The 60,948-nt window shown below is 45.8% G+C and overlaps 1 long non-coding RNA gene across 1 annotated transcript; it reads right to left on the bottom strand.

The window, feature by feature from the left end:
• Positions 1-268: 268 nt before the first annotated feature.
• Positions 269-16,306, bottom strand: LOC128340097 (uncharacterized). The gene is made up of 3 exons (XR_008313458.1): positions 16,220-16,306; positions 3,045-3,222; positions 269-360 (listed from the first exon to the last, which is right to left on the bottom strand). It is a non-coding gene; the product is annotated as an uncharacterized LOC128340097 (long non-coding RNA).
• Positions 16,307-60,948: the final 44,642 nt, after the last annotated feature.

Genomic DNA, 60,948 nt, shown 5'->3' with positions numbered 1-60,948 from the left:
GTCTAGAAATCTGGGAAGAAGGCCAGCTGGAACAAGATGACAGGCAGGCTGAGGCCAGGAGACGGATCTGGAACTTCCGAAAACAGAGGAAGCATGTATGTTCCAGACGCAATTCTGAAGAATTGCGTATGTTTTCCTTTGAGGGCCAATTCAGCTGTGACAATGGTGTGAACTTAAAAAAGATGCAAACCACAAATGGCAAATTCAGGGCCTGCCCCAGATTTGAAGGGGCCTTTGACAGAATGCCCCTTGTGGGCCTCCTCCTACCTGGGTGCAGGGCTGTAGCAAGGCTGGCGTGGGTCCTGGGACATTTTGGGCCCTCCTCTCCGCCCCCACCTGCATGTCTTCACTGCAGAAGTACTGTAAACACATGGTAAAAAACAAAACAATCTTGACATGTCTTTTCTCTTGCTTCAGTGGAAATCATATTATTTTACATTTATATCCCGCTCTTCCTCCAAGGAGCCCAGAGCGGTGTACGACATACTTAAGTTTCTCTTCACAACAACCCTGTGAAGTCAGTTAGGCTGAGAGAGAAGTGACTGGCCCAGAGTTACCCAGCTAGTATCATGGCTGAATGGGGACTTGAACTCGGGTCTCCCCAGTCCTAGTCCAGCACTCTAACCACTACACCACACTGGCTCACACACTCCCCACGCACACAGACACCTACACACACACACACACACACACACACACACACACACACACACACCTCTGCACATGCAACCCCCTTACTCAGGAACATTCTACACACACACACACACACCCCTACTACAGTCACTTCATATATTCATTCAACATCAACAGTGAAGAGCAAGCTGTCACTCTGCCAGAGGGCCCCCCAACCTCGGGGCCCAGGGCCCTGCCTCCATTCAATTACAGCTCTATCTCTGGGTCCACCCCGAGGACACAACTAACAGGATCTACTCTGGTTTTCTCTGTTTATTCTTTGTTTTTTCCTTCTCCCCCCTATACATTTTATATCCAGGGATAACCACACCACATTGATTATTTCTGTTCCACCAAGTGTCTAATAAGCCTATTCATTTTTATTGCCAGGCATTTGGATTCACTCCTCTTGGTGCTCAACCCAGTGACTTTTATATGCTCATCGCCTTCCTTATTTCTTCACACACATTTTTGTTAAGTTTCTATGGCTGGCATGGATCATCTTGTTGATTTTATGCTATGTTATACTTTTCACTTTGTTTTTAAGGCAGCTATGTTCCCATTGATGGCATTCCTTAAGTTCTTTTAGTTGGAGAAAATGTTGAAGAAAGGTAGCTTCGGCTGATACGCCAGCTGCGACTGTACCTAGATACAGAAAGCTTGGCCACAGTTGCACATACTCTGGTAACCTCTCGCTTCGATTACTGCAATGCATTGTACGTGGGGCTGCCTTTGAAAACAGTCCAGAAATTGCAGCTAGTACAAAAGAGGGCTGCAAGATTATTAACTGGGACTGGACGTTTTGATCATATCACGCCAATGCTTTGTCAGCTGCACCGGCTCCCAGTCCATTTCCGGGCCCAATTCAAAGTGCTGATTTTAACCTTTAAAGCCCTAAATGGCTTGGGATTGGGTTATCTGAGAGAGCGCCTTGCCGAAATGTCCCTACTTGAACCTTAAGATCTTCTTCAGAGGCCATCCTTTGGGTGCCCCTGAAAAACGAGGTGGAGAGAGGGCCTTTTTGGTGGTTGCACCTCATTTATGGAATAGCCTCCCCAGTGAGGTTTGCCTGGCTTCGTCACTTTGTTCTTTTAAATGCCAGGTAAAGACCTTTTTGTTCACCCAGGCCTTTTAAATTTTGGTTTCCAGATCTGATCTTTAACTAATTTTAAAATGAGTTTTAAAGCTGTTTTGTATTGTATTTTGTTTTTTGTATTGTATTTTGTTTTTTGTATTGTATTTTTGTTTTTTCTCTTTTGTCTGTTATGATTTAATGTGTTATGTGTTTTAATTGTGTGTTTTAATCCTCTGTTGTGAGCCACCCAGAGAACAATTTGTTATGGGGCAGCTAACAAATAAAGTTGTTTATTATTATTTTCCATCCTCCTCCTCCTCCATCCTCCTCCTCTAAACCTTTAAAAATGTTTAAGAAGTAACCACAGATACTCACTGTGAATCAGGAAAAAAAGTAACTTATCACCAGAAGGGAAGTGATGTAACATCAGAGAATCTAAAGGGAAGTGATATAACATCAGAGAATCACAGATGAAACCTGGAAATCACTCAAATCACCCATTTGTGAGTTAAAAAAGGGGGGGGGGCTAAAAACATTTTTCTAAAATGGAGATATGCACAGGCAGGTGGGCAGATGCCCCCCCCAGCTGTGATTGCTGTGGGGGCAGGGGGAGGAAAGAAAAAGAGCAGACTCTCACAGCCATTTGGAGCTCTGGAAAGCTCTGATTTTTTCCAAATGTGGTTGGAAAAGTCCAATCTGAACTTGGCTGTACAATTTTGAGTTTGGACTTTCTCTGAATCTCTCCAATTTGTGTAAAATCAGACCCTGCTCACATGTAATCTCCCATCCAAAAGCAAACCAAAGTGGACCCTGCTCAGAAAAGGGGACAATCCATGCTTGCTACCACGGGTCTGGATCACCATCCTTCTTTATGTCATTGTTATGGCCCATGTTTATGTTTTCTTACTGGTACAGTTCAGGTCTGGTGTGTCACTATCACTGTAGGTAGCTATGTGATGTGTCCTAATCACATGGGAGGACCTGGGTATGGGGGTGGCGAGGGAGTAATCATGGGATGGAGAGGTCCATCTTTAGCAGAATATTGAGAAGTGTGAACCTGGTGAACTGGAGAACATGCTTTATATCTACAACATAGCTGAACTTCAAAAGAGTACGACATTTCACGCATTGATTCTCTGGTGTGATATCACCCCAAAGGAAAGAAAGTATGTTGACAAAAATTAGCACACAAAATCTGAGGAATTCTTAATTGTGGTACCCAATATTCAACTATCCAAAAGGCGTGTTTAGAAAGTGATAGATATAAACAACTCAAAATAACTAATTAAGAGCAAACCTTGTTGCTTCGTACATCCACAATGCACTTGGAGAAAGCTGTTTCCTATTTAGCCACTCTAGTCAGCTGCAGATGGTTACCTAGGGTGGCGGTGGGAGTTCTTGCTGGTGGTGATCTGGGGAATGTGAATCAGGCTGCTGGCAGATGGCTGACAGATATCATTCTGAAATATCTTATCCTGACAAATAACAACAGTATGTAAAATTAGCACTATGCAGATGGCGTGCTGAATGATTCCCTTCCGTTTTAGCACAATTCTTGTTTATATGGTAAAAGGGGCTATTTTTAAGAGACGTGTTTTAAAATGCAACCAATGATTCCAGTAGAGAAGACTCTACTTCGCTGTTCTTCATTGCAAGGCCCGAGAGCCATTGATGGCTCCCATCAGCTCTAAGTGAAGATCCCTGACCATTTCTTTATTAGGCCAGTGCAAAACCTCAGCTGAAGTTGCATATTCCTCCCAGCCTCCCTGTCACCACCCAGAGGCAGCCAGTGCAGTGCTGTGTTTTGCCCAGTGCTGGTGGGGCTACTTTAAGAGAAATGTATGGGGAAGGTTGATCTATGGGGGGAGTGTTGGGAAGAGCTGCAGTTCCCAGCATCCCATGTGCACCTTCCAAGAAAGTGTTGGGGCTCCAGAGGGCTCTTGTTCCCTCAAAAGAGCCCCACTGGCACTGGACAAAGCACAGCACTGGATGAAAGTATGTCATAATTGTCAACTACATCGCATCATAATTGTCAATTATATGCTGAAGGTCAGCATGCTGGGATATGACTGTTTTTGCACTGAAAGGTTGTTGGGGGTTTTTTGGCCAAAGTTTTTCACTTGCAAAACAGTGAAGATCATCACTCTGCTTTGTAACTGTCTGTGACCATAATGCAGAGGAGAACCCCCATGGTGGTGGTTGTTGTTGTTGTTGTTGTTGTTATTATTATTATTATTTTATTTTATTACATTTATAGACCACCCCATCCAAAGGCTCTGGGTGGTGCACAAGTTTAAAAAGACATAAAAACAAATACCATTTAAAACACACTGTTTTAAACAATATAAAAGCAATTTTAAAACAATTCAAAATCATTTAAAAGCAATTAAAATACTAAAAATAATTTAGTGTCTGATCCCCAGATCTGGGACCCCTGCCCTCAACTGGGGGATAGTTCAGGGGGTGGGAAGACCATAAGACCCTAGGCAACCCTCTGCTCCCAGGCCTACCTACACCAGGAAAACCAGGGGGACCACAGCAAGCACCCCACCTCCCCATGACCTGAGGACATGGCCTTGCCTTCTTCCTCTGACTTGGAGGAGTCACTCAAGTACCTGCCAGCTCCAGTAGATGTCCTTTTCTGCTGCCAGAGCTAATGCTCTGACTGTCTATTGCGTAAGGCCCTTTTGAACAAGAACCCTCCCCAGGAAAGGGGTGAGGCTAATCCACTCTATCTGGGCATAAAATGCAGCAGTCTGCATAGAGTAGCTTCGGGAGCACCATCAGTATTATGGGGCTTGTGCTGGATCAACATCCCTCTTATGTTTCCTATACCCCCAGCTCTTCTGTGTGCCTGTTTGGAGCTATCCAAGGTCCTGACTACTTTCTCCTGGGAGCCATCCAGCGTCTGTGTCCCTCCTGGATTCCTGCATTGGAAGAAACTCTAGCTTGGCCTAGAAGAGGATATATAGTGAGTTTGAGGCTACCTCGATGAGCAAATAGAAATGTCAAAAAGGGAGGGAGGGAGAAAAAGAAAAGATAGGAGAGAGTTAACATAGAATGTCCCAGAGTTCAGAGCATATAGTTTAGATGCAGAAGGTCCCAGATTCAAGCCTTGGCATCTCTGGTTAAGAGGTTCAGGTCACAAGTGATGGGAAATACCTCTGCCTGACATGGTGGCATTAATACTACTGCCAGTTAGAGTAGACAGTACTTGGTTAGAAGGACCAATGGTCTGACTCAGCAGAAGGTAGCTTCATATACTGGTTGTGTGGATCCATGCAAAGTTCAGTCCATATTTAATGATGTGATTGCTTCCTTGTGTGTACAGCTGATAATATGGCCACATGTACTATGCTACCAATTTGCCCACTTATCAGCTTTTGAATAACATAATAAATGTGAACCAAGGTGTGTTCAAAGATGCATCACATTCAGCTAGAACTTGCCCTCCCTAAACATTAGAATCAAGGATGAAAGGAAGGTGTATGACAGTTGCTCGTATAATGCCTCCCAAATGGCCACTTCCCAAAAGGGATGGGCTAATACTGCCCATATCCATCTGCCCTCCTGCCATCTGTATATTGAAAGGCCAAGGTAAGTCTTTAAGCCACACGCACAAATGTGTGCATCAGCCTTTTGACTTTGCTGAATGCATTAGTATTTTCTATTCAGAAAAGAAGTATAATCAATAAACACCAGATGGTAGTAGATTGCACAATTAAATTTGAGCTACATATTCAAATTGCAGTTATGGTAGATTTAGGTGTAAAATTGTGGATGTGCAAATCAACAGATTTAGACATAGAGTTCTAGTTGTGCAAATTAAAAGAAAAGCACAACAAATGATACTCATGTAAGTGATGTAATAATTACTCAATGATCACAAATATTTTGTTTCCCATTTCACTGGCTCATAGAACGTGGTGTGTGTGCTTAGGAAGAAAGCAAGATAGGAAGCTGCCATATACTGAGTTAGACCATTGGTCTATCTAACTCAGTATTGTCTTCACAGACTGGCAGTGGCTTCTCCAAGGTTGCAGGCAGGAGTCTCTCTCAGCTCTATCTTGGAGAAGCCAAGGAAGGAACTTGGAACCTTCTGCTCTTCCCAGAGCGGCTCCATCATACCCTAAGGGGAATATCTTCCAGTGCTCACACTTCTAGTCTCCCATTCATATGCAACCAGGGCAGACCCTGCTTAGCTAAGGGGCCAAGTCATGCTTGCTACCACAAGACCAGCTCTCTTCCCCTGAGCTTCTAACAACAGTGTGCATGCAGTGCTAACCCCTGCACTAGTACCCACACTTCCAAAACATGCACGCTCAGAGTGTAATTACAATATTGTAAACCACCCAGAGACATGAGTTTACGGTGGCACAGAAACATAATTACACAGTGTCTACGCTAAATCTGCTCCTTGTCCTATTTGTTTCAGTTGGAGAGAGTGAAACACTTGCTTAACTCTCCCCTTACAACTCGTGGGATTGCCAGTGATAATATACAAACATAATACACACCAGCCATCAACACCGCATTTTGAGAATATAAATACAGTATTATTGTTGTTGTTTTTATTTTATTTTACTTTATTATTTATGTATTCATAATTTACTGCCCTTCCTGAAGTCACTCAGGGCGGTTTACATTAAAATAAAATTTAAAAAACCACCACAGAATAAAATAATTAAAATCAAGATACATTTAGACCTCATTAAAATTAAATTTTAAACTAGATATCTTTATAACCTAGGGTGAAGAGATGGGTCTTGAAGGCCTCCAAGGAAGATAGTTGTTTTATATCTATGGGGAGCATGTTCCACAACTTAGTGGCAGCAACTGAGAAGGCCCGTTCCCAGGTTGCCACCAGATGGACCCGTGGCACCTGAAGACGGGCCCCTCCTGATGATCTTAATGAGCCGTGGGGATCTTGTAGAGAAAGGTAAGCTCTCTGAAATCTCTCTCAGATAACCCAGTCTTAAGCCATTTAGAGCTTTAAAGGTAATAACCAGCATGTTGTACTTTGCCCAGAAAGATATTGGCAGCCAGTGCAACTGTTTAAGGACAGGCATAATGTGGCCTCTCCAGGACAGCCCAGAAACCAATCTGGCTGCCACATTCTCAACTAATGGAAGTTTCCAAACTACACACAAAAGCAGCCAAACTGGAAGTTAGTAGACGGTGCACCACAGTTTTGAAGTCATTCTCCTCAAGGAATGGGCGGAGTTGTTGAATCAATCAGAGCTGGTAAAAAGTGCTCCTGGACACAGCCTCAAATACCACCCTGAGGCACCAGAGTGAGACCCAGGTCCAAGAACACTCCCAAGCTATGCCCCTGGTCTTTGGGGGGGAATGTAACCCCATCCAGAACAGGAAATTCTAACCCATCTTGCAGATTTTAACCCCCAACAATGAGCACCTCTGCCTTGCTTGGATTCAGCTTCAGTTTATTATCCCTCATCCAGACCATTACTGCCTGTACGCAAGCATTTAAGGGGCCAATGCCATTACCTGATATTGATAACAAGGAGAAATAGATTTGGGTGTCATTGGCATATTGATAACAAACAGCACCGAATCCCCTGATTACCTCACCCAGCAGTTTCATATAGGTGTTGAAAAGCACTGGTGACAGAATGGAGCCCTGAGGGACTCTATATAGCAGCTCCTGTTTTGAAGAGCAACTGTCAACAAGCGCCACCATCTGAAATCCACCTGACTCATAGGAATGAGACCTCTGTAAAACAGTGCCTCCTATCCCCAAATCCCTCAGGCCCACGCAGTGATAGGCTTTCCTTCACTGGCGATTTTCAATGCAGAGGTTAGACAGCCATCTGTCACAGATGCTATTGGAGATCCGTGCACGGAGCACTGGATCCATTTTCTAAAAAGTGGTGATTCTCTTTATTTAGCAGGGGGAAAGCAACTGGACCTATCCATCCCCAGCACAGCATTCCTCCAACGGCTGTTGCTGGCGCCTATCTTATGTTTCTTTTTTAGGTTGTGAGCCCTTTGGGGACAGGGAGCCATTTTATTTATTCATTTTTATCTATGTAAACCACTTTGGGAACTTTGATTGGAAAGCGGTGTGCAAATTTTAGTCATTTTAGTAGTGGTAGTAATAGAAAGGTAATCTGATTGTGAGAGATAATTGTCCAGCTTTGTCACTGGTACATTTAACAGCCTCTGAGTTAACCACTCTTGTAGGCTCCTGTTGAACCCAAAGTTACCTCAAAGGGCTTTTTACTACTGACCACGTTGTATAACAACTCATAGAATGAGCAAGCCACACTGACTGTCTGTCTTTTGTTTGCTGGAGCTTCTGCTTCAAGGCAGGAATTAACACAGCCTGAAGCAACCAAATGAAGTCATCGGCCGTGGTTTAACAGCATCTCAGTGCCGCCTCAGAACAAGTTAGAGAAAATTCTGGAAAGCACCACAGGCATTCAACGGAGCCAGATACTCTCTGTCAGTGAAGTAATAGTCTACAGGTACCTTTGTGAGATGAAAGAGCATCTCAGGAGACAAGGAAAGAGAAAACAAAAATAGTTGCATTGTATAAAATATAGATATAGATTTGCACACATTCCTATGGATGGACTAGAGCATAACTGGAACCCAGCAGAGGAGCTCATTACATTTTATGGAGACTCACTCTGAAGACTTTAAATTTAACAATTAAAATGACACCAGGGAAGAAGGTAATGTTCCATTTTGGTACATTAAACCTGTTGTTTATGTTGTACTTACTGGCTTCTCTAGGCTTTTAGCAGTTACAGCTCGGAAAGGGAAGGTTTCCTTTTCTGCTGGGCAAGCAAAAAGTGTTTTCTGATGGAAACACTCCACCAAAGAGACAGTGAATTCCTAAAACCATTTGAAACACATTCAAGAGCAATTGCTCTCTAGTCTGTTGGAACCGGAATGGAGGAAAACCCAACTTCTGCTTTGTGATTGGCTGGCTACAAAAATAATGCTTTGCTTTCCCCCAAATTATACCCTCACCACATTTTCACTAGCATGGCTGCCGTTGCCTCCATGAATGCTGCCAGGCCAATTAAAGGACATGTAAAAGTTTCAACCCTTGTGGCTTGTCTTCCTCATATGCTGCTCTAGCCTACACACCGTGCATCTCCCAGCATGCCAATCCTTTTCTCTTTGTAATGCGACAGGGCTTTCTAAACATGACAATAGCTTAGGGCAGTGACATTCACTATTTTTCGAGTGGGGGCTACTCTGGCAAAAAGCCTTCAACGTGAGAGCCATTTCCCACTGTGCTGACCTCTGCAGACGGCTGCGCTTTTCGCAGAGCTGGGAGGATCCTTTAAGAAAGGCGGAGCCCTCTCGGCTCTATGGGGAAGCGCTGCACTTCTCAGCCCTCTGTGCACACCTTCCAAGATGGTGCAGGGGCTCAAATAGGGTGGTGCAGGGACTCAATTTCCCTTAAAGCAGCTCTCCCATGGTGTTCAAAGCACAGCACTACGTGGTGCGAATGGCTTTCTCTGCATGGTGCCAGGAGAACTGTGCAGAGTATTCAGCTTTGTCCGAAGCTTCACACTGGCCCAATAAACAGTTACGAAGCCACACTTAGGGTTGATGGCACCTGGGCCGTACAATAAAGATCAGTGCCAAAACTGGAAGTGAAATCAAGTGTACCTTTGGATCCAGTGTGATAGACTACTGGTTCATACATGATCAGAATGTCAAGTTTCTTCCTGACATGAAGGAGGGGATGTTTGCCCTCCCCCTCTCCACAGACAATACAAATATGGCAATTCATCCAAAGCCCTCAAACAGTGTTCCCTCTAAGAGAGATTCCCGGATGTTGACTACAACTCCCATAATCCCCAAGTAAAAGCTAGTGCAGCTGGGGATGCTGGAAGTTGTAGTCAACGACATCTGGGAATCCCTCTCAGAGGGAACACTGCCCTCAAATAAGACTTTGTGGGAGGTGTGGAGTCAAGGAGTAAGGATGTACCTGTGAATCAGAGGTTCGGTAATGTATGAACCAGACTACAGAGATATCCAGACCAATGCTGCAGTTGTGCAATAAAGAGGTGCACCCAGAAGATCATGTAGCTGTGCAAAATCCCAAAGCTGTGCTGTTGCACTCTTTGTGCAAATGTTCCCCGAGGTGTACATGGACCGAGGAAGGGTTTCCCAGAAGGAAGTGCATCAGAGTTCATGTGCAAGGATGTTGGCAGTAGTGCAAAAGTAATCCTCAATGCAAGCTAGAGATGTAGCAGTGCCAGCAAGCACAGGGGGAGAGTAACTGAATTATTAATCCCAGCAAGCATAGCTCTTGCTGGTGTCTCCCTTGTGTTTCTTTTATATGGGAGGACCTCGTTATCCGTGGATTTGTTATCTGTGGATTTGTGTATCCATGGTTGGGTATAAGACACCTGACCTCAGCATATGCGGTGGGAAAACATGCCAACCTCATGTATCTGTGGGTGGCTGGTCATTTCCGGTTGCCATTTTGTGCTTCGGAGCCTCAAAATGGCTCAGTTAAAAAACACACTGCGGTTTTCAGCCAATTTGGAGGTGATTTTCAGCAATTTGGGGGGCACACGGCAACTAAGGGGACAAGGAAAGCATGGTTGGGAGCTCCCCCCACCCCACCCCCAAGTGTGGCCAATTTTCTATCATTTTTTAAATTATTTTCATGACAACTGGGAACCTAACCTCCCATGATCACATATCCCCAATGACTCAATACTTGCTGTTTCCGTATGGGCAGTTGTAGCCGGGAACGGAACCCTTGCAAATTTTGAGGCCCTCCTGTATTGTGAGGAACCATCTACTCATCCCATTTGCTAAGTAAACTAGTGAACTTTTTTTTTAATTGAAAAGCAGTGCATAAATATTCTAAATACTACTAATTATTACCATCCCTGACTGAATTCCAACATTCTACTCAGTGCCTGCAGCACAGTGGCTCTTACAATCGATGTTTCTCTTGAAACTCACAGAGGTGTCCCTGACTCCATGTTTAACCCTTTTGATGGGAGATGACTGCTTCTATTCTTTGTGTGCCTGCATCGCCCTGAGAGATTCCTCTGGCTGCCTGTAGTGTTGCTGAGTGGAGCCCTTTTGGTGGCTCTGTCATTGTTTTCCCATTAGTGGATCAAATTTCTGTTCTAAGGAGAGTTTTGGATGAGCAGACACTGAAACATTTTGGAGTACTTCAGACAAGAGTTTGCTTTTTTGCTCCTGTGTGTATTTATGTATTCAGTGCCTCCCGAGCACCTTTGTTTTGGTGAGAGGGGCAATTTGCCCCGTCCGCCCCTCCTAGCTGCTCCTTGTTGACTTCAGGTGATATTTTCACAAAGGCCCTCAAAAACGTGAAATGCTGTACTATAAGGAATGGGGAGGCTGGTTATATTGTTCTATGCCTCCTCTCCCTGGTGTGGTGGAATGTTCATGATGAGAAGTTCAGAGCAGAGAACCATGTTTCTTTACAAGAGAGAGCAATAGAGATTATGGCATATTTGTAGTAATGTTTTTACATACAAACATATTTACAAAGATGCTCATGAAGCAGCAGAACACATCCCGTACTCCCATGGAGATGCAGAAACAGGTCTGCAGGCAGTACTAGATTCACAAGACTTTCAGTCAAGTCATAAGAAGATCCGTGCTGGATCAAGCCCAAGGCCTATGTAGTCCTGCATCCTGTTTCCCACAGTGGCCCACCAGATGCCTTTTGAGAAGCCCACAGGCAGGATGTGAGGTTGTGCCCTCTCTCTTACTGCTACTCCCCTGCAACTGGTATTTAGAGGCATCTTGCCCCTAAGGCTGGTGGTGGCCTATAGTCGTCAGACTAGTAGCGCTGTACACCATGAATTTGCCTAAGCTCCTTAAAAAGCCATCCAAGCTAGTGCCCATCACCACATATCCTGTGGCAGAGAATTCCATAGATTAATTATGTGTGGTGTGAAAAAATACTTCATTTTGTTGATCCTTCAAATCTAGCATGCAAACTACTGGCAGGTGAGTCAGTGCCGGATTCCAGGGGGTCCTGGGGGAAGACCATGGGCCTCCCAATAGTGTGCTGGGCCACATCCTGCCATGGCATGGCCATGCATGTGCATGTTCACAACGCCCTCCCATGGTGCCAGCCACCTGGGAAAGGTAAAATGGGGGCAAATGGATGTCCTTCCTTTAGTTTCAGCAGCAGCATTGAAAGAGGAATGCCTGACCTGCTCCCCTTTTACTTTTCCTAACTAGCTGGGCTCCATGAAGGGGGAGCAGGGGGCATCAGGCATGGGGGCAAGACACGGAACATGTAAATGGTGCCTGCTCCTGGTAGGAGTGCCCACTGCTCTCCACTACCACCTGGTATGTCAGGGCCCAATGGGGAAACTTGCTGGGCAGATGCTTCAGGAATCGGCCAAGTGAACACTTTGATGGGCCTGGGTCCTGACCTGGCTGACACCTGATACCACCCCTGGCTGGATATGATGTATTCCAGGTTTTTATTTATTTCATAGCATTGTTAGATGCCTTTCAACCAAAGTTAATGTACATATGAACTTTGGAAGCTGCCATAAACTGAGTCAGACCATTGGTCCATCTAGCTCAATATTGTCTACACGGATTGGTAGCGGCTCCTCTGAGGTTTCAGGCATGAGTCTCTCTCAGTCCTATCTTGGAGATGCCAGGGAGGGAATTTGGAACTTTGTGCATGCAAACATGCCCGTGCTCTTCTCAGAGTGGCCCCAGCCCTTAAGGGGAATATCTAACAGTGTTAACATGTACACCTCTGGGCGGTGTACAAAATTTAAAACAATATAAAATGTCACAGATTAAAACCCACAAAACACAATAAAAAGACTCACATAAAACAATTATTATAACAAATTATTAAAATTCTAAATAAAAGCCTGTGAGAACAGCTGGGTCTTGAGGGTCTTCCTGAAAACAAACAGAGAAGGAGATGCTCTTATTTCAGTGAGGAGCATATTCTAAAGCCCCAGTGCAGCCACAGAGGAAGCCCAGTACCAGGTCACCACCAGATGAGCTGGTGGCAACCATAACCAGGTGACAGGGTTCATGATAAAGAATAGATAGATAGATAGATAGATGATAGATAGATAGATAGTGTGGGGTCGGAACTCAGGAGATGGGTTTGATTTGCCACTTCTGGATGGGGTCACATTTCCCCAGAAGGAACAGGTAAGCAGTCTGGGGGGTGGTACTGGATCCAAACCAATTCCTGGTGTCTCAGGTTGAGGTGGTGCTCAGAGATGCTTTCTATCAGCTTCGGCTGATACACCAGCTGCGTCTGTTTCTTGAGATGAACGACCTGAGAAGAGTGGTACATATGCTGGTAACCTCCAGACTTGACTACTCCAATGCACTCTATGTGGGGCTGCCTTTGTATGTAGTCCAGAAACTGCAGTTGGTCCAGAATGTGGCAGCCAGCTTGGTCTCTGGGTCATCTCGAAGAGACCATATTACTCCTATTCTAAAAGAGCTACACTGGCTACCAATAGGTTTCCAGGCAAAATACAAGGTGCTGGTTATAGCCTATAAATCACTAAACTGCTTAGCCCTGGGTATTTAATGATCTCAATAGGCAGTCAAGTTCATGGCGAAGAAGACGTCTTCTTCGCCATGAACTTGACTGCCTATTGAGATCATTAGAAGAAGTTTGTCTGCAGCTGAGACCAGCTTGTCTGGTTGCTACTCAGGGATGGGCCTTCTCCATTGCTGCCCTAAGGCTTTGGAATGAGCTCCTTGTTGAAATAAGAGCCTCCCCATCTCTTTCAACTTTTAAAAGGGCGGTTAAGACATATCTATTAACCCAGGCTTTTAATTAAGGTAAAGGTAAAGTGTGCCATTGAGTCGATTTCGACTCTTGGCACCCACAGAGCCCTGTGGTTTTCTTTGGCAGAATACTGGAGGGGTTTACCATTGCCTCCTCTCGCACAATATGAGATGATGCCTTTCAGCATCTTCCTATATTGCTGCTGCCTGATATAGTACCAGTGGGGATTCGAACTGGCAACCTTCTGCTTGTTAGTCAAGCATTTACCCACTGCACCACTTAAGGTGGGCTTTTAATTAGATACTGTTTTCATAGTTTTTAACATTGTTTTAAATTTTAAATTATTGTAATTTTAACCTTTTTAATTTTATTTTAGTTGTATTGTTTTGTAATGTGTTTGTGTTTTTTGTAATCTTTTTAACCTTTTACTTTTTGTTTTGTTTGTATCGTTTTATTGTAAACTGTCCAGAGACATAAGTTTTGGGCAGTATACAAATATGTCAAATATAAACAAACAAACAAACAAACAAACAAACAAACAAACAAACAAACAAACAAACAAACGTGTACATAACTATTGGGCCATACAAAAACCTGAGGCGAGATATTTCTCTACTTAACCGAATATATATACATGGCTCACAACAATATATGGCACCAGCACCCGAATATTAGAGTGGGCTGTGCCAGCTATCACCTAGTACCACACAAGCTACTAGGGATATGCACGAAGCTCAGTTTGTGCAGCAGTTCAAATCTGAACTGGTTCATAGTCCTGTGAACCGGTTTGTTCCAGTTTTGCCCAACCACTTCATTATTCATTCCTCTATCCTTTAAAAATAAATAAATCATGGCATTCTTCCTAAAAAAGGAAAAACATTTTGAATGTCAAACTGTAGAAGACAAATCTTATTTTTAAATAATGTCTGTTTTATATAACGTCAGAAATATCACCTGATGTTTCAGAAGGCTTTTACGACAGGCAGTATTCCCAGCTTTTAATGCAAGCCTCCATGAATGAATCATGCTGTGATTCATTTTGTGAATAACTTGCTTATAATAACAAACTTGCCTTGCAGTGGGTTACATTGCACATTCCCACCATTAAAGCTCTTAGGGAAGGCCTGCCCAAGCAGAGCACTGTGTGTTCAACACTCAACAGAGTCTCATAAGAGTTTTGGGTTGGGGTCCAAGAAGGTGTTTATTTTGTTACTTTTATGTTTTGCCTTTCTTCTATTATGCAACTCAGGGCTGTGTACATTAGGTTCTCAGCTGGTCTCCCATCCAGAGACTGATCAGATGGAGACCAAATTTGCTTCAGCAAGAATGCTATATCATGTGCCTTCAGACCATAGCTAGTGTTCGGTGTAATTTCTTTCATATGGGTGCAGAATGAGTTTTGTTCTGGGAGGCAGAATCAAGGCAGTGCGTGTGTACACATGCATTCAGAGTGGGGCCTTCCTGAGTCAACTTGAGCGGGATGTAAAATTAACAGAGCGGACATCAACAAACTTGTTTGTACTGTACATGCACATGTCTTAGAGGGAACACTGACTATAGCCTTAGGGCCATTGTTTTAAGTCCAGATCCACAAATGGTATACTTTGCCCTAGGGAAGAGAGGGTGGCAACCCCAAGGCCTAATGTGGAAGTCTAATTTGTAACCTACTTTGGAAGTTGGGTGGTGAATGTCAGATGGAAGGGCAGCTTGGGAACCAGAGATTGGTGGGTTTGGATGACATGAAATGAGTGATTTTGACTTGTGCTGGACGTGTGCGCTCACAAGAATCAGAGTCTTGTGGTAGCAAGCATGAATTGTCCCCTTTGCTAAGCAGGGTCTGCCCTGGTTGCATTTGAATGGGAAACCACATGTGAGCACTGTAAGAAATTCCCCTTAGGGGATGGGGCTGCTCTGGGAAGAGCATGTCCCAGGTTCCCTCCCTGGCTTCTCCAAGATAGGGCTGAGAGAGATTCCTGCCTGCAACATTGGAGAAGCTGCTGCCAGTCTGGGTAGATAATACTGAGCTAGATGGACCAATGGTCTGACTCAGTATGATGCAGCTTCCTATGTTCCCACCAGTCAGATTTGCCACAGGTCAACCCACTCAATGCTAGCAGTCTGAAGTAGAGCACCAAATGGTGTCTTCTCCCTTTGTTTTTTTTAAGGTAATGTTATACTCTCAGATCTTCCCCCCCCCTCTCATTTATATACTGCCTCATATAAAATATCTGGAAGTTAGCAGAGCTGTTTTTGTGGTAGCAAACGTGAGTTGCTCCCTTTGCTAAGCAGGGTGCACTCTGATTTGCATCTGAATGGGAGACTACATGTGAGCGCGGCAAGATATTCCCCTTAGGGGATGGGGCCGCTCTGGGAAGAGAATCTGCCTGCTTGCATGCACAAAGTTCCAAGTTCCTTCCCGGGCATCTCCAAGATAGGGTTGAGAGACACACTGGCCTGCAGCCTTGGAGAAGGCACTGCCAGTCTGTGTAGACAATACTGAGCTAGACGGACTAATGGTCTGACTCAGTATAAGGCAGCTTCCTATGTTCCTATCTCTTTTCTTTCCTTCATTTTCTTGGAAAGAGTAGAAAAACACGAGGCTGCCAAAATGCCTCCCTCCCTCTGCAGGCTATCTTTGAGGGGATTCTGGGTGGGTTGCTGCCCCCCCACCAGAAGCCGGCCCACAGTCTGCTGCCTGAACTAACCTGCTTCTCCCTGCTTCAAGATTGGGCTGGCACTGTAGCTGCACCAGAGCCTGGAGTTGCGTCTCTCTTCACTTGGCATCACATAATGGCATTCCCACTACATCATGTAGCTTCCTTTAGAAATAATGTCTGTTCTTATTTTAAAAGTATTGTTATATATCTCAAAACATTCAAATGCAGTGGGATTAAACTGTAAACAAATACAAAAAGATTCTGTAAAAGGGCAATTAAAGATGGCTAGTGAATATAGCTTGCTAGTGTTGCCCTGTCTAGTAAATCACAGGTTTGAAACATTAATCTTTTTTTACATGCTGGCTAAACCAGCATGTACTGTAGACTGTGACTAAAGCTAAGATACTTAAAAGCCATTTCCTTCTGCTCTTGGCAAGATAAATTAAACAAATATAATAAATCTTGTATTTGACTTTCATGAGATGATGCCCGAATAGGAGATGGGAATTTGCAGTTGTTCTTTGAGCTTATAACTAAATAACAGTCTGAAGTGTACCATGGAGTCCCATCTCTGGAGCTATGCCAGAACGGGCCACCTCAACAGCTGGATGGGAGACTGTTTGGGCACCCCGTCTTGAATTCCATGGGGGGGGGATTTAAATGGAACACACAAGCAAGCCAAAAATCATTTCTGACTTAATGACCTATGCTGGTCAAAGAACAAAATAAAGACTATGCCCTATGACCTCCGTGCCAGATGGCAAAGGTCCACTAAGTGCAGTGTACATTTTCTAGTGGTGGACAGATGTTTCTGGGCATCAAAATGCCTGCCATGAAGATCACAGCCCTCCTTTGTCATTTCCCAGCAGCTGGTACACAGAGGCATTCCGCCTCTTGACAAGATAGCTGATTCTCCATGTAATTAGGAACAGTGGGGGCACCAGCACTTATAATCATGAGGATCTCTCTCCCAGTATAGTGTTCGTCTGTAAAGTCAAACATTGAGCCAGTTTGGAGGATACCGTCCCTGCTCATGTGATTAGGGAGGGGACATGCTGAGAGCACACCTGTCCTGATGACCTTCCAGTATGTGCCTTTATTGCATGCAGGGGGCGGCTGTTCATCCAAATGGCCCGTATACACGTGCTCCAAATACTTGTTTGAACTAGTATTTGAAGCACAAGTAGAAGGGGACTTGGATGAACAGCCCCTCCGAGCAATAAAGGGTCATCCCAGGAGGGAAGCCAGGATGTCCACGGAGGTCGTCCTGATGGCTGTGTTCTTGGTGTGGCTCCAGCTTAATCATGCGGGCAAGAATGGTATTGCTCATACCAGCCCACTGTAACATGGTGAGCAGGGTCTGTGTGTGTACTTGTGTGTGTGTGTGTTCAGAGCACATCAGCCTGGGGACAGGACTTACAAGCATGTTTCTGTGGATGTTCTACCTGGGACAGAGGCACAGAAGGCTGGGCAGTGGTCCGGGGACAGACCACTGCTCGCCCATACTAGCCATGTCCCCTGCACCAGTGTCAAATGCACACCACTGGAGGGACCATGGCCAGCATCAGGAAGGGGGGGGGGAGATGCACGGCTCCTCGTCCATTCCCATCTGGTGCAATGTTGGCCAACAGGGTGCTTTCTTTCAGAGTGAGGGAGAGAAAGAAAGAACCCACCTGGTGAACCAAGTGCTGGCTGGTAGCGGGTGAGAGGCCGTGTCTTATGCTCCCAGCTGGCGACTGCTTCGTTCTCCAGCTGGGCACATGAGATGGGCAAGGAGGTGCTGTGGCCTCAAAAACCCAGTAGCCCAGGGATATTTCCCCCCCTTTGTCCAATGGTGGCCCTGCCACTGACCATAAGTGCACTGCCATAGGTGAAGCATAGGTGACCACCACAGATGCAGCATCTATGGATAATACACAACACTTGGACATGGCTCAGTTTATCAACTGAAGATTGCAGCCCTATTGTAGGGGATGGAGACCAGAAACTCACCATTGCTTCATTATGCAACCGACATTTTAAAAATAGAACGAGGGTTAACAAAAATCAACAGCTCTGGTGGCTGTGGGATTAGTCCTCATGCTTGCTCTTAAGCCTGCTGGTTTTTTGAAATGGCAAAGCTGTATGTCCTGTCTGAATTGAAAACCCTTGGCCACTTTCTTCCACTGCAGTGACCTTTCTAGTCATTATCCTTTGGGCAAACTGATAATGAAAAAGAGGGTGGGGAAAGGAGTGCAAAGCTCAGGCTGGGTTGGTTTTTTTAAAATGTGTTTTTTGTGTTGTTGTTGTGTAGCCATTTATGTTCTTGCTGTGTGTACTCCAAGTTTTGGTTCATTGATCATTCTTTCCCCCTTTGAATGCCTGTCTCCTGTTTGGAAAGTTGCAGACTATTTTGAATCTAATTCAAAGAGGAAACACACCAAACTAACAATTTTCGTACCAAGCAAAAATAGAAAAGAAAGTTAAGGCTTATCTATTAAGGCTGCATACAGGCTGGATTACTGGCCCGATCCTGGCTATTTTTGCATTTGTTAATAATGCATGGGATAAATCAATCAATCAATCAATCAATAATGCATGGGATGGCCAGGATCGCATTGAGCCAATAATCAGCATCAGGAAGGTGGGGTGGGGGCTTACCTTTTAATGATGAGCCAGCTTCTACTAAGAAAGTGTCTGCTTTCTGGACAGTCAAAATGGCGCCGTTTGAATTCCTGCCTTACTCTTCCTGTTATCACCTTAGAATGCTCCAGGAAATGAACTATGTCATGGAACTGGCTGAGCTTTGGAACACACTCCCTGTTGAAAAAGAGCCTCCTCATCTCTAGCAACTCTTAAAAAGCCACTGAAGACATATTTGTTCACCCAGGCTTTTAACTAGATATATAGTTTTTAATACTTTTAATGTTAGGTTTTTAAATAATTTTAATGTTAATGATTTTAATGTTTAAATTATTTTAATTGTAAACCACCCAGAGATGCAAGTTTGGGGTGGTATAGAAATATGCTAAATAAATAATAATAATAATATAGCAGAACTGTACATCAGCCTAGTAATGTTGCATGTATGCAAGTAGCACAAATTATGTGACTGCTGTTATATGAAAGGAAATCCATTTAAAAAAGGCATACTCTCATGTAACACCAGTTGCACAAATTTTGCATTTGTGCAACGTGTAATTTGAGCAACTTGTGTGCATGCAACAGTACTAGGCATGTGCACAGTTGTGCAGTATAATGTGTCAAAAAAGAATCCAGATATATACATATATTTTAATATAATTATGTTAAAACTATACCCTTAGGGAACACTGCCCAGTTATATAAAGGTGAAGTATGCCATCAAGTCGGGGCTGACTCCTGGTGCCCACAGAGCCCTGTAGTTGTCTTTGGTAGAATACAGGAGAGGTTTATCATTGCCATCTCTCACGCAGTAGGAGATGATGCCTTTCAGCATCTTCCTATATTGCTGCTATCCAATATAGGTACAGGTGAGAATTAAAACCGGCAACCTCATGCTTGCTGGGCAAGTCATTTTCTCGCTGCGCCATTAGGTGGCTCAGTTATGGAGGGAGTTATAAAACTCAATCAATAGAACTATATCTATACACACACAGCATAGCCATTAAGATGGTCTCTATATCAAATTAAGAAGTCCTATAGTCCAAAAGCTCATCAATAAGATGGGAGAAGCCCAAGTCAATCTTCCCAATGTCTATTGCTGAATTCATATAGGGTTTTGTTTTTGCGCAGCTGTGCGGTATGTCAGCTGCGGAGTCCTTTTCCTGGTGCATTACTAGGGGGAAAAACCCATCTGGGCCCTCTAGTTACCAGCACACTTCTTGTTGGGATTTGCAACAGCTGCAGCCTAACTTGCTGTGTAGTTTATATGTAATCTACTGTGAAGCCAGAGGAGGCACTATGGTTTCCTCTGTATGGGTTGAGCTAGCTGGGAGTTTCTGTTCTCCTTCCTGTTCCTGTGTGCATGAGTCAGCATGTCCTGTACTGACCTCTAAGTCTTTGTCTCACAAGTAAAGTTGTCTTAAACCTTGCACTGGCGTTTGTTCTGAAAGCCACAAAGACAGCTCACATTCAGTAACACACACACACACACACACCCCACCCAGGAACATAACATACCCAAAGGGCACAATGTGATGACCAGTGTTTCCTGTAATGGGGATTCCCAGATGTTGTTGACTACAACTCCCATCATCCCCAGTCAAAGACTGTTGCAGCTGGGGATGATGGGAGTTGCAGTCAACAACATCTGGGAATCCCCATTACAGGAAACACTGGTGCTGACATTTCTTCCTTTCCTGGTGCATTGCAGGGAAAGGTGAGAGGAGATCTGGTCTTGTGGTTGCAAGCATGAATTATTCCCTTTGCTAAGCAGGGTCTGCCCTGGTTTGCATTTGAATGGTAGGCTACATGTGAGCACTGTAAGATATTCCCCTTAGGGGATGGGATTGCTCCGGGAAGAGCACCTGCATGCTTGCTTACATAAGGTTCCAAGCTCCCTCCCTGGCAGTATATCCAAGCTAGGGGTGTGGTTTGGTTCAAACTGAATGAACCAAACCGCTGGTCTGTGAACAAGTTTGGTTGAATCAACCAGCAATCCGGTTGGTTCAATCGAACTGGGTTGAAATGGCTTGACAGGCTATGCTTGTAAGGGGCAATTGTGAGGATTCCCCTTTACAAGCAAGGGGCATCCTGCCTTTAAAAGGCTTCTAAGGGCAGCCTGTGGGTGGTGAGAGGGCACCTCACCAGCACTGGCTCATCTAAACTCCGGCGCTCCCCCCCAGAGGCGTATCTAGGGAAAATAGCACCTAGGGCAAACACTGAAATTGCGCCCCCTGTCCAAGCATCTGACACCCATCTTTCAGATAACTTTACCATAATATCAGCTCAAAAATACAAGTCAAGCTCGTTAATCTTTTAATATTTCAAAAACTATTTAGCAGTGGACTTAGCCAGACCAAAAAATGCTGGAAAACTGCAAATTTCAGTATGTGGGGGCTCATGAAATACCCAATACTATGTGGAGATGTACTTGGAAAACTAAACAGAAGTGCCTATCTAATTCTCTACTATGCATTGTAGCATCACCATTACATATGTTTTAAAAATCAATGGAGAATTTGACTTTTCCCAGATATTCTGTAAATAATTAAAGGATATGCAGAGTGAACTGAGTCACTGCTTGGAATATATTCTAGTCTTTCAAAAAGACAGTTAAAATGAGAGAAAGAGAGCAAGAAACTCCCAGTGGGCCTTAATACTAAGAATTTCACACTGATTCAAAGACAAACTCACCATTAATAGCCATATTATTAAGACATCACATTTAACTCACTTATCACAAGAAGCAAAGTAAGAGCAAATGAATACAATCCTAGCTCTTAAGCGTCAGCTCAGTATTCACAAGACCTGATTCTCTGTACATAGTGCCAATCTGAATATGTGTACAGTGTCTTATATTTTTATTATTTTTACCCATAGCTCCTTTGGGGGGCTTCCTAAAGGCTGGGGGGGGGGTTGCAAAGATTCCTCCTCACCCCGCTGGCCTCTAGGGCCTCGCAGGGACCATTTGAGCATGTGCAGTGGCCGTTTTTAAAAATAAGCTTAAAAAAAAAAAAAAAGCCACTGAAAACAAAATGGCCACCACGCATGCTCAAATGGCCTCTGCAAAGCCTGGCATGACCTAGAGCCTCACAGAGGCCATTTGAGCATGCACGGTGGCCATTTTGTTTTTGGCAGCCATTTGTTTTTTTAAAAGTAATTTTACAAAATGGCGCCCCCCTTCAAGTGGCGCCCGGGGCACGTGCCCTGCCTGCCCTACCCCTAGATACACCCCTGAGCTTAGTATTGTCTACACAGACTGGCAGCGGCTTCTCCAAGCTTGCAGGCAGGAATCTCTCTCAGCCCTTTCTCGGAGAAGCCAGGGAGGGAACTTGAAACCTTCTGCTCTTCCCAGAACGGCTCCATCCCCTGAGGGGAATATCTTGCAGTGCTCACACTTCTAGTCTCCCATTCATATGCAACCAGGGTGGACCCTGCTTAGCTAAGGGGACAAGTCATGCTTGCTACCACAAGACCAGCTCTCCTCTGTATTATTATTTATTATTTTGTTTATTATTAAAACTTTTATACCGCCCTTCGAAAAGTCTCAGGGCAGTTTACATTAAAATTACTCTATTTACTCTACGTCACTGTTTGTATTACAGAGCCATTCGCGTTTCCTTTATCCACCCACAGCCATGCAATTACCCAGGGTGTTCAAGCCATATCAATGTCTCTATGCTGCTCTCTGACTCTAAGCCCACTATTACATACAGCATTGCCAGGTTCTGTGCGGCAGTATCCAAGATCCGTCAAGCACTGGTAAGCAGTGAGTCCAAGCAGTTTTAGTTTGATCTCCCACTGGCTTCTGCATGATACAATGTGCTCATCCAACACAGCACACCACCCGAATGGCTTGGGCGCCTCCCACTTTGTAATAAATCTTCTCATTACATAATCTTGTAGTATTCATTATTTAGTAGTTTATTAATTAGGCTTTTAGGCAATCATACCTTTTATGCCTTTTAATGTCTTTTTGTGTCTATTTAGGACTTTTAATGCTATTTTGATGTCCTATTTTGTGCGTAAATACCTTTTAATGTCTCCATATGTCTTTCAGTGTATCAGTATGTATCACTCTGCATTGCACTTTGCATTGTAATCATCTCCTGTATCTTATGCTGGTCTATGACCATAAGAAAGATGATTGACTGACTGACTGACTGACTGATTGATTGTTGCAGTTTTCAGTTGTGATCCCCTTGGGGCAGGGACTGGTCTTCTCATTCTTTGCAGAGCTCTATCAGCTTTGCTGATCAGAGGCAGCCAACCTGAAGCTCTCCAGCTGAGGTTGGACTACATCTCCCATCATCATCATCAGACAAAGACAAATACGACCGATATTTATTTATATACCACTTTTCAAGAAAAGTTTCCAAAGCGGTTTACACAGAGAAATAATAAATGAATAAAGGTGACTCCCTGTCCCCAAAGGGCTTACAATCTTTATACAAATAAAAAAAAAAAACAAGATAAACACCAGCAACAGCCACTGAAGGGATGCTGTGCTGGGGATGGACACAGAGGCGTAACTAGGGAAAATGGCGCCCGGGGCAAGCACTGAAATGGTGCCCCCCCACTGCGCCCCCCCAACATACTACATTATACTTAGGTTTTTCCTCACAAGCGCCCGCCGCCGCCGCCAAGCCAGGCCACTGACTGGTCGCCAGGCGCCAGCAAAGCAATGGGGGGGGGGGCGCAGGCGGCACGGAAGGGACCGCTCATGGGGAAGGGGGCACCGATGCGCTCCCTTGACTGCTGCAGCGCTGCTGCACTGAGCAGGAAACATTTGTATTAACAAAAATTTCAATTTTTTTTTAAAAAATTGGTCATGGCGGCGCCCCCCATGTGACCAGAAAAGATGGTGCCCGGGGCACCTGCCCCCCCTATAGTTACGCCTCTGCTCCCCCCAGGAGAGCGGCCCACACAGCAGCAGCCTCCTTTCCAGCCTCCTTGCATACGCGGAAGCAATTTGAGTGTCCACACAAATGCAGAGGCCGGAACTGTGCCACCACTACATGCGCTGCGCTGCTGGAGGGAGTACCGGGGTTTAGAGGAGCCACCACAAGCGGCGATAAGCCCTCCCTCCACCCCTCAAATAATTTTAAAGGCAGGATTTCCCTTTGCTTGTAAAGAGGAATCCTCACCAGATTCCTCTTTATAAGCATTGCCCGTCAAACCACATCGAACCGGTCCATAATGGACCAAACCCAGTTACTTCGAAATTGGACTGGCCACCTTTTTTTGAGGCTGGTTCGATTCGATTCAAATTTGAACTGGTCAAACCAGGCCGGTTCAAAAAAACCCCAAACCTGGTTTGATTCAAACCCCTACTCCAAGATAGGGCTGAGAGAGACTCCTGCATGCAACTTTGAAGAAGCCACTGTCAGTCTGGGTAGACAATAATGGACCAGTGGTCTGACACGGTATAAGGCAGCTACCTATGTGGGAAATGGTGCCGCTGCCCAGAAGGCAGCTACTATCTTTGCAGAAGCCAGCTCTTCATTGCAAACTAAGCCCCTCCCACCACCTGACAGCATGCAGTACAATACCAATACAATATGATTCGATACAGTATTGAACTGTATCAATTTTTCCAGTTTGGGATAATTTTTTCAGACAAATAGTTAATCGTGATAGATGTCTTTAGTGATTGTACTGGAAAGGACAATAGGCTAGAAATAGAATCAAGCAGCCACTTCCATTAGCAATCAAGGATGTATTTTTAAGGGTCTGTTTCCACACTGGTGATGTTACACATGTCCTGAAGCAAAGCAACCATTTTGCTGTTCCTTACCTCACACCAGGCTTTTTGTTATGAGTTTCTTGCTCTCTTATACTTGTGGGAAACCAGGAATTGCTTTATGTTTTTCAAGCCAAGCCATTTCCTTCAAATAAAGGCTGCCCCACCCCCACCCCCGCTGCCCCACCCCCACCCCCGCCATCCAGTTCTCTGCACAAGTCTGTTCCCATGCGAGACAAAGGCGTTTTTTTACTTTCCTTGGAGAAATATCTCTTTTTCTCTTGAGAAAACAAATAGATTGCAGTTCCTTGAAAACCAGAAATTTTCTTTTCAATCTGCAAAACAATAATCAAAATGGTCAGATCAATGTTGAACCATGATAGATCTCTTCTGTGATTGATTTGAAAATGGCAGTGGGCCACAAAACAAACCAAATAGTCATTTGCTTTGGCAAGAAATGTCTTTCATCTTAGAGACTTACCTCCACATTGGTGGTGACCACTTGTGATCTTTTACATATCCTCCTTCCTGAAATATTTCAACAATGTGTATCATCGGACTTTTTGTTATGAGTTTGTTGCTTTTTAAAAACTGATTGGAAACCATGCATTTCCTGCTAACAGGAACATAGGAACAGGAGACTGCCATATATTGAGTCAGTCCATTGGTCCATCTAGCTCAGTATTGTCTTCACAGACTGGCAGTGGGTTCTCCAAGGTTGCAGGCAGGAATCTCTCTCAGCCCTATCTTGGAGATGCTGCCAGGGAGGGAACTTGGAACCTTCTGTTCTTCCCAGAGCGGCTCCATCCCCTAAGGGGAATATCTTACAGTGCTCACGCTCCTAGTCTCCCATGTGCAACCAGGGCAGACCCTGCTTAGCTAAGGGGATAAGTCTTGCTTGCTACCACAAGACCAGCTGTTGGACTCCAATATGAAGCATATTGTGATGGTATTGCCTCTCATTATCTAGGAAAGAAACCAAATGGCTGCTTTCTTTAGCAATGAACCACTTACCTCTGAGTTGGTGATGTAACTATCTGATGTTTTCCACTTCCCTTTTTCCAAAACAGTGCAACAAACTATGTTCCTTACCTCGCATCATGATTTCTGTTATGAGCTTATTTTCTAATCTTAATGGAATCTATGATTTTAAAATTAAAAAACACAAGACTTTTCCAGGTGATTCCCAAAACAAAGGTCATTTTATTGTTATCCATTTGTTTGTTATTCCCTATTCAAGCTTGTCTATTTCCAGGGTGAAGATGCTATCCAGGTAATGTAGTATCCTTTCCCCAACTGTCTCTAGAATTAAGCCTTGGTACAGGTTTGTTTACAGAGCCAAAGGAAGTGAAAGAATTTGGCATTTAGAGATCCTGAAATACTTCCCTCATCTGCTGGATTGCTTGGTTTCAAACTGCCTCCCACCATTACAAATCCATGTTCTAGAACAGAAAGATATTTCTTACCTGGCAGCCTTGCCACTGATTTGTTTATTTAAAAAGAGCACATCTGCTTTGCCAAGAATATCCCCTCTGTTCTTGGGATAGGTGGAGGAGAACAAAGTAGCCCCTGTGAAATCTGCTTCTTCCCCTGCATCCTCCACAGTATGGAGCTTTAGCCATCACCAAGGAGACAATGAGCACATCATAACAGAGAAACCACAGGTGATGTCATAATTGCTACTAGCAGATGTAGGGGCAAAGTGTCATTCTTCAGCACTGGGGAGAGATGTAGCTGGTGGGCACATATCTGCTCTACAAACTGTTCTTGGGACCCTCAAGATTCACCTCACAGGCTTTTAATTAGAATTAATTTTAATGATCTTAATAATTTGTTTAAATAACTTCTATGTTATTGTTTTTATTGTGTTTCGTGTATTTTAATCTGTGACCTAAATATTTTAAATTTTGTACACCGCCTAGCGATGTACATATCAGGCAGTATAAAGATAAGATAAGATAAGATAAGATAAGATAGATAATGTTTTTTCCTAGTCCTATCCTGGGAGTTCTAGTTTGGAGAGAGTGCAGATCACTATCAGAGTTATTAATCATTTTGCGTTTCCCATTGATCCCTAAGGGGGAATTATCTGATGTTCAGAAAATGTTCAGTTCTTGCACAAAGGTCCCTTCAGAACGTGTTACACGTTCTGAACGTGTTAAATTAAGAGACCATACAGTTATTTTAAAATACAAACATTAAAAGCTTCTTAATAGTTAACAACAACAACAAAAGCCTGCTTAAGGAGGTGCATTTTAAGGATTTTTCTAGGGATGTGCAAAAAATTTCGGGCACAGAACGATCTGTGCCCGAAACGAACAATTTCGGGTGATTCGGGGCCGAACCGAATCACCCCCGATGTCCCCCGAATTTTTTCGGACACGAGCCGAATCACCCGAATTTCGGGCAAAAAAAATTCGGGTGATTCGGTTCATGGTTGATTTTTGGTGATTTTTTAAAGTTTTAGTGACTTTGGGGCAGTTCGGGGACATATCATGGGATCTGGGCAAAAGGAGTGGGGTGGGGTGGTAGTGCCTAATGGGTGCAGGCTACCACCCCAATTTCAGGGGGATTGGGCAAAGGGCTGATTTTTGGTAAATTTCTGAAAATTTCATGTCTTTGGGGCAGATTGGGGCATATTGGGGCAGAAAGTGGGGCCTGGGGCAGAATAGTGGTGTGGGTTGGTAGTGCCTAATGGGTGCAGGCTACCACCCCAATTTCAGGGGGTTTGGACAAAGGGGTGATTTTTTGAGAATTTTTGAAGTTTTGGTGACTTTGGGGCAGTTTGGGGGCAGAAAGTAGATCTGCCCCAAAAGAGTGGGGTGGGGTGGTAGTGCCTAATGGGTGGAGGCTACCACACCAATTTCAGGGGGATTGGGCAGAGGGCTGATTTTTTGAGAATTTTTGAAGTTTGGGTGTCTTTGGGGCAGATTGGGGGCAGAAAGTGGATCTGCCCCAAAGGAGTGGGGTGGGCTGCTAGATAGTGTCTAATGGGTGGAGGCTACCACCCATCCCCAATTTAAGAGTGATTGGGCAGGGGGTGAATTTTGGTGAATTTATTTTTATGAGGTTTGTCTTCATAAGGTGAAGTGTGCTAAATTGATTACTTCCTCATATTATTCCTAGTAAAGGAAAGTGTGAAAAAGTGAAAGTGGGGTCATGAGAGTTGTTTAATTGAAAAAAATCTCATTTGCTATGATAGAATGAGAATTCACACCTCAGAAGTTTTTTCTGAGGTGTGAATTCTCATTCTATCATAGCAAATGAGATTTTTTTCAATTAAACAACTCTCATGACCCCACTTTCACTTTTTCACACTTTCCTTTACTATGAATAATATGAGGAAGTAATCACTTTAGCACACTTCACCTTATGAAGACAAACCTCATACAAATAAATTCACCATAATTCACCCCTCTGCCCAATCACTCTTAAATTGGGGATGGGTGGTAGCCTCCAGCCATCAGGCACTATCTACCAGCCCACCCCACTCCTTTGGGGCAGATCCACTTTCTGCCCCCAATCTGCCCCAAAGACACCCAAACTTCAAAAATTCTCAAAAAATCAGCCCTCTGCCCAATCCCCCTGAAATTGGTGTGGTAGCCTCCACCCATTAGGCACTACCACCCCACCCCACTCTTTTGGGGCAGATCAACTTTCTGCCCCCAAACTGCCCCAAAGTCACCAAAACTTCAAAAATTCTCAAAAAATCACCCCTTTGTCCAAACCCCCTGAAATTGGGGTGGTAGCCTGCACCCATTAGGCACTACCACCCCACCCCACTATTCTGCCCCAGCCCCCACTTTCTGCCCCAATATGCCCCAATCTGCCCCAAAGACATGAAATTTTCAGAAATTTACCAAAAATCAGCGCTTTGCCCAATCCCCCTGAAATTGGGGTGGTAGCCTGCACTCATTAGGCGCTACCACCCCACCCCACTCCTTTTGCCCAGATCCCATGCTATGCCCCCGAACTGCCCCAAAGTCACTAAAACTTTAAAAATTCACAAAAAATCAGGACTTTGCCCAATCCCCCCGAAATTGGGGTGGTAGACTCTACCCATTGGGCACTACCACCCCACCCCAAAATCTTGCCCCTGGGCCCCTTTTTACCCCCCGAATCGATTCGGATTCGGATTCGGGTTAAATCCGAATCCGAACCGAATCAAGGGTGATTCGGGTGACCCAGATTCGGGCACAAAACAGAACGGGGGTGATTCGGCTCGGGTCCGAGCCGAATCACCCAAAAATCCGAATTGCACACCCCTAGATTTTTCTAAAGGTTGCCAGAGATGCTTATGCTCCTGTTTTGGCTGGGAATCTTATTTTGAATAATCGTTTGGGGGGCACTCATTTGAACCCCCTTCACATATGTTTTAAACACTACTGCTAATGCAGCCACACACAATGGTGAAAAAGTGCCAGGTGCAGGAGGTGCAGACTCACATCCCTAATTGCTTGTGGGGCTGGAGGACGCTGCCTGATAGGAGCTCATGCTGTTTGTCTCCACCTGATGCTCAGTTTATACATCTGTAAAATAAATAAGCCAAGTATTTCAAAGACACCATATGCTTCCAGCATCCTCTCCTCCAAAACAGGCCAGTCTGAGTAGTGCTGCTTCTGGAACTTTTCACCACTTAGGACCATAGCTCCGTGGTAGAGCAGCTGCTTTGCACGTAGAAGGTCCCAGGTTCAACCCCCGGCTTCTCCAGGAAGGCCTGGGAGAGACTTGTGTCTGAAACCTTGGAAAGCCACTGCCAGTCACTGTAGACAATACTGAGCTAGGTCAGGGCTGCACAACTTCGGCCGTCCTGCAGATGTTGGACTACAGCTCCCATCAATGCTGGCTATTGGGGTGGGAGATAATGGGAGTTGGAGTCCAACAACACCTGGCATGGCAAAATTGTGCTGCCTTGAACTACAGCAGGGTCCACCCTGGTTTGCATTTGAATTGGCATGTTTGAGCATGGCCAGATATTCCCCTTAGGAGATGGGTCCACTCTGGGAAGAGTACCTGCATGTTTGCATGCAGAAGGTTCCACGTTCCCTCCCTGGCATCTTCAAGATAGGGCTGAAAGAGATCCCTGCCTGCAACCTTGGAGAAGCCACTGCCAGTCTGTGTAGACAATACTGAGCAAGACAGACCAATGGTATAACTCAGTATAAGGCAGTTTCTTATGTTCCTATTGGGTAGGCAAACCCTCCCTCCAGCTGTTGTTGAACACAACTGCCATCATGGGAGTTGCAGTTCAACAACAGCTGGAGGACCAAGTTTGCCTAACCCTGAACTAGGTGAACCAACGTTCTGACACTGTGTAAGGCAACTTCCTATGTTCCTAAGTGGGAAGTGCCTAACAGTCGCAAGGTTCAGCTGAGTTATAGAAAACGCGGTGTGAACCTTACTCCACTGAGCATGTAATCATTGCATGCACTTCTTTTCTTGTGACATTTTGGTTCAATCAGAGGTGGGGGCGGGGAGCCAAGAAGTTGTTCCTTTTCCCCCACTCTTCACAGTGACAATCCAAGGGGGAGCAGGGAAATGTTTTATTAGCTGAGCTAATGGAGCATCTCTTTCAGCTAACCTTGTCTAACTTGCTTGGAAGCCCATGTGCTTTTTGCTCAATTTCAGCCTATTTCTGAATTGTCAACTACTCAAGGGATTCCTATGCTCACATGAGGAGTAATTTTCTAAACTGTCCTCTTAAAAGCTTCGCCAGGACCAGAAGCCTTCTGAGCTGGCAGGGCTTTGCCACATGCACAGCCCCAAAGAACAGTTTGACAGAAGGATGTTTCTCATGCAGTGATTTATACTCAGGACGGGATACGTGAGCACAAATACAAATACATCGTCTCAGTTGGGAAGGGTGCAGCCAATGCATTATCTGTCACTTGTGTAAAGTATACAAAAGCCATCACTGGCAAAAGACTGGGCACATGTTTCCATTAAGCTCATGTTTCAGGTGATTACATCGCTGACAGTCAGAGAAGATCCATGCATTTCCAAGTGTGCAGACTCATGCATTTCCAAATGAGAAACAAACAATATTTAGGAACATAAGAACAGCCCTGCTAGATCAGGCCCAAGGCCTATCTACTCCAGCGTCTGGTTTCCCACAGTGGCCCACCAGATGCCTCTGAGAAGCCCACAGGCAAGAGCTGAGGTCATGCCCTCTCTCCTGCTGTTGCTCCCCTGCAACTGGTATTTAGAAGCATCTTGCTGCTGAGGCTGGAGGTGGCCCATAGACACCAACCTAGTAGGCATTGATGGACCTGTCCTCCATAAATTGGTCCAAGCCCCTTTTAAAGTCATCCAAACTAGTGGCCATCACCACATCATGTGGCAGAGAATTCCACAGATTAATTATGTGCTGTATGGAAATATACTTCCTTTTGTCAGTCCTAAATTTCCTGGCCATCAGTTTCATGAGTTCTAGTGTCCTGAGAGAGGGAGAAAAGTTTCCCTTTGTCCACTTTCTTCATGTCCATAAAATGCATGATTTTATACACCTTTATTGTGTAGTGGCTTCTTTTCCGAACTAAAGAGCCCCAGATGCTGTACCTTGCTTCATAAGGATGGTGCTCCAGGCTGATTATTTTGTTTGCCCTCTTCTGCACATTTTCCAGTTCTACAATATCCTTCTTAAGATACAGTGACCAAAGCTGTATTCAGAACTTCAGTTCTACATTGTCCTTCTTAAGATATGGTGACCAGAACTGTTCAGAGTACTCCAAAAGTGGACACACCATAGATTTGTATACGGGCATGATAATGTTAGCATATTCATTGTCATTCCCCTTCCTAATTATCCCTAGCATGGATTTTCCCTTTTTTAGAGCTGCTGCACACTGAGTTGACACTTTCAACGAGCTGACCACCATGACCCCAAGATCTCTATCCTGGTCAGGTACTGACAGTTCAGACCTCATCAGTTTATATGTGACATTGAGAGTTTTTTGCCCCAATATGCATCACTTTACACTTGCTTACACTGAATTGTATTTGCCATTTTGTCGCCCACTCCCCCAGTTTGGAGAGATACTTTTGGAGCTCCTCACAATCTGTTTTGGATTTCATTACCCTAAATAGTGTCATCTGCAAATTTGGCCACTTCGCTGCTTATACCAACTTCTAGATCGTTTATGAATAAGTTAAAGAGCACTGGTCCTAGTACTGATCCTTGATGGACCCCACTTCTTACTTCCCTACATTGTGAAAACTGTCCATTTACTCCCACCCTGGGTTCCTGCTCTTCAACCTATTACCAATCCACATATGAACCTATCCCCTTCTCCCATGACTACTAAGTTTACTCAAGAACCTTTGGTGGGGAACTTTGTCAAAAGCTTTTTGGAAGTCCAAGTATATGTCAACTGGATCACCTTTATCTACATGCCTGTTGATACTTGCAAAGAACTCCAAAAGGTTAGTGAGGCAAAACTTGCCCTTGCAGAAGCCATGCTGGTTCTCTTTCAGCAAGGCCTGTTCTTCTATATGTTTAACAATTTTCTGCTTAAGTAGGCTTTCCATCAATTTGCCTGGAACAGACGTTAAGCTAATCGGCCTATACTTTCCAAGATCCCCCTGGATCCCTTTTTGAAATTTGGAGTTATCTTAGCTACTTTCCAGTCCTCTGGTATAGAGCCTGACTGTAGGGACAAGTCACATATTTTTGCTAGGAGATCCTTCAGAAATCAGGTTTGGGTTCCTTCAGATCTCTTGGGTGGATGCCATCTGGTCCTGGTCATTTGTTAATTTTTAGTTTTTCAAGTCAGTTTAGATCATTTGCTCTCGTCACCTCAAATTGACCTAGTTCTTCAGCCTCCAAACCTGAGAAGCTCAGTTCTGGAGTGGGTATATATTCTGTATCCTCTGCCATGAAAACAGATGCAAAGAATTCATTCAGCTTCTCGACATTCTCCTTATCCTCCTTAATAATCCCTTCCATTCCCTCATCATCTTAGGGTCCAACCACCTCCCTGACATGTTTTCTGCTTCTGATATATTTAAATACCGTATTTTAAGGACTATAAGACGCTACGGACTATGAGACGCACCTTAATTTTAATCCAGTTTTTCAGAGTTTTAACATATTAAACTGTTAAAACATATAAGACGCACCTGAATTTTGGCGGATATTTTTCGAGGAAAAAAGTGAGTCTTATAGTCCATAAAATATGGTAACATTTTGTTATGCTGGTTCCCACCGCTACGCCAGTGTGATGAAGCAGGGGCAGGGATGTGCCCCATCACATGAGGCAGGCACGGATGCCATCTTGCCTCTCCTTCCATGTGACAGGGGTCAACCAATGGGGGAAGGAGGCGGGCCGATTGGGTCCCGGCAGCCTCCATTCCAGGCAGTTGCTCTGCAGCTCAGCAGGAGGAAGGATCCCTGTCAGGAGCTCCCTGCTGCCATGTGGACTGGTGAGCAAGGGAGAGCATGCCAAGAGGAGGAGAAGCAGCAGCAAGAAGAGGAGGAGTGGTGGGGCTCATACAAAGGCAATAGGTGGAGAAGCGGCAGGGCTTGTAGCCCCTTGGTGAGATCGTCCCCCCCCCTCTTGGGATGCGGCCTGGCTGCCAACGCCCCCCCCCCATGCTCTTCCTGCACTTCAGCTGCAGCTTGGGCATGAGGACTAGAAAGAGACAACTCTGTTGTTTGTAACAGAATGGTCTCTGCTCCATTCTCTTTGAAGGGGCCTCATTTTGGCACGTGACACAGAGTTAGGTTTCCTTCTGTTCACAAAACTCTTTTAAAGATCAGACATTCCAGGTACGGAAACACTGGTTGAAAGGGATGTTCAAATCTTGATTAATACGCCATGGATAATCTCTGGGGGTTTTTTTTGGTAGAGCCCAAACAGGTCGTTTCCATTTTAACACAGCACTGCTTGTTTGGGGGCCAGGCATCGTGGAGGGCAGGCCCTAGTCCAGTGGAGTATGGCCCTCACTCCCTCAGGATTGATGTGGCTTCTTCAGCGGCAGCAGGAGGAATGTATGCGGGTACAGCATTCGCCCGCATGCCACTGCTACATACTGTATCCAGGGTAAAGGGGGGGGGGCTTCCCAGATGGAGGGGCTAACTTGCTTTTGTTCTGCAGACCACCAGTGACCATGGACACAGTTATATATTTGGGGCCAGTCAAATAGCCTGCCGGGGGCCCCCGCTGGGGACGCAGAGATGGTTCAGCTGGGGGCATCAAGGAACACTGTGGAATCTTTCCTTCAACCTCTGGACAAGTACACCGCTGGGACCAACACATGTGTTCGTCATTTGCCATAGGGGCAATGACACTGGCTTGCTGCAGGGCAAGGCCGGGAGGACTGGTGGACTTGGCCCAACTTGGTTCCACAATGGAGGTGGAAGGGCTGCATTCAGATTCCGGACGCTGTACATTTGACAGATCAGAGGAATGAACTGTTCCTCCGGGACTTGCAGCAAGGTATTCAGGGAGTGCTAGCAGGGTGGGGTAAGTGGGGCTAAACAGAGGTTTGCCCCACTTTTGTGGCAGGAGAATGTGGGAGTTGGGTAGGTAGATTGATGAATGGTGTTTGGCTGGAGGGCCATTTGGGGTGGGGGTGGGGGCAAGGATCAGCCCTTCAGGGTTTTTGCAGCCCGGAGGGTTGGGAATGAGGCCTGCTCGGCGGGTGGCTCGACTCACCAACTCAGAGCTTTGGTGGCGTGAGTTTTCCTCCGTGGGGTAGGAATGTGCACAGACCGGTTCGGAGGCCATTCTAAAGGCCTCCAGACCGGTCCGGTCACTGGGTGGTTTTGGTTCGGGTGGGGAGTTTGGGGGCTTCCATTAAGGGCGGGGGGGGGCTTTACTTACCCCTCCCGCGCTTTCCACACACTGCCGCCGTAATTATTGAAGAAATTGCTCCTCCTATGGCTGTTCCTATTTTAAAAAATGGCTGCCCCCTTGAAGCCCTGGCCCCCTGCTGCTGCCTTGAAGCGCCCTCCCACCCCCTTAAATCTCGCCCCCGGCCCTTAAATCATGCCCCGATAACATTAAGAGGCGGGCGGCGGGGAGATGTCCTCCCGCCCCCTTCCCTGCTAGGCTGCAAAAGACTTTAGGAAGGCTTCTGCGCGCGCACGCGCAGGACATCTCCTGCGGGAGGACATCTCCCTGCCGCCCGTTTCCCTGCCGGTCTGCAAAAGTACTTTTACTTTTGCAAAGACCTTTGCAAAGAACTGTTTCTTCTTTGCAAAGTTCTTTGCAAAAGTAAAAGTACTTTTGCAGCCTAGCAGGGAAGGGAGCGGGAGGACATCTCCCTGCCGCCCGTTTCCCTGCCGGTTTCCTGCGCGCGCGCGCAGAAGCCTTCCTAAAGTCTTTTGCAGCCTAGCAGGGAAGGGGGCGGGAGGACATCTCCCCGCCGCCCACCTCTTAATGTTATCGGGGCATGATTTAAGGGCCCGGGGCGAGATTTAAGGGGGTGGGAGGGGGCTTCAAGGCAGCAGCAGGGGGCCAGGGCTTCAAGGGGGCAGCCATTTTTTAAAATAGGAACAGCCATCAGAGGAGCAATTTCTTCAATAATTACGGCGGCAGTGTGTGGAAAACGCGGGAGGGGTAAGTAAAGCCCCCACCCGCCCTTAATGGAACCCCCCACCCCAGTGCCGGACCGCAGCTCCGCGGTTCCGTGCACACCCCTACCGTGGGGGAAAGCGTCGTGGTGAGAGGAGGTCAGGACCTGGCGCCTCTCTGAATCAGTACCTGGGCCTTCACCCTGGTGTGGGGATGGGCCTCCCTAGGAGGCAGTCCCACACGGGAGGAGTACTCACACTCTGGTGAGTTAGGTACCTCGTTGTGAGTCTTATTCTGCTGTACATTAAGAAAGTGGCCCTATTCTACTCCAACTAAGCATGTCCTGTCGTCATTGGGGCTGGGGGTGCATTTCCCCTTGCCACTTCTAGTTATATACTCCTCAAACTCTCTTTTGGAATCCCTTATTGTCTCCTTGCATTTCTTTTGCATATCAAATTTATCTCTTTTTATTTCATTTTCATTTTTTATTTAGTTTATATTAAATCATTTACAATACTTTGACTATAATTTGGCTTCATTTAAAATATATGTTTGTTTTATATTACATTATTTAAAACACTTAAACATTTATTTATTTTAAATAAGGAAATAAAAGACAAATCTGAAAACAGCCCTGTTTAATCAGGCGTTTAATATGTAGTTTTAAAGTTTTAAGTTTTGGAGTTCTTATCTATATTTTAAATTATTTTAATTGTGTCAATGGTTTTATTTTTGTTGTGTTTTAAATTGTAAACCACCCAGAGATTTTTATATGGGGTGGTATAGAGATGTATAGAAATGTTTGTTGGCCACTGATTTCAGGGGGACAGGAGCTCTATTCACACCTGATGTTCACTGCATGTACAGCAGTACACTTCTTATCTGTCTCCTGCATCTGAGGGGGCCTGTACCCAAGCTCACTTTTAAATGGAATGCCTGTAACTCCCTGAGTTACAAACTTCCAACTTATAAACACCCATACATACAAACAAAGCTCCAAAGCATTACATTCAGGAAGTCTCCAATTTACAAACGCCAACCCACACAGGCAAACAAGTCATCACTCTTGGGAACTATATGCATTCTGGGTTATAGACATTTGACTTAGAAACAAAATTTTGGAATCATTAGGAAGGGGACTGAAAAGGAAAAAAAAATGCTAATATTATAATGCCCTTATACAAATCTATGGTGCAGCCACATTTGGAGTACTGCATACAGTTTTGGTCACTGTATCTTAAGAAGGATATTGTAGAACTGGAAAAGGTGCAGAAGAGGGCAACCAAAATGATCAGGGGCCTGGAGCACCTTCCTTATGAGGCTAGGCTACAGCATCTGGGGCTCTTTACCTTGGAAAAGAGGCGACTAAGGGGAGACATGATCGAAGTCTGTAAGATATGCATGGAGTGGAGAGGGTTGACAGAGATAATTTTTTCTCCCTCTCTCACAACACTAGAACAAGGGATCACCCCATGAAACTGAAGGTCAGGAAATTTAGGACTGAAAAGAGGAAGTACTTTTTCATAATTAATCTATGGAATTCTTTGCCTTGGAATGTGGTGATGGCCACCAGCTTGGATGGCATTAAAAGGGGCTTAGACACATTCATGGTGGACAGGTCTATCAATGGTTATGAGTCTGGTGGCTGTGGGCCATCTCCAGCCTCAGAGGCATGATGCCTCTCAATATCAGTTGCAGGGGAGCAACAGCAGGAGAGAGGGCATGCACATACCTCTTGCCTGTGGGCTCCCAGAGGCATCAGGTGGGCCACTGTGTGAAACAGGATGCTGGACTAGATGGCTGATCCAGTGCCTGATCCAGCAGGGCTGTTCTTATGTTCTTATGCAACACAATCCATTTGTAAGCTGGGGACTTTCTTTACAACCATTCACACAGAACATGTACATGTGTACAGACAGCTGTATGCACATACAACGTAATGTTTGACTAAGACTGGGTAAAGGCATAAATGCACAATTCTGGGGGTTCAGGGTTCTGCATTGAATGGCAGAATCTTCCCCATGTTCAGCTCTGCTCTCCCCAGACAAGTGCACAGAGGCACGGCCAGTGAGGCAAGGGGCATGGCTAGTTGACACATTCTCTTTTACCTTCTGCAAGTATTGTTGTCCCTAGATGGCAAAATGTTTGGGGGGCTTAAGATGCCACATTCTACTAGGTGCTTTGGAGGGGTTGGGAAATTTACAGGTTCATGCTGTTTTCAGTGACGGTTCTAAGCTTTTACTGTTCCTTTCCCTTTCTCTTCTCTCTCCCATTCATTTTTCCTATCATGGTATATAGAGTAACTTGCTAAGAGTGAGAGTCAGACAAATTAATTTTCCTCAAGTGTAGTTATGATAGGACTGTATTGCAGGCAGGCAGAGGGAGGAAAATGAGGGTAACTCTATTACTGTGTTTATAGTTACCTGTCGCTATTGATCATTAACTAATCTCAGCAGAAGTATGACTTCCATTTTCTTTTTCCGCTCTGGATTAAGTAATGTTGCCAACACACATTTTTCTTTGTCAAAACACTTAGAGTTAAATGTGCCGTGTGCTCAAAGTCTGAAGGCTGTCTCTTCAGCTGAGGTAGCACTAGCATTTTCAAAGAAGCACACAACATTGTATGAAACTGAACAGAAAGTGTGGAACCTCTTGGGAGAGGTCCTGTTGGAAGTCTTTTTCTCTCCTTCAGAATTCTTCAGATGTTCTGTCCAAGCAGGAACCTCTTAATTTGCCTGGAAGCTTTGCTTTAGGTGAAATCTGGTGACAACAGTAATGGGGAAGGGACATTCAAATCCACGAGACTGTCCTAATTCCCAAGTCTTAGGCTGATGCTGCTTTGAGTGGCTGGGTTGAATTGATCTGGCCCAATTTGAGGGACTCACTTCAAATTGGGGCCAAAGCATCAGCCACCCAAAGCACCCCCATGATGTCTGTATGTAACTGGAAGGGCTTCGCTTTAACTTCATTTTTACTCCCAGCAGTGAAGGAATGGTGACAGTGGTGGTTTTGCTTTGAAAAAGATGCTCCTGGGAGAGGATTTTTCAACAGCTCTTGAGAACTATAGTCTTTTCAGGAGTTGTTGCAGTGAGCCTCTGAACAAACGACAATTCCCAAGAAACTGAGAAACTACTGAGGGAAACTGAGGGACTGCCTGCTCCCAATGGTTTCTGCCCGCTTGACGAGATCATCTGAGGGGGCCCTGCTCCAGGTGCCGACAATGAGTGAGGCTAGGTTGTCATGCACTTGGGACAGGGCCTTCTCTGTTGCTGCCCCCAGGCTTTAGAATGCTCTCCCAGTGGCCATTCGCTCCTCAGACTCCGTCACAGTTTTTAGAAAGCTGGTTAAGTGTTGGCTTTTTATCCAGGCCTTTACATGATTGTTTTATTGCTGCTTCTGTGTGTTTTTATCCATGTATAGTTTTCTGTGTTTTGTATATTATGTATTTTAATATCAGATTGTTTTTATATTTTTAGCTAAATACTTTTAACTCATTTTTATTATGTGTTTTAACTTTTGTAAACCGCCTTGGGATTGTTTTTAATGAAAGGTGGTATATAAATCTAACAATAAATAAAATTTTGCACCCTTCCCAGCACTGAAGGTTTAATCCCCCTCCCCCATCTCTTTGGGGAGTGGCTTTTTCAAAGAGAATCTCCTGCGGCCACTACTCCCTCATTGCTGGGAGTGAAATTGAAGAGAGGCCTGCTCAATAAGTACAGGTTGGGACCTTTAGAGCCTCTGGATGGGACGGTTTATAAATATAATAAATAAATAAAAATAATAAAAATAAAGGTCTATTTGGCGCTTAATAGATGTGGCCCTGAAACGGGCCCAGTTTGGCCTGATTCTGTTAAAACTGGTTGGTGGTTCAAATTGGGAAAAATCAATTTCTGAAAGGCCAATTTGATTTAGAGCTGAATAACCTCTAAATCGTTGCATAGTTGAATTCTACATGGCGCAGCTGAAGCATGTGGATTTAACCATTCAGGAAATGTTGCAAGATCAGTATCAGCTAAAGCAATATAAAACACCTTTCTGACTGAATTAGTACATGTAGAGCTAAGCTCTTCACAGATGGATATATACACACACATCTCAAGCCAAGTAGCTAATGTGGCAACAGCATTTGGAAATAGTCAAAATAAATAAGAAAACTGAACAAAAAGATGCCATGGAAAGCTTCCAAGACTTGTAATGGTGCTGATGAGAGAAAATAATAATAATGGGAATTCTAAAACCAGTAGTGAAATATATTCATTCATATATATATATATATATATATATATATATATATATATACACACACACACACACACACACACACACACACACACACGCACAGAGGAGAAACGATCAATCATGCACACATTAAACTAAATAGTGTTGTAAGACTTGTGACTTGACGGCAGGGATAAATGGGTGACTTGCATACCATAACACGGTTAATGGCGGGCTGTTGGAATTTACGGTAAAACAGATATTATGGGAACCACGTTTATTGTGAAAGAAGACTATAAATTTAAGATAGGCACTTACGGGTTCCATTGAGACATGAACAAATGGGAGATTTAGGATCAAAGAGCTGTAAGAGGATGTACTAAAAGAAGGGAGGGCAGCAAGGAGGGGAGGCTGAGGCAGAGTTCCAGGAGGTGGCAAAGAAACTTCATTCACAGGCTCACGTGAAGAAACCACAGCTCCAACCAGGAGATCCTGAGGTCATTCACATAATAAAAAACTAAAGCTATTCACACGTGCAGGCTAAGGAAGCCCAGCCTGGTTTTGCCTGCACGTGTGCATTGCCAGGATTGGGCCCGATCCTGGTGACACCTCAGTGGCAGGCAGCATCTAAAACGAAGTTAGGAGAGTGAGTGCTCTCCTAACCCTGTTTCTGCGATCATCATCCAGGCCTGGCTTACCAGCTATGAGGAAGGGAAGGAGGATCCCTGTAACGCACCATGCACTTGCACAGTGAATTATGGGAGCTCTGGGGGGAGGGGCAATGAGTCCCAGCACCCCAACCCCCAAGCGACTGGCATCAGCTGGTAATTGTCTGGGTGGATGGCGCTCTGCCCGCCAAAGAGGGAGCCCTGGATTGTCTGCAAGGAGGTACGCCTTCCAAGGCTTCCTCCTCGCTAACCCTCTTGCCCTTTCTCACTGCTCATGAGAAAGGGCTCACTGTGTTCAACCCAGGTTTGGGAACTGTGTATGCTGTTCCCCATTTTCATTTGTGTGGAAGCAAGGGAGGAGGAAAATCTGGGTAGAAGTGATTATGTGGAAGAAAAGCTAGCCAGGTTTCCCTCCTACCTTGCTTCCAAACAATCACTTCTATCCAGGTTTTCTGCTTACCTTGCTTCCACACAACTGAAAATTGGGAGCACACAAAGCTCCTAAACCTGGGTAGAACACAGTTTTTGATTGTGTGAATGGCCTCACTGTGTTCCATTACCTGTTCAAAGAGCACTGTGTGAGATGGAGAGGGGCTGAAGTTATAGAGGCATCTGCGGTGCATGCCAGAAGTCCCAGGTTTATTCCCTGGTATCCATGCTTTAAAAAAATCACAAAGGAGATTGTAAGATTTTTTTGGGTCTCAGATTATGGGCTCCAATTATAGCTCAGGCAGAGCTCTTCAAATACCACTCCCCCACCCAAGTTCACCGCCAGAGTCTTATGAATGTTCAGTTGTGTGATTTGCTTAGCTATTCAAGGAAATGTTCTCCCTCATTAGACATACTTTTAAAGAAGGCAACCGAGAAGAAGAGGGCAGCCACGATGATCAGGGGCCTAGAGCACCTTCCTTATGAGGCAAGTCTACAGCATCTGGGGCTCTTTACCTTGGAAAAGAGGAGACTATGGGAAGACATCATAGAGGTTTATAGATTACACAAGGAGCAGAGAGAGTGGATGGAGAGAAACTTTTTCTCCCTCTCTCACAACACTAGAACCAGGGGTCATCCCATGAAGGTGAAGGCCAGGAAATTTAGGACCGACAAAAGGAAGTACTATTTCACACAGCACATAATTAATCTATGGAATTATCTGCCATGGGATGTGGTGATGGCCACTAGCTTGGATAGCTTAAAAATGGCTTAGACAAATTCATGGAGGACAGGTCTATCAATGGCTACTAGTCTGGTGGCTGTGGGCCACCTCCAGCCTCAGAGGCAAGATGCCTTAAATGCCAGTTGCAGGGGAGCAACAGCAGGAGAGAGAGCATGCCCTCAGCTCTTGCCTGAGGGCTTCTCAGGGGCATCTAGTGGGCCACTGTGGGAAACAGGATGCTGGAATAGATAGACCTTGGGCCTGATCCAGCAGGGTTGTTCTTATGCTTTTGCACACATTCCTTCTAAGTTTCCTGAATGCTGCTTTGCAAGCATATAAACAGCATCTCATAGAAACATGGGAATCTGCCTTATACTGAGTCAGACCATTGGTCCACTAGCGCAGTATTATCTACACAGTCTTGCAGCGGCTTCTTCAAGATTACAAGCAGGAGTCTTTCTCAGCCCTATCTGGAGATGCCATGGAGGGAACTTGCGACCTTCTGCATGCAAGCATGCAGATGCTCTTCCCAGAATGGCTCCATATCCTAAGGGGAATATATTTCAACTAGTATTTTTAAGCCCGTTATGATAACGGGCGCTAGCTTTCTATCCCGTCTTTTCTGTCTCTCTCTCTCTTTCTGTCTCTTTTTTTCCCCCTTGTCCCCTCTCTCTTTTTGTTTTTTTGTTTTTTTTTTTTGTTGTTGTCTCTGTTTTTGTTCTTCCTTATTTTGCTTTTACTTTTTGGGTGTGTGTGTGTGTGTGGATGAATAACAGCCAAAATGGCCCATGAGAAGGTGGCCGCCCCCGCCTATCGCCCTCCCGCGCACCCAGCTGCCGGAGCCCACCTTACCCGCTCCAGCCCGAAGGAGAAGAGAGGAACTCGGGAACAGAGCTACTCTCTGTGTTAAGCTGCTGCCCATACTGTCGCAATGGACGCAATAGGCGTCCTTTGCGTCCATAGCGGCAGTTTGAGCAGTGACTTAGCACAGAGAGGAGCTCTGCTTGTGAGCTCCTCTCTTTTCCCTCGGGCTGGAGCAGGTAAGGTGGTCTTCGGCAGCTGGGTGGGCGGGAGGGTGATAGGCGGGGGCGGCGACCTTCTCATGGGCCATTTTGGCCCTTAATCTTTTTGGGGGGGGGAGCGGGGAAGGTGATTTTGGGCAGCTGGGAGGGCGGGTGAGCAGGCGGGGGCGGCGGCTGTGAGCGGGCGGGGGCCTCGTTGGCGGCTTCGCCGCCACCTCGCCCAGCTTTCCTGTCCCCCGTCTCGGTCTTCCCCCGCCACCATTGCCCTCGCCTTTTTCAGGGCGGCCGCTTCTGGTTGCCTCGGCCTCCTCTCGCCGTGCCTCGGCCACTTTCCCCCGCCGCCACACACCGGCTAATGGCCGCCCGTGGCTGTTGGACACTGGTGTCTGCGGTCCTGTGTCCCTTGGGCTCTTCTGGGCCTGCGCTTCGCGCAGGCCCAGAACAGCCCAGGGAGGCAGGGACGCAGATCCCCAACGTTCCAAAGCCATGGCCACTCACTTAGCCTTTTATTATATAGGATACTCACATGTAGCCTCCCATTCAAATACAGACCAGGGTGGACCCTGCTTAGCAAAGGGAATAATTCATGCTTGCTACCACAAGACCAGCTCTCCTCCCATAATATATCTCATAAGAAGTGATGAGCTAGAGAACTTTGGGAGAAAATAATTTACTTTGTAATACCGTCTATCAGTATGAACAGTACAGGAGGACCTTGATATTTGTGCGTGTTCTGTTCCATGGTTGTACCGTGGATACGGAAATGGGGAATTGGGAATTAGGTTCCCAGTCACCGGGAAAATGAGAAAAAAATGCTGATTTTAGGCCAAATTGGGGGGGGGGGGAGACACTGGGTCATGCTCTGCCCCCGGAATGCTCCCAAATTGGCCAAAAATTGCCAATTTTTTTGTCTTTGTTTTTTAAAAGGCAGCCATTTTGTAGTTCCAAGAAATAAAATGGTGGCTGGAAATAACCTCTGCAGTTATTTCTGGCCACCTCAGACCTGCGGGTATGTGAGGTTGACATGGTTTTTTTTTTTGCCCCCCCCCCCCCCCCAATATGCCGAGGTCGGGCATCTTTTACCCGACTGTGGATATGTGGAACCATGGATAATGAATCCGTGGATAACAAGGTCGTCCTGCACAGACAAATTCATATTTGGAATGAGGTAATTACAACCCTTGCCACATCATGCACTGAAATACTGATGAAGAGAACATCAGCATTTTGCATTTCCAAATGGCACAGGGGAGTGTATACCAGAGTCTCCTACTGCTTAGCTGAAGTAGAAGAGGGCGTCTTTAATATATCTGTTCAAATTCTATCCACTTTTTAAAAATAAGCATATTTTTATTCATTTCCATTTAAAAACCATTTACTGTTATCACTTCAAGCAACAAGAACTAGCAGAACAAAAATTAAAGTCACCCATTAGATGACTTTAAATTAATCTGAAAAAATATCTCTGTGATACCAGTTGAGGATCAGCCTTGAAGTGAAGCTCATGCCTAATCCAGAGTTTTCAGTGTTGATTTAATAAGAACAATGTTGATAAGAGTTGAAAATAAATTCAGCATCATTGTCACGCCTTCATATTTAACTTCCCATCCTATTAATCCTCTCAGATTACCAGCAACCTCATTTCTCCCTTCCCCCACCCCTGCAACCCCCTTTGTGTTAAAGAGGAAGATGAATTTATGAAAAGACACTTTAACGCTTACTCAGGAAAAAAAAGGGCCAGAGATGGTCATCATAAAATGCTCAGGTAACACACCAATGGCACAGAATCCTGCAGTGCCACCAGGAATGTCATCCTCTATAGTTTCCTTTTTTAACAGATGGAGGAGGACTCATTTTGAGGAAGGTGCCACTAGCAAAACATGAAGGCTATTCACACAATTGTAGAAAATCGGGCTAGCCTCTGCTAGCCTGGTTTTCTACAACCATGTGAACCACCGGGTTCGGCTGCGAGACTGGTGGTTCCTGAGCAGGTAACCCACTCAAGCAACCCTCCTCTTAAACCGGGTTTGCAGAGCGAGCGTTCCGCAAACCTGGTTTTTTTGCTCGTTGAGTTGCTGCGGCACGGCGCCACGCCGTGGCTACTCACGAGTAGATGTGACAGAGCCAGCGGTCGCGTGGGCAGCTGCTGCAGTCGCCCAGAGCAGACTGGCTGGTCGTCTGCGGGGAGAGCAGGCTAAGCTCGCTCCACCTGCTCACCCTCCCCAGGCGGGCCTCTTTGATTGTGAGACCCGCCTCATGATGTCATTATGGAACACAGAGAGGCTGTTTGTATGAACTGGGCTGAAGGAGCCTAGCCTGATTTCTCGGGGTGGTGTTCTGCCATGGGAGCCGCACAGCTCCTGGCAGCAAACCCCACTAACCGCCCCTCCCCTTCAATGAGGTTAGCGGAGCGAGCGCTCTGCTAACCCGTTTGGTTGATCGTGTGCCGCCCCGGTGTGGCTAGGCGCCATGGCAACACATGGGTAGACTCCCAACCAGGATGCTACAAGCCTCCCAGCCTCGGGGGTCTCCCCGGGGTGCCCTGCGCACTCACATGGGGCATCCTCGGACTTCCAGGGGCCAAGCGGACCCCGACCCCTGCCGCCCCCCTACCAGCTCTGTGACAGAGCCAGTAATCGTGTGGGCGGCTGATCTGGCTGCCCAGGGACAGCTCCCTGCTCGTGTGCGGGGAGAGAGGGCTAAGCCTACTCTCCCTGCTCACCACTTCAAGGTGCTTCATTTTGCTCGTGTGAAGCACCTCAGAGAATGAGGCTCTTTTTTAGGTTATCCAGAGTTCAAAGATTTAAACTTCCAGGATGTGTACTTTATCCTGGTTTACATACAGTGGAGCACACTGCCCATGGAAGGGGGGGGGGGGGCATGTGCTGGCCCCATGAGTGTGGAACACCCACTGATGCTATTTGCAAACATGCAGAACTACTGTGTTTCCTGCCTCAGATGCCTTTGAGATGAACTTTAATACGGACCCAAGGCATTTAGGCAAGCACTCTAATTATGCACGGTGTGGGGAGGGTGGACAGAGAGAAGCTTTTCTCCTTTTCTCAAAACACAAGAACCAGGGGTCATCCCATGGAATTGATTGCCAGGAAGTTTAGTACCAACAAAAGTTAGTACCTTTCCACACAGCACATAATTAATTTATGGGATTCTCTCCTGTGAGATGTGTTGATGGCCATCAGCTTGGCCAGATTTAAAAGGGGCTCAGACAAATTCCTGGAGAAAAGGGTTATCAATGGTCCTGATGGGTATAGTTCCCAACCTGGGGGCCTCCAGATGTGGATGAAATGCAGCCCCCATCATCCCCTGATACAATTTATTGTAGGTGGGGGTGATAGCAGTTGTAGTTCAGCAACATCTGGAGGCCCCCGGGTTGGGAACCACTGATATAGATTACTACTAGCCTCAGGGGCAGGATGTCTCTAAATATCAGTTGCAAGGGGGAATAGCAGGAAAGAGGGCATGCCCTCATCTCTTTCCTGTGGGCTTCCTGGAGGCATCTGGTGGGCCACTGTGGGAAACAGGAAGCTGGACTAGACAGCCTTGGGCCTGATCCGGCAGGGCTGTTTTTATGGTCTAACTTTCTTCATGGCTTTTGTTCTAATATCTCTCAGTTGGCAAAAGAGGCTAAGAAAAGACACCTACTGTTCTTTTGGCGTGGTAAGCTGTATGTAAGCCACTGAGATGTTTCAATGGTCAAAGTGAAGTGCCTCAAGGTGGTTTGTGGGGAGAGCAGGCTTAACCCATTCTCCCCACACACGAGCAGTCGCTTGTTGCGGGGCGGCCGGATTGGCTGCCCAGACGAGTGGCTGCTCCAGTTGGGCGCTCCTGTGCTCGGCTGCAGCTCTGTCAGGAGCTCTGGGGATTGGGAGAAGGGGAGCACAGGTGCGTGGTGCCCCATCCCCCTGAACCCCATGAATGGACCCCTTTCTGGGGTCCACCCTTTCCTCTCCCCCCACCCCGAATGTGTCAGCCATGGCTGCAAGTGGCCGTGGCTGACACACAATCAACAAAATGAGCTTAACGGAGCGCTCACTCCATTAACCTCATTTAAAGGGAGGGGGAATTAGGTGGGCTAGCTGCCTTGGAACTACCAGGCTCGCGGGCGAGCCCGGTGTTTCTGACAACCACCAGAAAGCGGGCTAGGCTCCCTTAGCCCGTTTTCTGGTGATTGTCAGCCTCACCGTTTCTTTTTAGACTGTGAGCCCTTTGGGCACAGGGAACCTTCTGTGGGCCACTGTGTGGAAAAGGGTGCTGGATGAGATGGGCCTTGGGCATGATCAAGCAGGGCTATACTTATGTGCTTACTTTCTCATTATTCTTTTTCTATGTAAACTTCTTTGAGAACATTTTGTTGAAAAGCTGTATATAAATTGCCACGACTCCTATCAGAGCCAGAGGAGAGGGGAGTTTATTGATTGATTGATTGATTGTTAAATTTATATACCGCCTTTCATTAAAACAATCCCAGAGCGGTTTACAGCAAAATTTACAAACACGATTGTAAAAAAGACACAATTGAATTAAGCCAAAAATATAAAACAAATCTGATTAATAATTTAAAACATAAGCATAAAAGCAATACAGAGTACAAAGAGCAGCAGCAGAGACAATCATAGAATACCCTGGGTAAAAAGCCAGGATTTAACATGCTTTCTAAAAGCTGTGATGGAGACTGAGGAGCAAATAGCCACCGGGAAAGCATTCCAGAGTATGGGGGCAGCAACAGAGAAGGCCCTGTCCTGCATGCACTACAATCGAGCCTCCCTCACTGTCAGCACCCGGAACAGAGCCCCTCAGATGACATCCTAAAGCAGACAGCAACCCTTGGGAGCCGGCGATCCCTCAAGTATCCCAGGCCCAAACTGTTAAGGTCTTTAAAAGTCAAAACCAGCACCTTGAATTGGACCCGGAAACAGACTGGTAGCCAGTGCAGCTCTTTCAGAATGGGTGTGATGTGCTCCCACTGGGCAGCTCCAAATAAAACCCTGAGCCGGGTCTCACAATCTCCGGATCGGCTGCCCACATAATTGCCGGCTCCATGACAGAGCCGGCAGGGGCTGGAGAGCTCAGGGGCTGAACGAGTGTGCAGGGCATACTGGCGAGACCTCCGGAGCTGGGAGGCGGCTTTTTGCCTCCCCTTCAGGGGTCTACTCATGAGTAACCATGGCGTGGAGCCATGCCGCAGCTACTCATGATCTTTAAAACCAGGTTTGTGGAGTACTCACTCTGCAAACCTGTTTTTAGGGCAGGGATAGTTAGGCAGCTGAGCCCGGTGGTTCACATGATGGGGCGAAATCGGGCTAACCTCCACTAGTCCGATTTCGCCCAATTGTGTGAATAGCCTCCCTGGCTGCCGCATTTTGCACTATTTCCAGATATTCTTTAAGGGCAGCCCCACGTAGAGTGTGTTAGAGTAATCCAGCCGTGACGTGAATAAGGCATGGGTAACTGTGGGTTGAATGAGTTCACTGGGGTTGAATCTTTGTCTGTAAGGGATTCCCAGTAGGCTGCCACCATCCACTTTATTTTGATGTGGGGAAAACTCACTCTCCATATAAGGTTCCTGGAGGGGGTTAAGATGGCAAAACCCTCCCTAGAAGGGCTGAGCAGTCCTAGGCTTCCAAAGGTGTGTGACTAGGGCAGACCCAAATGAAGAGACACACTTTTCACCAACAAGGAATTAAAAGAACAACAACAGTATGCAACAACAATAATTGTCTCTTCATAAAGTGGAGTGTGAGTGTGAGTGTGTGTGTGAGAGAGAGAGAGAGAGAGAGAGAGAGAGAGAGAGAGAGAAAGAGAGAGAGAGATTTCATTAAACCTGGCAACTTACATTCCAAGCAATAAATAAAAGAAAAATATAAGTTCCCTCATGTGTCCACCTGAACTGGTCCTAACATTACTTACAAGCCTTCCCATTTCTCCAGCAGCTCTCAACCTGCTGCTTTCTCAGGGCCCTCCTGGGACAGAACTAACTAACAGACCAGTTTCCGCCTCTCCAGTAGGTGGCTGTGCATGCAGTTCCCACCCAGTCCTCTGGATTGGTCCTTCTGCTTTGAATTCCCCAGGCTTTTTTTTCCATATTAGGAAAGGCCAACCCTCCCAGCAATTGCTCTAAGTGAGGCCTAGTCCTCTTACAAAGCCTTCCCATCACTACATAAACCCTAAGTGACTGGTTTGGTTCACCTAGTGCAGGGTTTCTTAACCGTGGGCCCCCAGATGTTGTTGGACTACAACTCCCAGAATCCCCAGCCACAAAGGCCATGTCTGGGGATTCTGGGAGTTGTAGTCCAACAACATCTGGGGACCCAAGGTTAAGGAACTCTCATCTAGTGCACAGGCTGGCTTTGTGCCTTATACATTCTCAGCCAACTCTGACATGGTTTGCAGAGTTGTTGAGACGCTGCACATTATGTCAGCCAATAAGAATAAAAAAAATGAATACTACCAGCGCCTTGTATGGTGCCCAGATGTTTTTATGTTCTCTAAGCTGAACTACAAACAAACAGCTCATCATTTTCAGGCTTGATCCCGTTTTAGGCCTAGGAATATAGCTTGAGCGAGTCTCTGTATTCTTATTCCCCAATGGTTGGAGAGATCCATAACATAACAAAAAGCTTCCCATAATAAATAGCAATCAGGAGAGATACACCAATGAGATGACGTTCTGTTGTAAAACATTTAATGTTCACTGGCATCGATATCTATTATAAAGTCAACTGCATGGACATTGCAGTAAACAACTGCTAAATTTTGTCAAGCCTGGGATAATTACTGAGCCCAAGCCATGGAATGGCAGAAATATATTGAAAAGAGATAGCTCAACCGGAGAACATGACAGGCCCCAAATAGCTGACCTCGACATCAAAACAGACAGGTTATTCAATTAGATGACAGCTGCCTCCCATTTCTGCACCCAGGAGTAAATGACTACTCTACATCCAATGAAAGAGTTTGGGAACATGCAGCAAGCTGACTTATACTGAGTCAGACCATTGGTCCATCTTGCTCAGTATTGTCTACACTAGGTCTGCTCAACTTAGCCCCCCCCAGCTGTTTTTGAACTACAGCTCCCATAATTTCCAGCCACAGTGGCCAATAGGCAGGGATTATGGGAGTTGTAGGCCAACATCGGCAGGAGGGCAGATGAGCAGCCCTGGTCTACACTGAATGGTAGCAACTCTCCAAGAGTCTCTCTCAGCCCTGCCTGGGGTGTGAACCTGGGAACGTCTGCATGCAAAGCAGATGTTCTACCACTGAGCTACAGCCCCATTTCCTAAGTGGGATATCTTGCAGACAGTGCTCACACCTAGTCACCCATTCAAATGCAAACCAGGACAGATGCTGCTTAGCAAAGAGGATTGTTCATGCAACTATCCTGGAGTTCCAAGATAAAGACTTCTGGGGTTTTTAGTAGGCTCTTTGGGGTTTCCAGTGTGGTCATGGTACCCCCTTCCTTTCCATACTTCATACCAAGGACTGAAACCAGGGTCAGCCTTAGACCAAATTGCTCTCCAACATCTTGAGAGCCCATTCCATTTCTCCAACTTCTTAATGCCTTTAAAAACTACATTTGTAGCCTCTTTCAGTACTTGGTTCTTGATCCTCCCTAGCTAACAGGAAATTGAATCACTGAACACGTCATCAGCCTTCTGCGGTAGCAGATAATAGGGCTGTGCATGGTCACGGTGCAAGTTCGGACTGGTCTGCTTTCTGGTGAACCGGTTTGGCCAATCCACAAATTGGTCCAGCAGTTCGAGGCAGCACTTGGTGAGGGGCAGTGAGCAGCACCTATAAAAGTAAAGACGCTGGTCCTTACCAGTATGACCACCACTCCAGGCAGCTTCCTCCTGTGGTGGTGCTCCCTGCAGCAGCCTGCATGCAGCGGTGGTGAAGCTCTGTCACTCACCTGGCCTTCACACATGCACAGTCTGTGCACACCCCTGGCCGAAGACAAGTCCTTGCCCTCTTCTGTATGACAGCCCTTCAGGTATTTGAAGAATGCTGTAATGTCTCTGGACGGTCTTCTCCTTTTCAGGTTAATCATAACCAATTCTTTCAACCTTTCCGCATAAAGCTTGTTTTCCAGACCCCTGGTCATCTTCACTATCTTCCCCTGAAACCATTCCAATCTGTCTATATCCTTTTTAAAGCGCAACACCTAGAAATGGATACAGAACTCCAGAGGAAGTCTGCCAATATGGAATCAAATGGAACTATTACTTCTCATGACTTAGAAACTTTGGTTTCCGTACAAGATGCCATATTAGATACAGGAAGGCATGCAGACTATATGTCAGAGAGCCAAAAAAGCAAAGGTGTCATTGAAGAGTGAATTTTGCCTAATGGTTTTAAATGTTACAGGTCTCTAATGTAGACACCCCAACCCCCAATCCCCCTTCCCCCATGGACCACACAAAATCTAAACTATGTTAAAAGGGATGTAGCGGGGAGGTAGCAGCCTTAAAAGCTATAAAAATAGATTTATCAGGAGGCTGAAATTGAACTATATGGATTCATCAATAGTACATTACAAGCTGGGATGCTTTTTCTCCCATCTGGTGCAATAGATCAAAGGACATAAGAGAATTTATTCCTCAAACACCAGTGAAGAGCTGAGTACCATTTATGTAGTACAAACAGTGCTGTAAAATCCTGGTTTCATTTTAAGTTAGCAGCAAAAAAAGGTCTCATTAGTTTTAGGCAATGTCTGCACCAGCTCTCCCCTCACCCCCGAAATTCATCCCAGGATAGCCCATGAACAGCTGGTACTGTCTGTACTTCATGACGGGTAACATCTCTAATCAGGATTCCACTTCCATGTTTTATTTGAGGCAAGTCAGTGCCTCATTTAAGAGTTTCTAGCCTTCCGCAAACTTCCTCAGACATTTCAGGGTGCATGTTCCCCTTCAAACTTGCTGCCTGAAATGCCAAGCTGAAGCAATTACCGGTGAGCAAATTCATGTTTGAGTTGGAGCCCCACCCTGCTATTCAATGCAGCAAAGTCCTCATTTATACCATCTTTTTCCCCGAATTCTGCCTGTGATGATCTTTGTGCAGGCCTCTCTCAACAGAAGGACAAAGAAGGACAGCCAGTGAAATGGAAAATAGGAAGCTGCCATATAGCAAGTCAGACCATAGGTACATCTAGCTCAGTATTGTCTACACAGACAGGCAGTGGCTTCTCCAAGGTTGTAGGCAGGAATCTCTCTCAGCCCTATCTCGGAGATGCCAGGGAGGGAACTGGGAACCTAGATGCTCTTCCCAGAGTGGCTCCATCCCCTGAGGAGAATATCTGACAATATATCTCATACTTATCTCACACTTCTAGTCTCCCATTCATATGCAACCAGGGTGGAGCCTGCTTAGCTAAGGAGATAAGTCATGCTTGCTGCCACAAGACCAGCTCTTCTCTGGTCTTGTGGTAAAGAAAATAGAGACAGAGGGCAAAGAAAACCGAGACAGACAGCAAAATACAGACATTCCCGCAGGGGCATTAGGATTTTATCTCGTGGCTTCAAGTTCTTTGAAACAGCAACAGGCACAGGCAGAATTATCATATTCCGCTCCAAAAATGGTTTACCAAATCTGGACGTTTGGGCTGACTTCTGATGAAGTGCCAGTGCTTGGTGAGATGCCCTGGTGCTGCAGACACAGTCGACTAACTCAGCAATGGCACTCGCTGAGTGGAGAGGAGAGAATTTTGATGACTTGTCAGGCTCTTGGTACCTTCTGATGCCAAAGGATGTTGAGGTGGCCTCAGAGGTTTCACCTGGGGGAGCTTTAAGGCTTACAAGTAGGGCTTGTTCCATTCAAAAGCCCCTCCCTAGTGTTGCCTAGTTTACCCATAATGCTGGTAAAAGTTGAAGAAGAGGACGGCCAGCAGCAAGGTGGAGGGACTCGATTACAACAGCAATGAATGCACCACTGAGAGACCTTCAAGGCCAAGCTGAAGACAGATCACCCTGGAGATAATCTATCTATGTGGTTGCTAAGAGTCAACACTGACTTGACAGCACTTAATCAATCAATCAATCAATCAATCAATCAATCATTCAAAGTGTTACTACCTGCAAGGCTCAGTCAGAATACTAGGGCTCCTTCCATGCGGAATCCTCCTCCTGGTCTGGCCCTTCATCACTGGCCAGCCCTCCCTTATATAGCTCCTGACATCTGGGGCAAGTCTTGCAGAAACTTGCCTTGGCATCTTGCGAGAGCTGCTCATGATCCTGCAAAGCTACGCTGTTTGTTGATGGCAAGGCAACATCTCTCTGCTGGGGCCAGCGTGAATGCTTCCAGGTGGGCATATTGGTGTCTACTTTCTCCCCCTCCCAATAGGATCCTCCCTGCAAGACCTGGGTGGTGGAAGCCCCGACATGAAGCTCACTGCATTTACCAGCGGCAACTGTTTCCATCCCAGGGATTCCCCTACACTCTCCTTTCCTTGGAAGTACTATGCGCCACCTACAAACATGTTCCTCCTTACCTTCCAGTAAATGTCCCCACTGCTGCTGCTCCACACCCCACACAGCCAACAAGCCGTGTGCCCCTCCCTCTGCTGCTCAGCTGGCTGATAAGCTTGCTTGGTGGCCATTTGAAGGATCAGTATGGCACGTTTTTGCCATACTAACCCCTCAAAGGGCTTTTTGCCATGCCGGCAAAAACTTGCCACACTGACCCCTCAAATGGCTTCCATGCCAGTGTATCAGCCAGATGAGTGACAGGAGTGGGGCACGGGGCTCATTGGCCATGCAGGATGACGGGCAGCAGTGGCAGGATAATTTACCAGAAGTTAAAGGTATACTCTGCCTTCTGATCTGCCCTGCATCCCAGCCTCTACCAGCTGCCAGTGCTCAGAAGGTAGAATTGGATCCAATGGGTTTAAGATACAGGACAGTAGATTTTGGTTGTGTTGGAAGTTAAAGGACTTTGCACTGTCTCTTCCTCAGACAGTGGAGGACAGACTAGTAAGTCAGAGGGCTAGAGGGTCAAGACATTTGTCATCACTTCTCCACTGCTCTGATGCTATCCCTTTGAAATGTAGATTGCTAATCTCAGGGGATTCAACTTCCTTCCTCCTCTCTCTTGCTACCTGCCCGCCTACCTTGCAACATGGCAAGCTTCTCTCCCTGCACCAAATGTGCAGAGAGGATGCAGAATCCATCTGCATCCAGATAGATAGATAGATTAGAGATCCTAAATCCTCACTTTCCTATCTAGAATGGAGTTCCTTAATAAATGCCTTTTATATTGATTTGAAACTATGAATTGGCTCCAAGTTACTTTACTCTCAGCACACACGCATGCCTAACTAATCTACCACTGTGTTGTGCCTCTGTGCACTCTGCTATAATGAGAAAGGGATTCTCTCACCACAGAGAATTTCCAACAGGTATACTCTGCCTTCCGCTCTGCCCCGCATCGCCTCTACCAGCTGCCAGTGCTCAGAAGGTAGAACTGGATCCAATGGGTTTAAGATACAGGACAGTAGATTTTGGTTGAACATTAGAAGAAACGTCTTAACAGTAAGAGCAGTTTGACAAGGGAACCAATGAGTTAAGTGGATAGTGGGGTCTCCCTAACTGCAAGTCCTCAAGCAGAGGCTGGACGGCCATCTGTTGGGGATGGCCTAGCTCTGGATTTCCTGCATCAAGCAATAGGTTGAACTTGGTGACCCACAACACCCCCCTCCTACTCTGTGAGGTGTACTGCAGTGATTCCTTTTCTTTGATACGTCATTCCTACAACGGCCTGCCTCTTGTACCTTCTTGGCAAAGCTTCCCCTCAGATCATTGCCTCTCAGACTATTTCTTTTTTCAGAACCCAATCTCCCCCCCTCCCCACCACCTGTGCCACCATCCCTTAGTACACCTGATTTTTGGGCCGTTTCTCATCACTAGCAGTTCTGCCCCATTCAAAAGTTAGAATGTTAGAAGACAAAATCTTTCTGAACATTCCATGAAATCGTGTAGACTCAGCAATGGTAATGGCAACAGCTGGGTGGACACTCAACAGCTGATGACAGTTCCAGACTAAAGTTGGTGCAACTCTTTACTGATCACATAGGTTCAGTTGTGGCTTATATTTTGATACATTGATGTCATGTATCAAAATTATAAGGCTGTTCTCAAGCGCAGGGAAAACCGGGCAAGGGAAGCCCAGACTGGTTTTGCCTGCATGTGAGAATCACCAGGAGCCATGTGGCTCCCAGCAGCGGCATGGTGGCAAACCCACAAGGGAGCCTCAGCCGATAGCCAGGGTTAGGGGGGCAGACACACCATTAGCCTGGGCTAACTGATCATGTGTCGGTGCTGCGCAGCTCTGCACGGCACCTCCACAGCAGCAGCCTCCTGGATGGCATTGAACAATTCCACATAATACACTACATAGTCGCATGGTGCATTATGGTCGTTCCAGGGGCCTCCCGGCCACCAAACCTCCCTGCTGCCAGTAAAAGCTGGCAATCATCTGGGCGGCCGATCTGCCTGCCAAGCAACAAGGAGAGGATAGTCTGTGGGGGAAGGAAGTTTTTTTGAGACTGCATCCCCTCACCCCTTCATGTCCTCATGGATCACGAGAAAGGACTCAATATGCATCAATATGCTACCTGGCAGTCTAAATTGGGCTTTCAGGTCCTCCCGACTATATTCCCCAACATCGTTGATGCTGATATGCACCACGACAGCTGACTCCTCCCCAGCACTGCCTAACAGGCTATCTAGATGCCTCTTGACATTGCAACCTTTGCACAAGGCAGGCAAGTCACTGTACAATCTACACACAGGTCACAGACCAATCTCTCTATAACCCTAATGATTAACTCACCCACTACTAGGAAGACCCCACCCCCCAGAGGAGTATTTCCTGTGTGAGAGGATATGGGCTCATCATCCATGGAAGGGGTCCCTTCTAATGGAACATCTCCCTTTTCCTCAGAATGATGTCCTGCTTCATCAAGACCTCCATTCTCCATGGCAGCAGAGGTGCCATCAGCCTGAGAATGGGATGCCTCTATCACATCCCTGAAGGTCTTGTCCATGTACCTCTCTGAGCTTCTCCAGATCAGCCAGCCTGGCTTCAACTGAATCAACTTGTTCCCTGAGAACCAGCAGCTCCGAGCACACACCCACAACTTCTGCCCATTGAGCAGACAGTCATACATGCAACCCTCTGTTTAATACACTAGGAAGTTCCCCTCCCCTTCTGGCTTTCTATTTTCATGACTGGTTTTTTTGGCTGTTTAGAATATTTGGAGATTATTTGTTTGAAAGTTAGGTCTTAGCTGAAGTTGTCAGTTATTCAACAATTTAAACTTTCTTTCCCGATAATATAAAAGAGGGAGTAGTACTTACCATCTCTTCTCGCTGGGCTCCACGTGATCAAGAGGGGCTCCTTTCAAACTCTCCTGCACACTTCCTCACTAATCTCCATGTAAAACTCCTACGATACCTGTTTGCTAATTCCTAGTCACCAATTTCTTTTCTCTAAGATCCTTGGCTGCCTCCTTTTCTCTTTTCTCTTAAAGAGCAGGCTTCAAACTGAGGCAACTAGGCTCAACAGGAATGTGTGCTCACCAAGCCCTGGCAAGGAACAAGCACAGACACGGACGGACGGACACACACACACACACACACACACACACACATACAGGGACTTCTCCTCTAAAGAGATACCAGTCCCTCAAAGTCTCCTCCTCCTCCTGTTTATTTGTTGGTGTTTAAATCTGTTAGCCTGGCTAACCTAACAGGATTTACAAACCCCTCCAGCACTCCCCCTGTGAATTAACAGAAAGTAGCAGCAAAGCTACACGAAGGAAAAATAAAAGGCTCACAAAGAAAATAGTAAATGAATAAAGTCCCCTGAACTGAACGAGGTACACCCCCTAACAATAACGGAGTAATAACTGAAAAGAAAACACAGAGCAAGGAATGAAAAAAGAACGGACACCAGAACAAGGAATTAACGGAACAAAGCAGGAAAGCACAAACAAGGGCAAAGTGGAACTAGGAAAAGCTGGGAATTCAAAATAGCACATGGTCTGCAATCAGCAAAAGTTGCTAACAGCAACTGAGTAATTGACAGACTGCAAAATATATATGGCTCAAGAGAACCAGCAGCCAATCAGGCTTCCCTGAGTCAGCACTTCTGCTTCCTCTCTTGTGATTTCCTGTGCTTGCATGACTCCCACTGAGCTTTCCTCTTGAGATGTCTTCTCAAGACAGGTGAAATCCCAGCCTCCTCCTCATCAGAAATCATGTCTGGCAGCTGTTCCGAATCCTCAGCTCCAGAGTCTGGTCTCCCTGCCAAATCCTGTTGCTGTGCTTCTGAGCCCTCACTGGCAGGCGAATCCTTCCATTCCTGCTCTGACTCTTCTGAGTCAGAAGTCTGAGCCATGACAGTTGGAAGGGAAAAAAAGTGTTATTTTATAAAAGAAAAGTGTGCTACCTTCTCAGATCTACTTCTCCTCTTCCCAGGAGAGCCATTGGTCATAATGGCCATACTGTTGCACAACGTTTGCACCATTTTGCATTTGTGCAATAGTGCACTTCCTGCACAATAGCATACTTGCGCAACTGCATGAACATTACATTGAGAAGTTCATGTAATATTGCCCAATATGTAATCCAGTGTGACCAGAACTGTGGACAGCTGCAATCTTGATTTGCCCCAGGAACTTCTTTGCTCATAGTTTACTTTCTTAGCTACCATGTTGCTACATCAGCTCTTTTTTTTGTTGCATTGCAAAGTGACAGATATCACCCAAAACAAAACAAAACCCGCCAAAAGCATACTCTAGTCTAGTTGTCTGTAATTCCTAGGTAGTATTCAGGAACACACAGGAACTGTGTCTGTATGCATGTACATTAGGAACATGGGAACACAGAGCTGTCCTCTACTGAGTCAGAACATTAATCCATCTAGTTCAGTATTGTCTACACAGACTGGCAGTGGCTCCTCTGAGGCTGAAAGCACGAGCCTCTCTCAGCCCTATTTGGAGATGCCCAGAGATCTCAACTCTGGAGATTAGGGCTAGCACTGGAGTTCTGAAAACATCTGAGAATTTTCAGGGTAAACCAAATATGTTTTCATAAGATCTTTTAAAAACATTTTTTTCAGTGAAATTCTGCATGTGCCTAGAGTGGACACTGAAATTTCATACATTCAAAGCAAACTTTAAAGTTCCTCCCAAGACAAACATCTGAGAATGTTTCAAGGGAAGTCAAAGGAGTTACTTTAAGACCAGTGGAATGTCTTAGGGGGCTTGTGTGCATGCTTGTGTGTGAGTTAGAGAGAGATGAAGCGAGAGAGAATGAATGTATACTCCAGTTACTCTTCCCATCTTCCTTGCATGTTGGTGTGCAGAAAATGCAGCCCTTCTGTTCAGAAGCACCAGAGCAAGCTGGGAGTGGTGGTAGAGAAGGGCCACATCAATTCTGCAAGTCATTTCCTTTGGCTAGTAAACACCAGCTTTTTAAAACAGTATGTTTTTCTTTCTTAGGACGAGTTGGTTTCTCCTCCTCCTCCCACCCCACTCCACCCCAATTTCATAGTGCAGGCCCATCGGCTGTTTAATTTCCTCGCACAGTCTTTGACGCTCTCTGCAGCATTATGTGGGTGATTTCTTCTTCAATGGCTCAGGGTGACTCCAATCTATGTGAGCAGTTACTGAAAGGTTTTCATGATGTGACAGCCCAGTCAGCTAGCTGAATAACAAAGGCAGAGCCATCAACCTTGCATGATGTGGGACATCGAATTAGATTCGCAGGCAACAGCATCTATATTGCTGCATGAAAAAGCTGCACTTCATTAAGTCAGTGGGTGAAGAGGTGAGATGTGCTAAAAGAGGGCTGGATGAGAATCTGCATTCTATTTACACAGCAAGAAAACACAGGAGCCAACATGTTACTGTGAATGCAGCAAAAGAAAGGAGTAGATAGAGATGACTAGAATTGCTACACCATGCAGGGACTTTGTTTATGATAGGGCAGCTCAGCTGGTCAAGGACCTTTTGGATCTCTCGGCAGCTTTCGATACCATCGACCATGGTATCCTTCTGGGGCACCTGAAGTGGTTGGGAGTGGGAGGCACGGCTTTGCAGTGGTTCCGCTCCTACCTTTCGGGTAGGTTCCAGAGGGTGTCACTTGGAGACTGTTACTCTTCAAAACAAGAGCTGTTGCTCTTCAAAACAAGATGCCTCTGAGTACCAGTTGCAAGGGAGTAACAGCAGGAGAGAGGGCATGCCCTGCCTGTGGCTTCCAGCGGCATCTGGTGGGCCACTGTGTGAAACAGGATGCTGGACTAGATGGGCCTTGGGCCTGATCCAGCAGGGTTGTTCTTATGTTTCTTATGTTCTTAAGAACTCTGGTATGGAGTCCCACAAGGCTCCATACGGTCTCCAATGTTTTCTAACTTCTACATGAAACTGCTGGGAGAGAGCGTCAGGGGATTTGGTACAGGGTGTTAATATGCTAATAGCACCCAAATCTATTTCGCCATGTCAACTTCATCAGGAAATGGCCTAACTTCCTTAAATGCCTGCCTGGAGGTGGTAATGGGCTGGATGGGGGAGAACAAACTGAGGCTGAATCCAAGCAAGATGGAGGTACTCATTGTGGGAGGTCAAAACTTAGGAAGTGTTTTAGATCTACCAGTTCTGGATGGGGTTGCACTCCCTCGGAAAGAGCAGGTACGTAGTCTGGGAGTACTGGACCCCAACTTCTCCCTGATTTCTCAGTTTGAGGCAGTGACCAAGAGTGCTTTTTATCAGCTTGTCTTTATCAGTATCACCAGGTACTAGGGCCCCTACTGTGCACTAACCTGGCTTAAGACCCAGGTTTTCTTTTCAGGGTTTACTGGCTTTGGCAAGCCTGGATTGGGAGCTTGTCCCCTGTCTATATGAACTGCTAACCCAAGTTAGTCCAGTACTAACCTGGTTTACTATCATTGTGTGTCGAGGCTCAATATCAAACTGCAATGAAACTATAATAAAAGCCACAGAGTCAGCAGGTAAAACAGCAACTAAAAACCATTAAATGTATATCAACTTTGTTACAAGCAAAGGAGAACTGGACAGATTTTGCTGGGAACCTAAACGTAGCAATGATGACACCAGAAAAAATTTCCTAATTTGGGTGCTACCACAGAAAAGGCCTTCTCCCCAGTAGTTTCCCTCCAGTAGCCACTTGCTGAACCCCAGAAAGTGGGTACATCCAGAGAAGGACCCTTAGAATTGTTCTTTGTTACTGTTTGAACAATGCTTTCAGTATTGACAACTAGGTTAATATTAATTAAATGACAATATTTGGCCAGCCATTTGCCCCAAGTTCTTTTGACTAGTCAAGTGCCCCTGTTAAGAAGCAGTAGTTTATGACCAATCTCTGATATGCAAAGTCTCTGGAGTCACACAACTCATTGGGCCATCAGCTGCTGTACAAGCATGCCTTGTGTGTACACCATCCCAGGATCAACGAGGTCTTAATAAAAACAATAAGGAAGATCTTGTCAAAGAAATATGAGGTCCTCCTCTGAGTGTTTTGGAAAAAAATCCTTCCTTCCTGATCCTCTTTTATTTTAGTCTTCCTGCCTTCCTGCCCTATTCTATTCTATTCTATTCTATTCTATTCTATTCTATTCTATTCTATTCTATTCTATTCTATTCTATTCTATTCTATTCTATTCTCACAAGTGAACATCCATGCCTGATAAGGATACCCAAACTTAGCTTGTGTGGCTAAGCACATGTGAAAATTGCTTTGGGATGAGGAGAAGGATGAACACTGATTATATCCAGAAGAATGTACTAATGCCCTGTTGTAACTTCTGTTGGTTGACATACTGGGCAACATTATGTGCATGTCTCAACGTAATGTTCTCACAATTGCTCAGGAGCACTTTTGTGCTACAAGAATTACACAAATACAATTGTGCAACTGCCAGCAATAGGAAATAATGTCCAGCAGTTAACTTACACAGCTGTGTTCACACAATTTCTGCATGTAGCACAAGAGCACTCTTGCACAACTGTGTGAATGCTACTTTGTGATGTGCTCATAATGGTACAGGTACACAGTTTGGGAGTGCTTCCGGATTCAGACCTCATCCTGGTATCTCAGGTGGAGGCTATGGCCAGGAGTGCTTTCTCTCAGCTTTGATTGATATGACAGCTGCATCCGTTCCTTGAAGATAATGATCTCCGAACTGTGGTGCACTCATGATTAACTTCTCGGCTTCGCTACTGCAATGTACTGTACATGGGGCTGCTTTTGTATGTCGTTCAGAAACTTCAGTTAGTTCAAAATGCAGCCGCCAGATTGGTCTCCAGGGTCTCTTCAGTATGATCCCCACCACACTTTAAGATAATCAGGAGAGGCCTATCTAAGGCTGTTGCCAGCTCGCCTGGTGGTGACTCAGGATTACGCCTTCTCTGGAGCTGCTCTGGACTCTGGAATGTACTCCCTATGGATGTTAGAGGCTTAAGAGTTCAGCAGCACCCAAAAACATAGGACCGGGTCTCACAATCCATGAGACCCGGTTTGGGGCGGTGAGCGGCTGCTCATGAGCAGGGAGGGAGCCCTGGGCGGCCAGATCAGCCGCCCGAAAGGGAGCCGGTGGAGGCTGGGGAGCTTGGGGGCCGCGTGGCCCCCAGAAGCCCCAGTATGCCCTGCGTGAGTGCGCAGGGCATACTGGGGAGACCCCCGGAGCTGGGAGGTGGATTTTTGCCTCCCCTCTGGGGGTCTACTCATGAGTAGGTGAGGCGTGAAGGCGCACCGCGGCTACTCATGATAATTAAAACCAGGTTTGCAGAGTGCT

This window comes from Hemicordylus capensis, chromosome 1, assembly GCF_027244095.1.
Source record: "Hemicordylus capensis ecotype Gifberg chromosome 1, rHemCap1.1.pri, whole genome shotgun sequence".
Classification (NCBI taxonomy): domain Eukaryota; kingdom Metazoa; phylum Chordata; class Lepidosauria; order Squamata; family Cordylidae; genus Hemicordylus; species Hemicordylus capensis.
Note: the sequence above shows the minus strand (reverse complement) of the source record. Positions and strands in the feature narration are given on the sequence as shown.